The 69,013-nt window shown below is 47.4% G+C and overlaps 1 protein-coding gene across 1 annotated transcript; it reads right to left on the reverse strand.

Annotated features, from left to right (window-relative positions):
* Window positions 1-31,987: 31,987 nt before the first annotated feature.
* Window positions 31,988-58,740, reverse strand: fbxo48 (F-box protein 48). The gene is given in 2 exon segments (XM_085977682.1): window positions 31,988-32,274; window positions 58,169-58,740. Coding segments are annotated over 2 exon segments (465 nt in total). The 5' UTR covers window positions 58,472-58,740; the 3' UTR covers window positions 31,988-32,112.
* Window positions 58,741-69,013: the final 10,273 nt, after the last annotated feature.

Raw genomic sequence — 69,013 nt, forward strand, 5'->3', positions numbered from 1 at the left:
AATCAAACAGAAAACTTTGAAGTGATCTAAATTCAATCATTTTTGTGTTTCTTTGTGAGAATTCAAATTGTGGCCAAATCATACTATTTCAAGTGTGTTTAAAAATTGTTGATTCATTGTGTGTAGATACATAAAGGTCTCTACAGGGGAGCACAGTTTTTTATTACCCTGCCATGTTGCACTATTATGGCAATAAGAGCAATCTAATAGAGAGTATCCAATTCATTGTAGAGTATTTAACCTGTAGTTTATTGGAAGAGAGAAGGATGTATCCTTAAGGTAAAAATGATTTTGGTTGTCAAGAATGTAAAGTGTCCAGTAGCCCTGTAATGAACATGCATTCTTCAGACCTGTGGAATAAAACTCAAAATGGAGGTGGATATCAGGTTCATAATTTGTGCTCACAGCTTGCCTTCAGTTGACTGAAAGCCAAATTTCATCTACTCCCAAAGAAAATTGAATTCTCATTTAAAAATCTTCAGCCGTTTAAACAGTTACACGTTATAATTAATAAGAGATGTACTACTGATTAGTTTAAAATCAGATCCATTAGTAATTTACAATAAGGATTAACTTTTCAAAACAAAATGAATTACAAGTACAAATTTCAAATGTACAATTTGAATCATTTTGAAATAAAATACATTTACAATTGGACAGAGATGCTACACTGTCAGCTAAAGAGACAATAGGGTACACTTTCCTGATAATGCCGCTGGGTGTACTGGATCACCTAGTGCAATGAATACAGAAAATTCGGGTTGGGCGGACTGCACCCTCACAAGGGAGCCCGCCTGATTTTCTAGCCAGTAATTTAAATGAATAGAAAGTTGTGTAGGATCCTCCCCACCCAATTTTCCTGAATTCACTATACCCAAAGGATCCAATACGCAGGAACAGGAAAATCAATTCCTATGTTTTACATGAGTTAAAATCAAGACTATTCATTCACGTGTAAGTGACTTGTCAGTTATAAATTGTCAATTGTGACTCATTTCACAAATAACCTTCAGGAAAATTGGACTGGTGATGAAAGCCAGAGAAAGAGAGTGCAGAAACAACAAAAACCCAAAACAAACTCAATTGCTACTTGGCCCTAAACAGACAATACAACATGGCTGAATACCTGACCACGGTAAAAGATAGCAAATTGAGAAAAACCTTGACTATGTACAGACTTAGTGAGCATAGCCTGGCCATCGAAAAAGGCAGACACAGGCAGACCTGGCTGCCAAGAGAGGACAGGATATGCTCTCACTGCAGTCAGGGAGTGGTGGAGACAGAGATGCACTTCCTCACAGCTTGTGGAAAATATCAGGGCATAAGGGGGAATTTCTACCCAAAATTCATAAAAATATGCCCTGAATTCAAAAATTTGAATGACGACCAAAAACTCCCATACCTATTAGGGGAACAGAGAAATTGCGTAACCTTAGCAGCAAACTATGTTACAGCTTGCCATAAGCAGAGGGACAACCATTAAATCTAAGAAAAGAGTATATATACATATTATATGAGTGTATATTTATACACACAGGGATATATCTGTTTATACACTGTATGGATAGATCTGCGTTTATGTGTTCAACCATAAATGTTTTTTTCGGTGCTTTGGCAACATAAGGTGTACCTTGTCATGCCAATAAAGCAATTTGAATTGAATTGAATTGAATTGAGTGACGTGCACACTTGTTCCGTGCCGTATTACAAGTGCTCCCTCTAGTGTCATTCCTTGACTTGATGAAAGCCTGGTGTCCAATTCCATTTAATACTGCAAACCCAGCTCTCTGCTGATGTATCGCACCAACCAAGTAAAATAAACCTCATGTTGTACCACATTCGTTCTCACAGCTCTATATATTTGTAGCATTATCAGTGGCAACATGCATGTTGCAAATTAAAAATTTCCTTTCATTATTTTGATGAAGACAGCTGCAGCATGGGAAAAAATATTTCCTGAAACTGATCAAGTGGGAAAAAATATTTCTCGAAACTGATCAAGTACAGTCTTCAGCCTGTTGAGGAGCAGGGTAGCTCTGACAGCAACTTCCGGATTTCCGCATTTAACTGCCAGGAGTTGGTGTCAGTTTTACCCAGTAATAACGGTGAGCGCCGACAGCCTCGCCATTATTACTACCGCAAATTCAGGAACTATGAGCCATCCAAACTGCCCTATTGCTTTCATGAGAGGTATTCACCTGGACATCGCCAAGGAACACACATGTGCCCTGGAGGAAGGAAACCTCCAACCGCCTGCACTGTGAAAATATGCTCCCAGTGACAATTGACATTGGAGGCAGCTTCATTGATCAGCAGCTGAACTGTGAGTCTCTTATGCCAATGCAAACGTTATCAACCATGCAATCCACCTAATGTTATGCTGCTTACCACCCTCAAGAGTGTCAATTCCTATTGGCCTGGATATTGGGCTCTCGATGATGGTGTAAGCCATCAGAAAGGCCCCACAAGATCCGGGTTTCCGCATGCGCTGCACTGACCCAAAAATCACTTTCGCTGGTGCAGAGTTGTGCTATTTGCCCAACTGTTGTCCAGCAAAAACCCACAAAACCCTTACGCCTGGTAAAAGTAGGTATAGGGCCTGCTTTCACCATTTTAAGGGTTAATATGAATCTTAAATCAAAAATTAAAAAATAAAATATCATGCACAAACATTTAAAATTAGTTTATGTAAATTTTGGCCCAGATTAAAATCTTTAAAATTATTTTTCAAAAAGTTGTAAATGTTTTATTGAACAGACTTTTAATTAAATTTGTAAATGGGAATATTTATTTTTACTGAAGTTATATAAATTATTTTATTATTTGTGGAATCCCCATAAGCATATTGGGAATCCTCCTTTCTGTTTGGAGGACCTGGCCCATGTGATCCCAGGGACGCTTCCAAACCGCCTGCATCCCTGGGATCCGTGGGCCTTTACGCAGGCCCAGGACCCGAAGTCTCCGAAGCCCAGGAGCCTGAAGGTAGGTGCAGATTTTTTTATCGTGTCAGAGGCGTATTCCAGAGGTACGCATCTGACCACAAATTCCAGCCCAATATATCTGCAAATATAACGCACCGTGAAAAATGTATGGAGGGACATTGGTAAGGAATTTAGTTCAAAATATTAGAAAAAACACTGGGGTAGATATTGACTTTGTGCGATAGTGTAAAACAGGAGATAGCTCATTTTACATCTCCCCCGATTATTATTTTCATTGACTTCTCTCTGGAAATTAAAGAACCTCCCTGTGGTATAGAAACATAGAAGATAGGAGCTGGAGTAGGCCATTCAGCCCCTCGAGCCTGTTCCGTCATTTAATGAGATCATGGCTGATCATCCAAATTCAGTACCCTGTCCCTGCTTTCTCCCCATATCCCTTGATCCCTTTAGCCTTAAGAAATATATCTAAATCCTTCTTGAATATATTTAATGAATTGGCCTCAACTGTCTTCTGTGGTAGAGAATTCCACAGGTTCACCACTCTCTGGGTGAAGAAATTCCTCCTCATCTCTGTCCTAAATGGCTTACCCCTTATCCTTAGACTGTGACCCCTGGTTCTGGACTCCCCTGCCATCAGGAACATCCTTCCTGCATCTAGTCTGTCTAGTCCTGATAGAATTTTATAACTTTCAATGAGATCCCCTCTCATTCTTCTAAACTCTAGCGAATACAAGCCCAATCGACCCAATCTCTCCCATTCCTGCCATCCTAGTTATCGGTCTGGTGAATCTTCGCTGCACTCCATCCATGGCAAGAACATCCTTCCTCAGATAAAGCGACCAAATCTGCACAATACTCAAGGTATGGTCTCACCAAGGCGTTGTACAACTGCAGCAAGACATCCTTGTTCCTGTACTTGAATCCCCTCGCTATGAAGGCCAACATACCATTTGCCTTCTTAACCGCCTGCTGCACCTGCATGATTACCTTCAGCGACTGGTGCACAAGGACACCCAGGTCTCGTTGCACTTCCCCTTTTCCCAATCTATTGCCGTTCAGATAATAATCTGCCTTCCTGTTTTTGCCACCAAAGTGGATAACCTCACATTTATCCACATTATACTGCATCTGCCATGCATCTGCCCAATCACCCAACCTGTCCAAATCATACTGGAGTTTCTCGGCATCCTCCTCACAGCACACACGCCCACCCAGCTTTGTGTCATCTGCAAATTTGGAGATATTACATCTAGTTCCCTCGTCTAGATCATTAATATATATTGTGAATAACTGGGGTCCTAGCACCGCTCACTGCCTGCCACTTGGAAAAAGACTCGTTTATTCCAACTCTTTGCTTCCTGCCTGCCAACCAATTCTCTATCCAAGTCAGTACCTTACCCCCAATCCCATGTGCCTTAACTTTGCACGCCAATCTCTTATGCGGGACCTTATCGAAAGCCTTCTGAAAGTCCAAATACACCACATCCACTGGTTCTCCCTTATCTATTCTACCAGTTACATCCTCAAAAATTCCAGTAGATTATTCAAGCATGATTTACCTTTTGTAAATCCATGTTGACTTTGTCCGATCCTGTCACTGTTTTCCAAGTGCTCTGCTATTACATCTTTTATAATGGACTCTAGCATTATAGTTTGGCATGATCAGCAGTGGAAGTTTGGGCAGGGTGCATCACAGTACATAAGCGGATTGTTGAGGCCCATATCTTAAATAGTTAGAGTGATGGAGGTTTTTTGTTCATCCTTAGAATGAAAAGTAGTCAGATATTACTGCATTCTTCAATGGAGTTTACATAGAAGTCACACATGCTCGGACTAGTGTGGTCATCTTTGCTCCCTTAAGTACAAGAGACGCAGACTTGAACGGATATGGCAGACAACTCGTTTAGCCATTCACCGCCAGATCTGGCTGGACCACATAAAGCATTATCGGGTCCTGCTGTCGTCTGCTAATATTGCTCACTATTCCAGGATCATCCTGGAATGCAAAGATAAACCCCAGCTCCTATTCTCTACTGCTAACCGTCTTCTTAAACCCCTCTCCCCTGTCTCCTCCACCCTCACCTCCGATAACAAGTGTGAGGAGCTCATGGACTTCTTTGTCACTAAGACTGAGACAATCCATTCAGCTGCCTCTGCCACTTCCCTTCCTTCCCCTCGCCCACCAGGCCAAACTTCCTCTAAGGTTCTCTTCTGCCCTAGCCCTGAACTCGCATCTTTCTCCAGTTTCTCTCCGATCTCCCCTCATGACCTCTCCATCGGCTCATCTTGTCCCTGAAACCCACCTCCTGCTCCCTCAACCCTATTCCCACCAAACTGCTGACCACCCAACTTCCTTTTCTGGCTCCCATGTTAGCTGACATTGTTAACGGCCGTCATCACTCCTCTCCTCAAAAAAACAACCTTTGACAGCTCCGTCCTTGCAAACTACTGCCCCATCTCCAACCTCCCTTTCCTCTCCAAAGTCCTTGAACGTGTTGTCACTTCCCAAATCCGTGCCCATCTTTCCCGCAATTCCATGTTTGAATCCTTCCAATCAGGTTTCCGCCCTTGCCACAGTGCCGAAACGGCTCTCAAAGTTACAAATGACATCCTTTGTGACTGTGACAAAGGTAAACTATCCCTCCTCATGCTTCTTGGCTTGTTTGCAGCCTTTAACACAGTTGACCACTTCATCCTTCTCCAACGCCTTTCCACCGTCATCCAGCTGGGTGGGACTGCACTCGCCTGGTTCGATTTTTAGAGTCATAGAGTCATAACTGCACAGAAGGAGGCCATTCGGCCCATTGAGTCCATGCCAGCTCTCTATAGAGCAATCCAGCCAGTCCCATTCCTCCGCTCTATCCCCGTAGCCCTGCAAGTTTATTTCCCTCAAGTGCCTATCCAGTCTCCCCTTGAAAACATTGAGTGTCTCCGCTGCCACCACTTCGTCGGCAGCGAGTTCCAGGTCCTCACCACTCGCTGCGTAAAAAAGTTTGTCCTCACATCACCCCTGTATCTCTTGTCCAAAACCTTAAATCTGTGCCCGAGTCCTTCTACCATCAACTAGTGGGAACAGCCTTTCCCCATCTAGCCTATCCAAACCCGTCATAATCTTGTACACCTCTATCAAATCACCCCTCAACCTCCTTTGCTCTAATGAAAACAAATCCAGCTTCTCCAACCTGTCCTTGTAGCTAAGATCCCCCATCCCCGGAACCATTCTGGTAAATCTCCTCTGCACCCTCTCAGGGGCCTTCACATTCTTCCTAAACTGTGGTGACCAGAACTGGATGCAATACTCCAGTTGTGGCCTAACCAGCGCTTTATAAAGGTTCAGCATAACTTCTCTACTTTTGTACTCAATACCGCTATTTATGAAGCCCAAGATCCCATATGCTTTGCTAATCACTCCCTCAATATGTCCTGCTACCTTCAGGGACCTATGCACATTAACTCCCAGGTCCCTCTGTCCCTGCACACTCTTTAAAACTGTGCCATTAAGTATATATTGCCTCTCCCTGTTCCTTCTGCCAAAATGCATTACCTCACACTTCTCTGTATTAAATTCCATCTGCCACTTGTCTACCCATTCTGCTAGCCTTTCTGTGTCCTGGTGCAGTTGATTGGTATCATCCTCACTGTTTGCCACTCCCCAAGTTTGGTGTTATCGGCAAATTTATAAATTCTACTCTGTATTCCAATATCCAGGTCATTTATATATATCCAAAAATCAGTAGCCCCAGCACTGGCCTTTGGGGAACACCACTGTATACCATCCTCCAGTCTGAAAAACAGCCATTTACCACAACTCGCTGTTTTCTATCCTTAAGCCAATTCCTTATCCAAGCTGCCTGTACTGGCCGCGCTAGACGTGCTCCTATCTAGCTATCCAGCAAGTTAAACACTCATTCAAAATAATTCTTCCTGAAGCGGTTGCTGTTTTGAAGCTTTTACTTGAACAAATTTGTGAAACTGTAAACAAAGACAAAGTATGTTTTGTACATAAACTGAGTACTACACATTCGATATTACACAAGATATAAACATATTTACAACAGTAGAATAGACTAACTGTATAACTAACTAACATTTGAACTAACTTCTGTAACTATTAAATATTAACCTTTTATAAACATAGTATTATCAAAATATTACTCTGACAACATTGCTATTATGCTAAGAACTAAAGATACTCACAGATATTGCGCTTGGCCTAACATATGAAGTCAGATTACACTGGATTGTAATGGAACCTCTCATAGCAAATTCTCCATTACTCAAGTCAGGTTCTTCCTGGCAAAACTGCTTCCTGGGGTCAACAGGAAGAAAGGTAAGAAGGTCAAATGACCTCTCACAGGAAGAAAGGAACAAAGGTCAAATGACCTCACACAGGAAGAAAGGAACAAAGGTCAAATGACCTCACACAGGAAGAAAGATCAGATGACCTTTCCAGCATACAAACTGTTAACACAATAACCACCACCAGAGGGTGCTATCTGCACACGTAAATGTTCATTGGTCCAGAACACTGCCACTGACCCACCTATTCCATAATTTTGTTAACCGGCCTTCTATGTGGTACTTTGTCAAATGCCTTCCTAAAATCCATGTAGACAACATCCATTGCATTCCCTTCATCAATCCTCCCTGTTACTTCATCAAAAAATTCTTATCTATCTAATCGTAGCCAGAGAATCACCTGCAATGGCTTCTCTTCCCGCTCCCACATCGTTACCTCTTGGTGTCCCCCAAGGATCTATCATTGGCCCCCTCCTATTTCTCATCTACATGTTGCCCTTGGTGACTTCATCCGAAAACACAGCATCAGTTTCCACATGTACGCTGACGACACCCAGCTCTACCTCACTACCTCTTCTCTCAACCCCTCCACGGTCTCTAAATTGTAAGACTGCTTGTCTGGCATACAGTTCTGGATGAGCAGATATTTTCTCCAGTTAAATATTGGGTAGACTGAAGCCCATAGACATGGACCATGTACAGCAGGCACCTCAAAGCACTGGAGAGGTGCCACCAATGCTGCCTTTGCAAGATCCTGCAAATCCATTGGCAGGATAGGCGCACCAACATCAGTGTTCTCGCTCAGACCAACATCCCCAGCATCGAAGCTTTGACCACGCTTGATCAACTCTGATGGATGGGCCACATCGTCCACATGCCCGATACAAGACTTGAAAACAAGCACTCTACTCGGAGCTCTGACACAGCAAGAGAGCCCCAGGTGGGCAGAGGAAATGCTTCAAGGACACCCTCAAAGCCTCCTTGAAAAAGTGCAACATCCCCACCGACACCTGGGAATCCCTGGCCCAAGACCGCACAAAGTGGAGGAGAAGCATCCAGGAAGGCGTTGAACACGTCGAGTCTCTTCGCTGGGAGCAAGCAGAAGCCAAGCGCAAACAGCGGAAGGAGCACACGTCAATGCAAGCACCCCACCCACCCGCCCCTTCAACCACCATCTGCCCCACCTGTGACAGAAACTGTAGGTCCCACATTGGACTCACCGGTTGTGATATCTGAGTGGTAAGGTCAGAAACTGAGAGAAGTGAGATATTAGGAACAAAACCCAACTGTTTATTTACACGGTGTAGCAGAGAAACATATCTCTTACAAGCTGGAGGCAAGGCACACCATTCTTATTGCACGAGACAAGATGGAGGATCAACCTCTGAGTCATACCCATAATGCAATGCCACATTACCGTATTAGCTGGTGTACCAGGACATTGAATACATGACCCATTACCTTAAACACTGGTGAATGTGAACCCTTAATATTTGGCTCCATCTGGTGGATAACTTAAACATTACATCCCAGATTACTATATCCCTCCCCTCTTAAGTTGAACATTAATTTCTTAACAACATTCTTAAAAAGTCCCATAAGGAAACTCCTTTAACGATAGCCCATACTGAATGAATCTAGCAGGTCGTTATCAATCTCTCTGGTGGCTTGTGAGTCCTTGGTGAACATCTTACACTCAAGTCCCTGCTTGGTTGTGGTAGAGCCACCTGCTGCTCCTGAGCAGTACTCAGAGTATCTGACTCTGCTACGATGGTTTCCTCTTGACGAAGGGGTCCAGGTGGAACTGGCTCTGTTTGTGGTGGTGGTACCACCAATGCATTTGGATAACTGGGGGCCAACTTGTCCTCCGACATCTCCTCTGGAACCTCCATTTCAATTTCCCCTGGTCTGGTCAGTATCTGATCTACATGTCTGCGTACTACCTGACCAGTTCCCACCATGACCGTATATGATATTGGACCAGTCATTGAGTCTATGACGCCAGGGATCCATTTTGGACCATAACTGAAATTCCTGGTAAGGACCGCATCTCCTTCTCCAAAACTGCGGCTCTTTGTCCTTCTGTCATGGTTCTCCTTTTGTTTGATTTGTCGGTTTTCCACCTTCCTTTTTAGATCTGGGTGAACCAGGTCAAGAGTGGAGCGTAGTCGACGTCCTAACAACAGCTCAGCAGGAGAGAGTCCTGTGGTAGATTGAGGTGTTATTCTGTAGCTGAACAGAACTCATGACACCTTGGCTGCCAAACTCCATTCCACACTTTTTTTCATCATCTCCTTAAATGTTTGTATGGCTCTCTCCGTAAGTCCATTTGAAGACGGATGATATGGAGCTGAGGTCACGTGCACTATGCCATTGTTTCTCATGAACTCTTTTGTTTCTGTACTCACAAAGCACGTGGCATTGTCACTTACTACAATCTCCAGTAGCCCTTGATTACTAAAACTCCTACGCAGGCAGTCTATAGTAGCAGTAGATGAAGCAGAATTTACAGGATAAACATCCATCCATTTGGAATGGGCATCAATGATTATGAGGAACATCTTTCCCATGAATGGACCCGCATAATCTACATGTAATCTTCTCCATGGTTTATCCGGCCACTCCCAGGGGTGGAGAGGAGCCGCTGCTGGTGCCTTCCTGTGTACTTGACAAGTGCTGCATGTCTTGACTAGATTTTCTATCTCCTCATCTAGCTTTGGCCACCACAAGTAACTCCTTGCCAAGGCTTTCATATGCGAAACTCCAGGATGACACTGATGTAGTTGCCCTAGGATAGACTGTCGTGCTGGCTGTGGAATAATCACTCGTGCTCCCCACAACACGCAACCATCCTGCACACCCAGCTCTGTCTTCCTGACACTGTAAGGTATGAAATCAGTTCCTTCCGGATGCTGTGGCCAACCCCTCATCACATATTCTCGGACTCTAGACAGTACTGGATCTTTACCGGTCCATGCCCTTACTTGTTCAGCGGTCACAATTGCCGCGTCCGTGTCCTCCAACATCAAAACTCTGTCCTCTGGAGCTGCGCGGATAGGTGTACCTGGCAGTGGAAGACGGCTCAAGGCATCTGCGTTCCCATGGTACTTGCCCGCCTTGTAAACGATGACATACTCATATGCCCTCAACGTCACTGCCCACCTCTGGATCCGAGGTGACACCATCTGTGGTACTGCTTTCATTTCATTAAAAAGAGATAGAAGAGGTTTATGATCGGTGCATATGGTGAATTTCCTGCCATATATGTACTTGTGAAACCTCCGTAACCCAAACATTACTGCTAACCCCTCTTTATCTAACTGGGAATAGTTTTTTTCCGCCGGTGTCAGCGTTTGAGACATAAACCCTATTGGTCTTTCTGTTCCATCTTCCAAGCTGTGTGAAAGAACCGCCCCCACCCTGTAAGGTGAAGCATCACAAGAGAGAATGATGTCTTTCTCTGCATTGTAGTGAACCAGCATATCCGAGGACAGCATCAGTTTCTTGGACTGTTCAAATGAAACCCTCTTTTCCTCTTCCCACTGCCACTGTGTCTCCTTGCGCAGAAGTTTGTGAAGAGGTGCTAACACTGTTGTCAAGTTTGGTAAAAATCTGTTATAATAGTTTAGCAGTCCCAGGTAAGCTTTTAACTCAGTCACATTGGTAGGAGCTGGGGCCTCCTGCAGTGCTTGTACCTTCTCCTTGATTGGATGGAGCCCGGTGGCGTTCACTCTGTGTCCCAGGAACACGGCCTCATTCCCCAGGAAAGTGCACTTACTCCTCTTGAGCCGTAACCCAGCCTTATCCAATCTTTGTAGTACCTCTCTCAGAGTGCTCAGATGCTCCTGGTCAGTTCTTCCCGACACCAGAATGTCATCCAGATAGATTGAAACATGTGGGATCCCTTGCAGTACACCCCCGAAAGTCCTCTGGAAAATAGCTGGACTAGATGAGACACCGAATGGTAAGTGGTTATAGGTAAACAAACCCTTGTGTGTATTTATGGTTACATACTTCTTGGAATCCTCATCTAGTGTAATCTGCAAGTATGCATGACTCATATCCAGCTTCGTGAATTTCTTCCCTCCAGCCAGGTTTGCAAAGAGATCCTTTGTTTTGGGAATAGGATACTGTTCTAGTTTAGACACCCTATTTACTGTCAATTTATAATCTCCACAGAGTCTTACCGAATTGTCCGGTTTTAAAACAGGTACAATGGGAGCTGCCCATTCTGAACATTTCACGGGTTCCATTATGTTCTCTCTCAAAAGACGATCAAGTTCAACCTCTACCTTCGGTTTCATGGCATACGGCACAGGTCGTTGTTTAAAAAACCTTGGCAGTGCCTCCTTGTCTACATAAATCTTAGCTGGGGGGCCATTAAATGTGCCAAGTTCTTCCTTGAACACGTTCTCATGTTCAATCAACACTTCTTGCAAAGACAACTGTTTGCCTCCCTCTATTTGATTTATTGCTCCCCAATCTAACTTAAGTTCTTTTATCCAGCCCCGACCTAACAGGTTTGGTCCGGAACCCGATACTACAACTACAGGTAGCTGTTCCACGGTGTCCCTGTGTTGCACAGTTACAGTAGCTGTACCCAATGTCGCCACTCGTTCACCGGTATATGTTTTAAGCTGCATAGAGCAAGACTTTAACTCTGGAACTTTTGCACGGTTCCACAATTTTGAGTACTCCTCCCTGTTCATTATGGTTACCCCGCATCCTGTATCCACTTCAAAGTTGACCTTAGAGTCATTTACTGTCAGTTGCAAAGTGATAGGATCCACTTTTGGAATGTTCTCTACCATACTATGCATTATGAACATGTCGTCTTCTTTCTCAGCTGCTCCGCTGATGTGATGTGCTCCCTGTTTTTTCACTTCTCTTCCTAGGTTTTGCTTTCCTCCCCCTTTTGGTTTGTATTCCGCCACGATTGCTTTTGCCCTGCATGCACGTTTTATGTGCCCTTTTTTCCCACACTTGTGGCACTTTTCCTCCAGAAACCTGCATTCCCTCGCCAGGTGATCGCCATTGTATCTATAACATGCCTTTACATGCTCACGTTGTGGTTTCTGACGCATGTTTAACTTGTGCACAATAAGCTGACCTGCAACTTGCTTTGTAGTAGCCCAGTCTGAACCTTGTATTTCTTTTACATCTCGGTTCGCTGTCTCTATGGCTTGAGCAAGTTCCAATGCTTTTTCATACGTAAGCCCAGTCTCGGACAATAATCTCCACTGCATTCGATCATCCTTTATCCCGCAAACTAGCCTATCTCTCAGCGTGTCTTTCAGGTTGTTGCCGTAATTGCAATCGTGTGCCAAGTTTCTCAACACTGCTACATAATCCAATACAGTCTCTCCCGGTTTTCTGTTCCGTGAATTAAATTTGAAACGCTGTACCATCTCACTCGGTCTGGGATTGAAATGGTCCTTTAGCAAGGCCACTAAGTCAGCAAATGATCTGTCTCCAAGCTTTGCAGGACTGCATAATTTTCTCATTAAACTATACGTCTGACTTCCCACGGAAGTGAGCAAAATAGCTCTACTTTTTTCCGACATCAATTATATCATTTGCTTCAAAGAAATGCATCAACACCTCGCAGTATTCATCCCAGGTCTGCGTCTGAACAGCAAAAGCAGAGATCTTTCCTACCGTAGCAGCCATGATCCGTAATTCAGTGTTCCTTTTCTTTTTTTTTCTTCGTCAAATTGTGATCTGTTTATCCTCATCGCCAATATGTGATATCCGAGTGGTAAGGTCAGAAACTGAGAGAAGCGAGATATTAGGAACAAAACCCAACTGTTTATTTACACGGTGTAGCAGAGAAACATATCTCTTACAAGCTGGAGGCAAGGCACACAATTCTTATTGCACGAGACAAGATGGAGGATCAACCTCTGAGTCATACCCATAATGCAATGCCACATTACTGTATTAACTGGTGTACCAGGACATTGAATACATGACCCATTACCTTAAATACTGGTGAATGTGAACCCTTAATATTTGGCTCCATCTGGTGGATAACTTAAACATTACATCCCAGATTACTATACCGGTCACCTGAGAACTCATTTTTAATGGGGAAGCAAGTCATCGTCGGTTCCGAGGGACTGCCTAGGAAGAAGACTGAAGCCAATGTTTTTGGTCCCCGCCACAAACTCCGTTCCCTAGCCACTGACTCCATCCCTCTCCCTAACATGTGTTGGAGGCTGAACCAGACTGTTCGCAACCTTGGTGTCATATTTGACCCTGAAATGAGCTTCCGACCGCATATCCACAGAATAACAAAGACCGCCTATATCCACCTCCGTAACATCGCCTGTCTCTGCCCTTACCTCAGCTCATCCACTGCTGAAACTCTCATCCATGCCTTTGTTACATCTAGACTTGACTAATCCAATGCACTCTTGGCTGGCCTCCCACATTCTACCCTACGTAAACTTGAGGTCATCCAAAACTCGGCTGCCTGTGTGCTAACTCGCACCAAGTCCCCTTCTCCCAACAACCCTGTATTCGCTGACCTACATTGGCTCCCAGTTAAGCAGCACCTCGATTTCAAAATTCTCATCCTTGCTTTCAAATCCCTCCATGGCCTTGACCCTCCCTATCTCTGTAATCTCCTTCAGCCCCATGACCCCCTGAGATATCTGCGCTCCACTAATTCTGCCCTCTCAGAGAGGGAGAGAAGTAAAAAGGAATCGAAGTGTGATGTCACCAGAAAGCAGGTAAGTGATTGGTTGGTGAGTATTTCTCTCTTTTTAAACTTTAACTCTATGGTTTATAGTTTCTAAAGTCTCTGTGGTGTAGTGGGGACTGTTTATAAACCAGGGCCCTTAAATATACCATTTAACTGTAGTGTAATTGGTGAGATTGATTTGATTTAATTTAATTGCAATTAATTAAAGGGTAAGTCATGGCAGGACAGCCCGGTGCCTTGGTATGCTCCTCCGGCGCTATGTGGGAACTCAGGGACACTTCCTGTGTCCCTGACAACTATGTGTGCAGGAAGTGTATCCAGCTGCAGCTACTGGCAGACCGCATTGCGGTGCTGGAGCTGCGATTGGATACATACTGGACCATTCGCGAGGCTGAGGACATCGTGGATATCACGTTTGATCAGTTGGTCACACCGCAGGCAAAGGTTGGACAGGCAGAAAGGGAATGGGTGTCCAACAGACAGAGTACTAGGCACAGGCAGGTAGTGCAGGGGTCCCCTGTGGACATCCCCCTCTCAAACAGATACACCACTTTGAGTACTGTTGGGGGGGAAGGCAGCAGCAGCCAACTTCCTGGAACCAGGGGTGACTCTGCTGCACAGGACAGGAGGAAAAAGAGGGGTAGAGCTATAGTAATAGGGGATTCTATTGTAAGGGGAATAGATACGATGAGGGGATGGACATATGAGGAGAGGTTGAGTAGATTGGGACTCTACTCATTGGAGTTCAGAAGAATGAGAGGCGATCTTATTGAAACATATAAGATTGTGAAGGGGTTGGATCGGGTGGATGCGGGGAGGATGTTCCCGATGATGGGTGAAACTAGAACTAGGGGGCATAGTCTTAGAATAAGGGGCTGCTCTTTCAAAACTGAGATGAGGAGGAACTACTTCACTCAGAGGGTGGTAGGTCCATGGAATATGCTGCCCCAAAAAGCTGTAGAAGCTACATCATTACATGAATTTAAAACAGAAATAGACAGTTTCCTAGAAGTAAAGGGAATTAAGGGTTAAGGGGAGCGGGCAGGCATTTGGACATGAGTCTAGGTTCGGATCGGACATGGCCCTGTGGGTAGCGGAGCGGGCCCAGCGGCTGTGTAGCCTGATCCTGCTCCTATTTTGTGAGTCTAATTCTGTTAGATTCAGGAGATGATTCTGTGATAGTAGATTGGCGGTTAGGATCAGATCAGCCATGATCTTATTGAATGGCGGAGCAGGCTCGAGGGGCTGATTGGCCTACTCCTGCTCCTATTTCTTATGTTCTTATGTTCTTATGTTTCTGCGGCCGCAAATGAGACTCCAGGATGGTGTGTTGCCTCCCTGGTGCAAGGGTCAAGGATGTCTCAGAGCGGCTGCAGAACATCTTGGAAGGGGAGGGTGAACAGCCAGTTGTCGTGGTGCATATAGGTACCAACGATAAAGGTAAAAAGTGGGATGAGGTCCTAAAAGCTGAATATAGGGAGTTAGGAGGTAAATTAAAAAATAGGACCTCAAAGGTAGTAATCTCAGGATTGCTACCAGTGCCACATGCTAGTCAGAGTAGAAATAGAAGGATATTTCAGATGAATACATGGCTAGTGGAATGGTGCAAGGGGGAGGGATTCAAATTCCTGGGACATTGGAAACGATTCTGGGGCGGTGGGACCAGTTCAAACCGGACGGTTTGCACCTGGGCAGGACCGGGACCGATGTCCTAGGGGGAGTGTTTGCTAGTGCTCTGGGGGAGGGTTTAAACTAAAATGGCAGGGGGTTGGGAACCTGAGCAGGGGGACAGAGGAAAGGGAAACAAGGATAAAAGCAAAAGATAGGAAGGAGAAAAACAAAAGTGGCAGTCAGAGAAATCAACGGTTTAAATCAAACATGGCCACAGTAAATAATAATTCTAATAGGTCTAAAAGCATTAAAAAAACAAGCCTAAAGGCTTTGGGCTAGATTTTCAGTTGCTTGCGCCAGCAGTTAGCGCCTTAAGAGAAGTGATTTTCGGGCGCTATTCGTGTAGCGCCCGGGCGCAGCGCAGTTTGCACCCCGCCCCAAATTAAGTTGCCCATTAGCGCCGGCGCAAAGTTTAGCGGCCGCCCGGATGCGCGCGCAGAAAATGACGTCACATCCTCGTGCAACGCCCTTTGGCCGCCCCGAAACCAAACTTCAGTCGGACCGCCCCATTCTGCGACTGGCGTCCAGTGCGTTTGTAAAATGGAATGCAACACACCCTGGGGAGCGCAAATTAAAGGGCACTCCTCCTGCACTATAAACGGCAGTCTGCATGTGCTGTGTGGAAGGATCCAGTGTTGTGAACGGTGTATTTACCACCACCACCACCACCACCACCACCACCACCACCACCACCACCACCGCTCCCCTTTAAGAGCTCACTGGCACCAGAGTGTCTGCCGTGCGCTGCGCCCGAGCTCGGGCGCTGCGCTCTGCACCGCCGGCTTAGCGCCTAAAGATAGTAGTGGAACGCCTCTTTTAGCGCTCCACCAACCTCTTAGGGCGAAGCCACTGAATTTCCGGCAACGGGGCGCTACTTTGGGGCGGGCGCTAACTTCGGGCGGGCGCTAAGATTAGCGCCCCAAAACTGTCTATACTGAAAATCTAGCCCCAAGTGTCTTAATGCGAGGAGCATTCATAATAAGATGGATGAATTAGCTGCGCAAATTGAGGTAAACGAAAATGATTTGATTGGGATTAGGAAACATGGCTCCAGGGTGGCCAAGGCTGGGAACTCAACATCCAGGGGTATTCAATATTCAGGAAAGAGAGGCAAAAAGGAAAGGGAGGTGGGGTAGCATTGCTGGTTAAAGAAGGGATTAACACAATTGTAAGGAAGGATATTAGCTCTAATGATGTGGAATCTGTATGGGTAGAACTGAGAAATACCAAGGGGCAGAAAACGTTAGTGGGAGTAGTATATAGACCTCCAAACAGTAATGCAGAGGTTGGGGATGGCATTAAAAGGGAAATTAGAGAAGCGTGCAATAAGGGCACAGCAGTCATCATGGGTGACTTTAATCTACATATAGATTGGGCGAACCAAATTAGTAACAATACTGTGGAGGAGGAATTCCTGGAGTGTTTACGGGATGGTTTCCTGGACCAATATGTTGAGGAACCAACCAGAGATCAGGCCATCTTAGACTGGGTATTATGTAACGAGAAAGGATTAATTAGCAATCTTGTTGTACGAGGCCCCTTGGGTCGGAGCGATCATAATATGATAGAATTCTTCATTAAGATGGAGAATGAAATAGTCGACTCAGAGACTAGGGTCCTAAATTTAAATAAAGGAAACTACGATGGTCTGAAGCGCGAATTGGGTAGGATTGATTGGGGAATGTCACTCAAAGGGTTGACGGTGGATAGGCAATGGCAAACATTCAAAGACCACATGGATGAACTACAGAATTTGTTCATCCCACTTTGGCATAAAAATAAAACAAACAAGGTGACGCAACCGTGGCTAACAAGGGAAATTAGGGATAGCATAAGATCCAAGGAGAGGGCATATAAATTGGCCAGAAAAAGCAGTAAACCTGAGGATTGGGAGCAGTTTAGGATTCAACAAAGGAGGAAAAAGGGATTAATTAAGAAAGGGAAAATAGAATATGAGAGTAAGCTTGCAGGGAACATAAAAACTGACTGTAAAAACTTTTATAGATATGTGAAGAGAAAAAGATTGGTGAAGTCAAGCATAGGTCCCTTGCAGTCAGAATCAGGGGAATTTATAATGGGGAACAAAGAAATGGCTGACCAATTAAATACATATTTTGGTTCTGTCTTCACAAAGGAGGACACAAATAACCTCCCAGAGATGTCGGGGAACATAGGGTCTGATGAAAGGGAGGAACTGAAAGAAATCAGTATTTGTAGGGAAAAGGTGTTAACGAAATTGATGGGATTGAAGGCCGATAAATCCCCAGGGCCTGATAATCTACATCCTAGGGTACTTAAGGAAGTGGCCCTAGAAATAGTAGATGCATTGCTGATCATCTTCCAACATTCGATGGAACCTGGAACAGTACCCATGGATTGGAGGGTAGCTAATGTTACCCCACTATTCAAAAAAGGTGGTAGAGAGAAAACGGGGAATTACAGACCGGTAAGCCTGACATCGGTAGTGGGGAAAATGCTAGAGTCCATTATAAAAGATGTAATAGCAGAACACTTGGAAAACAGTGACAGGATCGGACAAAGTCAACATGGATTTACAAAAGGTAAATCGTGCTTGACTAATCTACTGGAATTTTTTGAGGATGTAACTGGTAAAATAGATAAGGGAGAACCAGTGGATGTGGTGTATTTGAACTTTCAGAAGGCTTTCGATAAGGTCCCGCATAAGAGATTAGCATGTAAAGTTAAGGCACATGGGTTTGGGGGCAAGGCATTGACTTGGATAGAGAACTGGTTGGCAGACAGAAAACAAAGAGTTGGAATAAACGTGTCTTTTTCCGAGTGGCAGGCAGTGACTAGTGGGGTACCGCAGGGATCGGTCCTTGGAACCCAGCTATTTACAATATATATTAATGATCTAGACAAGGGAACTAGATGTAATATCTCCAAATTTGCAGACGACACAAAGCTGGGTGGGCGTGTGTGCTGTGAGGAGGATGCCGAGAAACTCCAGGATGATTTGGACAGGTTGGGTGATTGGGCAAAAGCATGGCAAATGCAATATAACGTGGATAAATGCGAGGTTATCCACTTTGGTGGCAAAAACAGGAAGGCAGATTATTATCTGAATGGCATTAGATTGGGAGAAGGGCAAGTGCAACGAGACCTGGGTGTCCTTGTGCATCAGTCGCTGAAGGTAAGCATGCAGGTGCAGCAGGCGGTTAAGAAGGCAAATGGTTTGTTGGCTTTCGTAGCGAGAGGGTTTGAGTACAGGAACAAGGATGTCTTGCTGCAGTTATACAGGGCCTTGTTGAGGCCACATCTTGAGTATTGTGTGCAGTTTTGGTCGCCTTATCTGAGGAAGGATGTTCTTGCCATGGAAGGAGTTCAGCGAAGATTCACCAGGCTGATACCTGGGATGGCAGGAATGATGTATGAGGAGAGATTGGGTCGATTGGGCTTGTACTCGCTGGAGTTTAGAAGAATGAGAGGGGGTCTCATTGAAACTTATAAAATTCTGACAGGACTGGACAGATTAGATGCAGGAAGGATGTTCCCGATGGTCGGGGAGTCCAGAACCAGGGGTCACAGTCTAAGGATAAGGGGTAGGCCATTTAGGACAGAAATGAGGAGGAATTTCTTCACCCAGAGAGTGGTGAACCTGTGGAATTCTCTACCACAGAAGGCAGTAGAGGCCAATACATTAAATATATTCAAGAAGGAGTTGGATATATTTCTTAAGGCTAAAGGGATCAAGGGGTATGGGGAGAAAGCAGGGACCGGGTACTGAATTTGGATGATCAGCCATGATCACATTGAATGGCGGAGCAGGCTCGAGGGGCCAAATGGCCTACTCCTGCTCCTATCTTCTATGTTCTATGTTCTCTTGAGCATCCTTGATTATAATTGCTCAACCATTGGTGGCTGTGCCTTCTGTTGCCCAGGCCCTAAGCTCTGGAATTCCCTCCCTTAAGCTCTGCTTCACTACCTCTCTTTCCTCCTTTAAGACGTTTTTTAAAATTCATTGATGGGATGTGGGCATCGCTGGCTAGGCCTGCATTTAGTGCCCATCCCTAATTGCCCTTGAGAAGATGGTGGTGAGCCACCTTCTTGAGCCGCTGCAGTCCATATGGTGTAGGTACACCCACAATGCTGTTAGGAAGGGAGTTCCAGGATTTTGGCCCAGCGACAGTGAAGGAACGGCGATACAGGTCCAAGTCAGGATGGTGTGTGGCTTGGAGGGGAACTTGTAGGTGGTGCTGTTCCCATGCGTCTGCTGCCCTTGTCCTTCTAAGTGGTAGAGGTCGCGGGTTTGGAAGGTGCTGTTGAAGGAGCTTTGGCGAGTTGCTGCAGTGCATCTTGTAGATGGTACACACTGCAGCCACAGTGCACCGGTGGTGGAGGGAGTGAATGTTGAAGGTGGTGGATGGAGTGCCAATCAAGCGGGCTGCTTTATCCTGAATGGTGTCGAGCTTCTTGAGTGTTGTTGGAGCTGCACTCATCCAGGCCATTGGAGAGTATTCCATCACACTCCTGACTTGTGTCTTGTAGATGGTGGAAAGGCTTTGGGGAGTCAGGAGGTGAGACACTCGCTGCAGAATTCCCAGCCTCTGGCCTGCTCTTGTAGCCACAGTATTTATATGGCTGGTTCAGTTCAGTTTCTGATCAATGGTAACCCCCAGGATGTTGATAGTGGGGGATTCAGTGATGGTAGTGCCATTGAATGTCAAGGGAAGATGGTTAGAGTCTCGCTTGTTGAAGATGGTTGCCTGGCACTTGTGTGGTGCGAATGTTACTTGCCACTTGTCAGCCCAAGTCTGAATGTTGTCCAGGTCTTGCTGCATATGGACACGGACTGCATCAGTATCTGACGAGTCTCGAATGGTGCTGAACAATGTGCAATCATCAGCGAACATCCCCACTTCTGACCTTATGATGGAGGGAAGGTCATTGATGAAACAGCTGAAGATGGTTGGGCCTAGGGCACTGCCCTGAGGAACTCCTGCAGTGATGTCATGTGATTGAGATGAATGACCTCCAACAACCACAGCCAACTTCCTTTGTGCTAGGTATGATTCCAACCAATGGAAAGTTTTCTCCTTGATTCCCATTGACTTCAGTTTTGCTAGGGCTCCTTGATGCCACACTCGTTCCTTAAAACCTAACTCTTTGACCAAGCTTTTGGTCACCTGTGTTGAGATACCGCGGCAAACGTGGGAGTCAAGACCAGAGTCAGTGAAACACAACTGCTTTAATCAACCTCATGGCAAAGAGGAACTCGAAAAGCCCGCGCAACCACTTAAATACTCCCCAGACAGGAACTGCTCCCGGCAGCCTGTCCCTGCGGAAAACAAGTTGCTGGAGGAAAGGGCCCCCGGCTGGGGGCATCTGCTTAAACTGTCCGTGCCGCCGTGAGCGGATTATGTCCAGTAGTGGCGTGTCGCCACAGAGCCCCCCCCAGAATCCGCTTAGGAGGAGTGGACGAGTCGTGACGGTGGTCTAATGGTTCTGCCGGAGCGGCTCTGAGTGGTCGCCGGTCTAGTTGGTGGGGCCGGGTGGTTCGCCGCCGGCTGTGCTGGCTTGCTGGCGGGACGGCCTCTAGTTGGAGGTCAGGCCACGGGGACCTGTTCCCCTGGTTCTGTGTGTGCTGGTTTGAGCCGGTCGATGGAGACTGTGTCGACCCTGTCGCCGAGTCGCAGCTTGAAGACCTTGTCCCTGGTTTGTAGTACCTCGTACGGTCCGTCGTACGGGGGTCGCAGGGGTCCGCGGTGCGCGTCGTGTCGCACGAAGCCGAAGTGTGCCTGCTGTAAGTTTGGCGGGACGTGAGGTGCGAGTTCGCCGTGTTGGTTAACCGGAAGTGGGGCGAACTGTTGAGCGGAAGAGAAAGAGTTGAGCCGCTGCTGTTCGGCCGACCAAGGCGTGGTAGCCTCCGGAAGGAATTCGCCTGGGACGCGCAGCGGTTGTCCGTAGACTAACTCCGCTGCCGAGGACTGGAGGTCTTCCTTGACCGCGGTGCGTAGGCCTAGTAGCACCCACGGTAGGCGGTCAGTCCAGGTACTGTCCTGCAGGCCGGCGCGGAGTGAGGCCTTGAGTGGCCTGTGGAAGCGTTCACGCAGACCATTGGCCTGCGGGTGGTACGCCGTGGTTCGGTGGAGCGTCACCCCGAGGTTGCGTGCTGTGGCCGTCCAGAGTTCGGAGGTGAACTGGGCGCCTCTGTCGGAGGTTATGTCGGCTGGTACGCCGAACCTTGCGACCCAGGTGTTAACGAACGCCCTGGCGATGTCGGCTGTGGTGGTGGAGGGCAGCGGCACTGCCTCAGGCCAGCGTGTGTAGCGGTCGACCATCGTGAGGAGATAAGTTTGGCCTTGCGATGGCGGCAGAGGACCGATGATGTCGACGTGTACGTGGTCGAAGTGGCGGCTGGGTACCTCGAAGTCTCCCAGGGGTGCTTTTGTGTGTAGCTGTACCTTAGCCCGTTGGCAGGCGAGGCAGGAGGTGGCCCAAGTCCGAACATCTTTGCTGAGGCCGCGCCAGACGAAACGTTGGAAGAGGAGTTTGACGGATGCGCGGGCACCCGGATGGGAGAGCGCGTGTAGCGCGTCGAAGATGCGGCGGCGCCAGGTTGCAGGGACGACCGGCCTGGGTTGGCCGAGTGAGATGTCGCAAGTGACTGCCGTGGCTTCGGGCCCGTGCGCGACCTTGGCTAGGCGTAGCCCTGGCAGGCTGGTAGCCGCTGAGAGGAGGTCTGGGTCCGTGAGCTGGGCCGCTGCTAGTTGCGCGTAATCGACCGCGAGGTGATTCAAGCAGATGGCGGGACGGGAAAGGCATGCTGGATGTCCGTAGTAAACTCGGACACGGCCGCGAGCTGGCGTTGCTGCCTAGCGGACCAGGGTTCGGTGTGCTTGGCCATCGCGTATGTGAGCGGCTTGTGGTCCATGTACGCGGTGAAGGGGCGGCCCTCCAGGAGGAACCTGAAATGGTGGACCGACAGGTGGAGCGCGAGAAGCTCGCGGTCGAAAGTAGAGTATTTGACCTCCGGGGGGCGCAGTTGGCGGCTGTAGAAGGCAAGTGGCTGCCACGTGCCATTGACCCACTGCTCGAACACGGCTCCAACCGCGTGGTCGGAGGCGTCGGTGGTGAGCGCAACCCGGGCATCGGCCCTCGGGTGCGCGAGCAGGGTGGCGTCGGCGAGCGCGTTTTTGGTGGCGTCGAAGGCGGCTGACGTGTCAGTGGTCCAGGCTACGGCCATCTTGCCGGATTTACCTCGGCGGGAGTCGTATAGGGGCTTCATGAGGGCTGCAGCGCTGGGGATGAACCTGTTGTAGAAGTTCACCATCCCGAGGAACTCCTGGAGGCCCTTGATGGTTTTGGGGCGGGGGAATTGTTGGACGGCCTGCACCTTGTTGGGCAGGGGGACGGCCCCAGCAGGGGTGATGTGGTGACCGAGAAAATTGATCTCGGTTCGGCCGAATTGGCACTTCGCCGGGCTGAGAATGAGCCCGTGTTGGGCTAGGCGCCCGAACAGGATGCGAATGTGTTCGAGGTGTTCCTGTTGGGAGGAGCTGGCCACGAGAATGTCGCCTAGATAGACGAATAGGAAGTTCAGGTCCCGGAGGACTGAGTCCATAAGGCGCTGGAAAGCCTGGGCTGCATTCTTGAGGCTGAAGGGCATCCTCAGGAACTCGAACAGGCTGAATGGGGTGATGCCGGCCGTTTTGGGGATGTCCGCGGGGTGTACGGGGACTTGGTGGTAACCGCGCACCAGGTCGACCTTGGAAAAGACGGTTCGTCCAGCCAGTCGGGCCGAGAAGTCCTGGATGTGCGGCACCGGGTATTGGTCGGGGGCGGTGGCATCATTGAGGCGGTGGTAGTCCCCGCAAGGGCGCCAGCCTCCGCCGGGCTTGGGGGCGATGTGGAGGGGCGAGGCCCAAGGGCTGCTGGAGCGGCGGATGATGCCGAGTTGTTCCATGGTGGTGAACTCGGCCCGCGCGATTTCCAGCTTGGCCGGGTTGAGTCTGCGGGCGTGGGCAGAAACCGGGGGGCCGGTTGTGGGGATATAGTGCTCCACACCGTGTTTGGCGGCTTTGGCCAAAAAGATCGGGTTAGTGAGGGAGGGAAACTCGGCTAGAAGTGCCGAGTAGTCGTCCGTGGCTCTGGCGAGGCAGTAGGTCGTCAGGCCGGCCGAACGGGCCGGGGTAAATGCGCCAGGGATGGAGGCCATAGTGTTGATGTCGACGAAGCGGTGCCTTGGAATGTCGACAAGGAGGCCGTGGGTGCGTAGAAAGTCGGCGCCGATGAGTGGGCAGAGGACCCTGGCTGTGAGGAACTCCCAGCGGTAGCGGCAGCCTGCGAGGTCGAGCGTGACCATGCGGGTGCCATATGTGCGGATGTCAGAGCCATTGGCTGCAGCCAGCATGATACCCCGTGCGCCGCGTTGGATTTCGAGGGCGGAGGCGGGGGTGATGCTGTGCTGGGCCCCTGTGTCGCACAGAAATTGGCGGTTGGTGCTGTCGTCGGTGACGTACAGTAGAGGCCCCTTTTGCCCCGCGGCCATCGTGGGGGCCGGTGCGGGGGGGGGTTTGAAAGTGCACGGTGGCGTGCAGCGTTGGGCCCTAGTGCCAAAACGGGTGTGGTAGTAGCAGTGACCCGGAGTGGTAGGGCGGTCGGGCCTAGTGGGCCGGGAAGACCGCGTGGTCGTTGCCGTGAGGTCGGGCGCGACGTCGCGGGCGGACTGTGCAGAGAGCAGCCGGTCGGCCTTTTCGGCTATCTCATTCAGGTCCGTAGAGCCAGTTTCCACAATGAGCGGGCGGATGCTGGCGGGAAGCTGCCGAATGAAAAGCGTGCAAAAGAGGGCGCCGGTGTTTTTGTCGTCCGAGAGGGACAGCATGTGGGAAAGCAGATCCGACGGTGAAGCGTCACCAAGTCCGGGGAGGTCGAGGAGTTGGCAGTTGCGCTGGTAAGAGGACGTTTGAAATTTTTTAAGGAGCGCAGCCTTCAGATGTTCGTACTTGCCTTCTGCTTGTGGCTCCTGCAGCGCTGCCCAAACCTTGGGGACTGTGGCGTAGGTGAGAGAGGCGACGAGGTAGTCGTACTTCGTGGCGTCGACTGTAATGTGTTTCAGCCGGAATCTGGACTCAGCTTGAACAAACCAGGCTTCGGCCAGGTTCTCCCAAAAGTCCGGTAGTTTAACCGTGACTGCGTTTGTATCCGCCATGCTAGCTTAGGATTCGTCCTGAGCGTCGGGGTCACCAGTGTTGAGATACCGCGGCAAACGTGGGAGTCGAGACCAGAGTCAGTGAAACACAACTGCTTTAATCAACCTCATGGCAAAGAGGAACTCGAAAAGCCCGCGCAACCACTTAAATACTCCCCAGACAGGAAGTGCTCCCGGCAGCCTGTCCCTGTGGGAAACAAGTTGCTGGAGGAAAGGGCACCCGGCTGGGGGCGTCTGCTTAAACTGTCCGTGCCGCCGTGAGCGGATTATGTCCAGTAGTGGCGTGTCGCCACACCTGCTCTAATTTCTTCTTATGTGGCTTGGTGTCAAATTTTTTGTCTTATAATACTCCTGTGCAGCGCCTTGGGACATTCTTCTACATTAAAGGCGCTATATAAATACAAGTTGTTGGCAATTTAGGGGACTGATGTTTGGAGCCATCTTCTGGAATTTTGAAGAACTGTATACTTTGCATCTTTACCCACCAAGTTTAAAGACAGGGCTTTCTAAAAATTTCAATATTGAATTAAGTGATTCCTTTTTCAATATTTAAACATCTGAATCTGAGAAAAATGTCTGAATCTAAGAAAAAAGAGGTGTTTAAGATAATGAAAGGATTTGATAGGGTAGAAGTGGAGAAATTGTTTAGAGGTCACAAATATAAAATGGTTACTAATAAATCCTATGAGGAATTCAGGAGAAACTTCTTTACCCAAAGAGTGGTAAGAATGAATCACTCGCTACCACAAGGAGTAGTTGAGGCAAATAGCACAGATGTACTTAAGGGTAACTGAAATAAGCACGTGCATAGACCAGTTGGGCCAAATGGCCTGTTTCTGGGTTGTACACTCGATGTAACTCTATGATGATGTACAATCAACATTTGAAATAAACTAGTACAATAAATATTTTCCTTTCAATCCAGTTGTTTATCGATCAGGTTCTGCTTGAACACTGACAGAGCTCATCCACTTATAATGATATCAATTAGCATTCTACAACAGTCCCTCTGGTGCAGCAAACTGAGCCTCATCAAACTAGACAGCTCCAACTTGATGGCATGGTTAGTCTAAGGTTGCAAGGAGCAGAAGTGCTAGGATCTGGACGTGGAGAAATGGGAGAGCAGATCTCCACTGAAAGAATTTGGAAAGAAGTTTGTAAGAGATCTTCTCAAGGGCAGTGTAGTATATGTTTTTTTGATTGGATCCTGTGGGTCAATAACTAATGAAAATAATAAATGACTTTCTGCAAGTGACCCAGGTGTGTTACTCTTTAACTGTTCATGTATTTAGCATCTGCATGTTTATAGCAAGGTTCCAAGAAACATATAAAACGTAAAAAACATTTTTCGGACACTAAGGGAATCAAGGAGTATGGGGATCGGGCGGGAAAGTGGAGTTGAGGTAGAAGACCAGCCATGATCTTATTGAATGGCGGAGCAGGCTCGAGGGGCTGTATGGTCTGCTCCTGCTCCTATTTCTTATGTTCTTATTAAAAGATTACATTTATAAGCACTCTTCCTTCTTTACAACATCTTTGCAACAGTATTTAGTGATACTTAAATGTTTGGATTCAATAAACATATTTAAATTCAAATTTGTATTCAGAATGTTGTTTGCTGGCTGCTGTTGAATTCTCGGATAAACAAATAGAAGCAATACAGCTGGTAATAATTTAGAATAAATGACAAAATATAAAGATTAGATGCTGCCAAAATTCCAAGTGCAATTTTTAATTTGTCTCCAAATAAACAAATCCTTAATTGTAGTAATTTCAATTGTTTTTTTTTATAGGTGAACTATTTCAGAAAAAGTGGAAGAGTTAATGCATTAAATTGTTTTGCTGTTCATAGAAAACAAGTACATCTGATTAGTTTTGCTGCTCCTAGAAATTGTTTCCCTGGGGGTCTTCTGCTTAGTAATTCTCTGTTGATATGCAGGTGTGGAGGAGGGAGTGGGATTTACAAAGAGAAGACACACGCTCTGTAAATAGCTAATCTTGCAGTCAATTATATATATGTTAAAAAATTCTGGGATTTTTTGGCACAGATGCATGCTTGGAATTATAATCTGCTAATCTTTTCAGCTGTCATTGCTAGCCCTGGGAACTCCCACAAATTCAAGCCCCAATCTTGCCAGGGAGGCATAGGTCTCTGATGGAAAACATTGTTGACACATTTTAAGCACAGAAAATGCTGTTGCGATGGAAGGCATAATCATTTGGGAACATAGGAACAGGAGTAGGCTATTTAATCCCTCGAACCTGTTCTGTCATTCAATGAGATCATGGCTGACCTGTGACCTAACTCCATATACCCGCCTTTGCCCCATATCCTTAATACCTTTGGTTAACAAAAATCTATCAATCTCAGATTTAAAATTAACAATTGACCTAGCATCAATTGCCGTTTGCGGGAGAGAGATCCAAACTTCTACCACCCTTTGTGTCCCCTAGTCCTACACTCCCCAATCAGCAGAAATAGTTTCTCTCTATCTACCCTATCTGTCCTCTTTAATATTTTGAAAACTTCAATCAAATCACCCTTAGCCTTCTAAATTCTAGGGAGTAAACATAGAAACATACATAGAAGATAAGAGCAGGAGTAGGCCATTCGGCCCTTCGAGCCTGCTCCGCCATTCAACGAGATCATGGCTGATCATCCAAACCCTAGCACCCGGTCCCTACACCGACAGCCATCCCACCCAAGCCCTATCCCCGTAACCCCACGAATTTAATCCCCCCTAACACTAAGGGCCACTTTTTTTTCCATAGCCAATCAACCTAACCTGCACATCTTTGGACTGTGGGAGGAAACCGGAGCACCCAGAAAAAACCCACGCAAACACGGGGAGAATGTGCAAACTCCACACAGACAGTCACCCGAGGCCGGATTTGAACCCAGGTCCCTGGCGCTGTGAGGCAACAGTGCTAACCACTATGCCACCGTGCTGCCACAAGTACAACACTAATTTGTGTAATCGTGCCTCATAATTTAACCATTGAAGTCCGGGTATCATTCTGGCAAGCCTACGCTGCACTCCCTCCAAGGCCAATATATCCTTCCTAAGGTGTGGTGCCCAGAACAGCTCACAGTACTCCAGGTGAGGTCTAACCAGGGCTTTGTACAGCTGCAGCATAACTTCTACCCGCTTACATCTGTAGTCCTCTAGATATAAAGGCCAGCATTCCATTAGCCTTTTTGATTATTTTATGTACCTGTTCATGTACCTGGACCCCCTAGTCTCTTTGGACTTCCAGTTTTTAGCTTTTCACCTATCCTTTTTAGGCCCAAAGTGGATGACCTCACATTTGCCTACATTGAAATCCATTTGCCACAGTTTTGCCCATTCACTTAACCGATCAATATCCCTTGTACTTTTATGCTACAATGCAATCTATCTTTGTGTCATCAGCAAATTTGGATATGTGGCTTTCTATGCCATCATCAAAGTCGTTAATGAATACTGTGAATAGTTGAGACCCCAACACAGATCCCTGTGGGACACCACTACGCACATCCTGCCAATTAGAGTACCTGACGATTTCCTAACCAGGTCAATAATTTGCCTTCAATTCCATGAGCTTCAACCTTAGTTAACAGTCCCTTATGAGGGACTTTATCAAATTCCTTCTGGAAGTCCATATAAATAACATCCATAGACATTCCCCTGTCCACTACTTTAGTCACCTCTTCAAAAAATTCAATCAGGTTTGTCAGATATGCCCTACCTTTCACAAATCCATGCTGGCTCTCTCTGATCAGCTGAAGATTTTCAAGGTGTTCACTCCTGAAATGCCTGGCTTTAATTTTCACCCTATGTCCCCTAGTCCGAGATTCCCCAACCAGTGGAAATAGTTTCTATCTACCCTATCAGTTCCCCTTAATATCTTGAAAACTTCAATCAAATCCTTAGCCTTCTAAATTCCAGGGAATACAACCCTAGTTTGTGTAACCTCTCCTTAATAAGTTACAAATGTTGTTACTAATATATTTAAATGTTACAGGAGTAAGTCCCTCAGTTTAGTGGAGAAACCAAAATGGCAGGACTATCAGAAAGTATTTGCAGTGAGTTCTTTAGTTCATCTTCTATTCCTTACTATTGGTATTTGTTACTGACTCAACTTTTGATTGGAAGTTTTTTGAACTTTTCCTTTCCACAGTTATGTGTTGATCTGTACATTCTGTACTTATTTGTTAGTAGTTTTATGAATAACATTTTCAGCTTATCAAGTGCAATGGAGATACAGAAATGTATATAAGTTATTCAGTGTGATACCAGACTTTCAAATAAGATAAATCTGAAATCCTCTTCTCCAAGCTAATGTTATTTCCAAGTTACTGCTTATTATGGTTTGTTTTTTAGTGGTACTTACACTTTTGCAGATGGTTCCCATTCATGTGCTTACTACTTGTGGATGTAAAAGATCCCAGGGCACATAGAAGATAGGAGCAGGAGTAGGCCATTCGGCCCCTTAAGCCTGCTCCGCCATTCAATGCGATCATGGCTGATCATCCAAATTCAGTACCCGGTCCCTGCTTTCTCCCCATACCCCTTGATCCCTTTAGCCTTAAGAAATATATCCAACTCCTTCTTGAATATATTTAATGTATTGGCCTCTACTGCCTTCTGTGGTAGAGAATTCCACAGGTTCACCACCCTCTGGGTGAAGAAATTCCTCCTAATTTCTGTCCTAAATGGCCTACCCCTTATCCTTAGACTGTGACCCCTGGTTCTGGATTCCCCGACCATCGGGAACATCCTTCCTGCATCTAGTCTGTCCAGTCCTGTCAGAATTTTATTCGAAGAAGAACAGGGAGTTCTTCCAGTGTCCTAGCTAATTTTCTTCTCTCAGCCAACATCATAGGAATCAAATTTCAGTCATTTCCTGGTTGTGGCACTATGCTGCGCACAAAATTGGCTGCCAAGTTTGCCTATGTAACAACAGTGGCTGCACTTCAAAAAGAATCCACTGGCTGTAAAGCACCTTGGGATGTTCCGAGGACATAAAAGATGCTATATAAATGAAAGGTTAGTGAAGCAAGGGGAAAGGAGAAGACAGGGGCTGAATCGTTCGGTGGGGAAGAGGTAGGGGTATTGATGGTACGAAGGAGGAAGGGTAACAAGATGGTGAAGAGGTAGGGGACAAAATAAATTGATGGGGGGGGGGTTAGCACAAGAGGGAGGGAATGGGAAAGGAGCTACTGAGTGCCACTTTTATCTCACAATCCCCTTCCCAAATGGAGCCTGCAGCTGTTATCAGAGATAGATAGGAGACTGATCATATTCTCCAACTTACCAGGTGCAATGCCATGGGAGATCAACTAGTAAGTAATATGTTAAAAACTTTAGGTCTGTCCACACTCCCTGTCTACTTTGTCCATTATAAATTCCTATGTCCACATTTAAAATGGAAACAAAATAAGTAAGCTTGTGATGCTGTAATCGCCCCACACCCCCCAAACTAGTGGAGCCATTGCAGGGACATCATTGTTGGGAGAATGTAATTACAGAGTGGAAAGTTTACTTAGGCAGTTTCCATTATAAATGTAGACATAGAAATTTCTCATGAAAACATGAAAAATAAAGACATGGGGGAGAAATTCAGTATTGCCCCGTTTGGGGCGCGATTATCGGCCTGGCGCTAATTATCGCCTCCGACCGCAAACTTGGCTTCTATCGCCCCTGGAGGTGATTGGAGCGCTAAATCAGGCTCTACACACCTCTCTTAAGGCGCTAACGCCAAGGAGCGAGGCGCTACCTCAGAGCGCTGGCAAAGCTCATGTGATGTCAGTCAGCAATGGAACACAGACACAATGGCATCGGCCAGTTCTTAAAGGGGAGGGTCGATCTTGCTCTCCATCCACACCCTGCTCATTGCAGCCTTGAATCTCAGCCTGGAGAGACCTGTACATCAAATCTGTTGGAAAGAACAATGGAGAGGCTTCGGGAAAGAGCTCAGAGTGCAGCCCCCACAGTCTCTTCTAAATCGATGCAAGGAAGATCAAATCAAAAAGAACCTGTAAAGTGCTGCTCAGTACCCAAAACTCCTCAACACAGCTTTGAATATCTCCTGCAGTCTCTCACTCACTCAGAATGCGTGGTGCAAAAATTTCACCGACAAAAAGAGGCAGGAAGCGGTCGCCTTTAAATAGCGCTCCCCCAGTCCCTTCCCGACTGCAAAACGCTCCCCTCAACCTGTCATTGCTAGCGGCAGGCGGCACCATGCAATATCCGGTCCGGGGCATTGCGCGTTCGACTGACGTCACGATCTTCGGGTGCAGGAGATCGTGGCGGTAGTGCTTATAGCCGCCGCAAAATGTCTAGTCAATTTTGTGAGTGGCGAAAACATCGCCGCGCACAGGCGCTAATTGCTTTGCACCCCATTAGCGCCTGCTTAAGACGCTAACGGGAGGCGCAAACCAACCGAATTTTTCCCCCATAATGTCATGCAATAAGCCTGTGGAAATCACGTTGAAAAGATTTTAATACTTCAACGAGGGCTGAATGTCCACGACAGTTGACAAGACGAGAACCAAAACATCCACCAGCAGTAGAAAAAAAGTTGAAATGGAATGAATCTGCCCCCGGTATCTACTGTCAAAACATTAGCTTACCTACTTTTGAGGTGTCTTCATTTGTCAAATAGAAACATGGTGCACATCAGGTCTTTAAAGTGAGGACAGGCATAGGCCATCCTGACTTAGAAGTATATCGCCGATCCTTCATCATTGCTGGGTCAAAATCCTGGAACTCCCTCCCAAACGGCACTGTGAGAGTACCTTCACCACATGGACTGCAGCGGTTCAAGGCGGCTCACCACCACCTTCAAGGGCAAAATGCTGGCCTTGCCAGCGACGTCCACATCCCATACACAAATTTTAAAAAGTGATGTGGACGTACTTGACTCTGATCACAACACTGAACGATGGGAGTACAGACTGATGAATCAAAGCAGTTAAGAACTAGCAATCCAAGTCCACTATTTATTTCTGACAGGCACAATACAAATATAAAGGAACCAAAAACTATAGTAATATCATTACATCTCCATGATCGATGTTTTTCCAAAGAAATACCAAAAAGTGCTTAAAACAGTGGAACACATTTTTTAAAGGAGCTATACCTTAAAATCTTTTAATAATATTGCAATAAATCTTTACAGATTCTATAATTAACCATCCAATGAAAATTTTCAAACTCAATAAAATCTATTTACTAATTTAAAATATAAACTATAACAAATAAAAAATACTTTCATTATGGTGCTCTTAGCTTTTTAAGTGCATGATGCTGCAATAAAACGGTCCAAATTATACAACTCTATCTTTCCAACTCAGCCTCCAGTATCTCTCCCCATTCATCTGCATCCATTTCACACATGCTGTTGTGCAGAAGCTCGGTTGCAGAACGAATGTAACTGTATCGACCATCTAACCATGCTCGTTTTATGTTGCTTTTCTTGTAGTTTCTCACCAGGGTAACCTACAAATTAACAAAACAAAATCTTTCAGACAGTCTTAATATTGCTTTTATCATCAATTGAATAAAGGCAGGTGTGTGTGTGTGCGCGTGCTAAAGTCAGGTCACAATTAAGTTGATTATAACTACCTTTAACCTGGATGCCACTATTTCTATTTGCATTGTAGTATAAAGTTAAGTTTCATGAAAATAAATGTGGATTCATGATTTCATTTTTTAATAGATCAGGAAAGAAGTTGAGCAGATTACTAATGTTGTGAATCCAATGTTGTTTTTCAATATTGGTGAACATACTGTGACTTCATACTATTAATGCAATTAGGCATGCATTGCGATCTCTTAATCTACTGGAGCCTGGCAAACTCAGGGACTGATTATCTTTTTGTAGCAAGTGCCAGGGTCAATGAACACACGCTCTTGTGCTACCAGCTACTATGTTATGTCCCTATTAGATTTCCTTGTGAAAGATGCAATTACAATCTAAACGAAAACATTGAATCCAAGACATTGATTTTGTTCTGGTGACTGACTAAGTTATGTCTCTGTGAAGTGGAATTTTCACATGGCTGTCACAAAGAGAATATGGGTTACTCAGGAAGCCTCCAATTCCAACAGCATAGTTGAATATATAATAAACCTGTAATGACTGTGAACTGGGTTGAAACTGCCCAACCTGCCTTCATGTACAACTTTTTCAACCAGTAAAGAAGTGTTTTTCATTGCATCAGTCTGATCTGGATTGCAAGCCAGGTCCCAAAGGTGAAAGGCAATGTGCTAAAACCCACTTCAGCTAGTTTCCTTGTTAAGATAACTTTTTAAAAAATTAACCTTTATTTACAGATCATTGAATGGGATATGGAATCTAGTGTTGATAATGAACGCAGATGTGGATATATTCAGATTTTCCATCACTATTCCTTTTAGGACTTGGCTTTGCCTCGGACTAAAATAGCCGTTGTCATAGTAAAATCATTGAGTTTGTCTTACTAAAGTACCTGTACTCTGTGTGCTTGCAGCAGTCACTGTTATTATTGTAGATGGAACAATATAAGTTTCAATACAATTAAAGATCATTTTGTAAGAAAATTGTATACAAGTATTTCTTGAGGAACTATACAAATATGGATATGAAAAGAAAAAATGCAAATGTTGAAAATCTGAGGGGAAAAAAAGAGTAATTAAAAAACAATTCTGGTCCATCAAAATCTGCAAAAAGATGGGTTAATATTTGGCTGACGATTCACAACTAAAGCTTTTACCGGTCTTTTATCTCTACAGGTGTTGATAATCCTGCTGTGTATTTCCAACAATTTCTGTGAAGGTTATGTTATAAAATGTGTAATGTATGTACCTTTAAGGGGGGAACTAATTTCTACAGCTCATGTATACTGTAGTACCGGCAGTGACCACACCTGTATATAACGCTGAGTAGTAATCTGTTGTTTCAGTTGCAGTTTGAACCATGCTGAGTAAACACCTGTTGTACCGTTCTCTGCAGTCCTTTTCTTATTATTACACGGACGTAACAGTGGCGACGAGCAAGTTCGAACCTACCGGCAACTCTGCATCACCTCCCAGGGATTCGCTCCTGGAGAACAGTGGAAGAAGGTCGAGTCCAGAAGCACGGGCGTCGACCACGGGCAACCGCCCAGTCATCCAGTGGAGATTTGAGCATCGCAGGGGAGGCTGTCGAGAGCCAGGCTTGGCTTTCCAGTCACGGTGGTCCAGCGAAACGGGCTGGCAACAGGTACTGCGCAGACCCTTCCCGGACAGCGACGGGCTAGAGCCCGACCGAGCGGCACAGAAAGAGGCCGAGCAGCGTCGACGGGGGAGAGAGAGAGGGCAGAGCGCACAGGGCGCAGCCGGTGTTCAGGACCGAGCGGCGGCAACGGGGGAGAGAGGCGAGAGAGAGCAGAGCACAGCCGGTGGTCAAGGGCCGAGCAGCGTCAACGGGGGAGAGAGGCACGCAGGAAAACGCGAGGCGCTGCCATTGCCACGAGGACCGCAGAGAGCGGCGTTGGCAGCAGCACAGGAGCAGCACACGAAACCCACAGGGCGTCGCCATTTGCCACGAGGACCGCCGAGAGCGGCATTTGCAGCAGCGCGGGAGACGCCATTTTAAGCCAGTCTAACCACACCCAAAAATGCTGAAGAGTGGCAGTATCACAGCGTTCGACAATGAAGTCGAAGATTGGACGACATATGTTGAACGCATAGAAGTATACTGCAAGGCGAATGAAGTGCCCGATGACAAGAAAGCGCTGGTATTGTTGAATTCAATGGGTGCAAAAACGTATGGCTTATCACGAAACCGAGTAACCCCAGAGAAGCCAGTAGAAAAGGATTTTGAAAACATAGTGTCAATCCTACAGGACCACTTAAACCCCACACCGCTGCTGATAGCAGAAAGATTTAAGTTTCACAAAAGGAACCAGCGTAAAGATGAAAGTAATGCTGAGTATTTAACAGAACTGTGCAAGCTATCGAAACACTGCCAGTTTGGAACGGGACTAGCAGATACTTTAAGGGACAAGTTTGTGTGTGGGCTTCAAAGTGAAGGAACCCAGAAACGGCTTCAATCAGAAAAGGATCTTACGCTAGACAAGGCTTTCAGCATTGCAGTATCACACGAAGCAGCAGCACGGGGCGCTGCAGAGATATAACGGAGACCGCAAGAATATGGCACAAATGAAATGTCATACGGAACAGTGAAGTGCTATCGCTGCAGCAGAACAACACACGACCATAATGATTGCTGGTTCAAGGACAAAGTGTGCAGACAGTGTGGAAAAGTAGGACACATAGCAAGAGTCTGCAGGTCGGGAAAGAAAACCAGCAGCAAGAAATCTCCACAGGAGAAGTACAAGAAGGTACATAAGGTGACGGAGAGTAGTTCAGACGAACAGAAGAGTGATACAGACTCCGGAAGCAAGGAGCTGGGTTGTCTGAAACTACATAATGTGATCAAAACGGAGGATCACCAAACTATCTGGGTCACGCTCAAGATAGCAGGAGTCCAAGTGAAAATGGAATTGGACACAGGATCAGCCCTAACAGTCATAAACCGAAGGGACTACAAGCGGTTATTCTCACATATACCCTTGAGAGATACAAAGATTGTCTTGGAGACGTACACGGGGCAAAAAGTCGACCACAAAGGAAAAATAAGGGTGAACGTTATATATAACGGCAAGGAAACACCAAAAATGGACCAAATGTATTGCCAGATGGAGGACCACCATTACTAGGATGTGAATGGGTCCGGAAGATACAGCTAGATTGGCATTCCATACAAGCACTGACTGTAGATGCCAAAAAGGATGACGACGTCACACCTGGACGACTGTCAAAAATGCTAACTGACGCACAAGAAGTGTTCCAGCAGGGACTCGGAACACTAAAAGGCATAACAGCGATGATCAAAATAGAGGAAAATGCAAGCCCAAAGTTTTTTAAGGCCAGACCGGTACCTTATGCGATCCGCCCAGCCGTCGAAGCAGAGCTGGAAGGTTTGGAACGTTCAGGAGTACTGTCCAAAGTGGACTGGAGTGAGTGGGCTACACCCATCGTTCTTGTAATGAAGAGGTCGTTGAGTAATACGCCTGGGGAACCAAAGAAGGTTCGCATCTGTGGGGACTTTAAGGTGACAGTGAACCCAGTCCTTCACACGGTAAAATATCCGCTTCCGCGGATTGAAGATATTTTCGCCTCGCTATCTGGAGGGAAATGCTTCACTAAGATTGATCTGGCCCAGGCGTACCTGCAAATGGAGGTAGAAGAAGCCTCGAAACAGTACCTCACGATCAACACTCATAAAGGTCTCTACCAATACAACCGGCTGGTGTTCGGGGTAGCATCAGCTCCGGCTATTTGGCAAAGGGCAATGGAACAAGTCCTGCAAGGGATTCCAGGGACCCAGTGTTATTTGGATGACATCCTGGTCATGGGCGAAAATGACAGTGATCACCTCGCCAACCTGGAGCAGGTGCTCACTAGATTGAAGGAATATGGGCTCCGAGCTAATCGCCACAAATGCGAGTTTTTCCAGAAGCAGATCTTGTATTGTGGCCACGTTATTGATAAAGAGGGGTTACATAAGTCCCCTGAAAAGATTGAGGCAGTAGTCAAGGCTCCAGCACCGGAAAATGTGTCACAACTGAGGTCGTTCCTCGGGCTGGTGAACTACTACCATAAGTTCTTGCCGAATTTGTCTACCGTACTACACCCACCGAACACCCTACTGCAAACGGGGGTACCATGGAAGTGGAGTGACGAATGTAAACAAGCTTTCCAGAAGAGCAAAGCATTGATCACATCAAAAGAGGTGTTGGCTCATTTCAACCCAGCACTACCAATTCGGTTGGCGTGTGATGCATCACCCTATGGCATTGGAGCGGTGCTGTCGCACAAATTCCCGGACAGCTCGGAGAGGCCAGTAGCCTTTGCGTCTCGGTCACTAACCTCAGCCGAGCGTAACTACGCCCAGATTGACAGGGAGGCCCTCAGCCTAGTGTGGGGAGTGAAAAAGTTCAATCACTATCTGCACGGGCAGAAGTTCACCTTGCTGACTGACCACCAACCACTTGTCTCCATCTTTAATCCAAAGAAGGGCGTTCCGGTGATGACTGCGCAACGGCTACAAAGATGGTCCCTTTTTCTAGGGGCGCACCAATATGAAATCGAGTATAAGGGCACAAAACAACATGGAAACGCTGATGGGCTATCACGCCTGCCACTGCCTACTGCGGAGGAAGCACCAGCAGTGGATCCTGTCGAAATATTTAATTCGACTATAATTGAATGCTTGCCAGTAACTAACGCTGTTATAGAGAAGGAGACCCGAAATGACCCGACACTGTCTCGGGTATATGATTTGACGGTGAAGGGATGGCCAGCACATGGCGACTCACTGTTGCCAGCATTGTCATCCAGAAGAGAACAGCTGTCAGTATGCCAGGGGACCTTGATGTGTGGATCTCGAGTGGTAATTCCACCCAAGTTAAGGGAGAGAGTGCTCAATGAGCTTCACGAAGGTCATCTGGGAGGGGTGAAAATGAAAAGCCTTGCTAGGGCTTATGTGTGGTGGCCGGGGATCGATCAGAAAATCGAGGACCTGACAAAGAGCTGCTCAGGATGCCAGAAGGTCCAAAATGCACCACCACATGCCCCTCTACACCCATGGGAGTGGCCCTCATCTCCATGGCAACGGGTGCATATTGATTTTGCTGGTTCATTCATGGACTCAATGTTTTTAATAGCCGTGGATGCGCACTCGAAATGGCCTGAGGTGATCAAAATGTCCTCCACCACCACGGAGAAAACTATTGCAGTCCTATGGACCATTTTTGCCAGGAACGGCTTGCCAGAGCAGATTTGCTCTGATAACAGACCACAGTTTGTGTCCGAAGATTTTCGAAGATTTATGAAAAGGAATGGGGTAAGGCATTACACATCCGCCCCGTATCATCCAGCCACAAATGGATTGGCTGAGAGGTTCGTACAAACCTTTAAAAAAGCAGTAAAGGCCATGTGCGATGACGACATTCCACTGCAGCATAAGGTGGACAATTTCCTATTAGCCTACAGAAATGCGACACATGCAGTCACCAACCAGGCCCCGGCCATGATGTTCTTTAACCGAAGGTTGAGATCTCATCTGGATTTGCTCAGACCAAATGTACGAAGAGCTGTTGAGAGTAAGCAATTCCAGCACATCAATGAGAAGCCGACAAGGAGCTTCAATGTAGGGCAACCAGTCTTGGCCCGCGACTACCGAACAGAGAAATGGCAAGCAGGAACGATATGCACGCGGCAGGGGCCACTAATGTACACAGTGGATGTTGGGGAGAGCATCGTGAGACGCCATGCTGACCAGATCCTAGAGTCACAGGAACGAGTCAACCCCATGCCTCGCCCATACGTACCTGGTGATGAACCCGACGTACAGGTAGCATCTACCCCAGAAACAGTAGCATCGGAAGCTGATGAACCAGCCGACGACAGGGGGCCAGAATCACCTCCGCACCAAGAGCAAGACACTCGGGAAAGGCGCTATCCAGAAAGGATCAGGAAGCCTCCCCAAAGACTGAATTTATAAATGGACTATTTTCAGCTAATGTTGCATGTTAAAAGTGTTAATTGTAATTAGTTTGATATTTAATTGTTAAATGAGTGTTATGGTACTGTTAATCTAAAAGGGGAGGAATTGTAATGTATGTACCTTTAAGGGGGGAACTACTTTCTACAGCTCATGTATGTGGTAAACCACTGTTATACCTGCCTGTGTGTGTGTTTGTATTCCACTGTGTACATGTCTGTACATGCCTCGGCTGACTCCTCCCACGAGTCCAGGTATCAAGGTGACTGCTCCACAGTCCCTCTGTATTCTGGACTGGTCGACCACTCGAGGGACACCTTCGTTCTCTTGTTAATAAAAGCCTGTTAGTTACTCGCTTAACCTCAGTCTTTTGAGTAATTGATAGCGCATCAATTTTATTAACAAGATTTTTTACAATGGGGAAGATCCTCACTCCAGCATGCCTGGACTTAGACCATCGGGAGGCGGACGCATCCACCAAGTTTGCTCACTGGCTTAAGTGCTTTGAAAGATTCCTGATCGCCTCCGCTGCAACGGTCAAATCGGATGAGGACAAACTGGATGTCCTGACCTCCAAAGTGAACCACCGAGCGTACTCGGTCATCCAGGACGCGACCTCGTACACGGCTGCTCTCAAGCTCCTCAAGGACAAGTACACACGCCCAGTGAACGAGGTGTATGCCAGGCACCTCCTGGGGAGTCGTAAACAACAACCTGGGGAATCGACCGAGGAATACCTTCAGGCACTGTCTGTGCTTGGCCGGGCCTGTGGTTGTAAGGATGTAAAGGCCGCCGTGTACACAGAGGAACTTATCCGGGACGCTTTTGTGGCGGGCCACAGGTCCAATTACACCCGACAGCGACTGTTGGAGCAGAGTGACCTCGACATCAACAAGGCCTCTGAACTCGCACTATCATTGGACGCAGCCTACCGGGGCATGGATGCCTACTCCTCTGCACCGTGGACGCCGCGGGGAACGACAGCCTGGGACATGGTAGGACCGTCTCATAGCGCCGTGCCACCCCAGCCACATCCCAGCAACGGCCCAACTACCGCAGCAGTGTCCCAAGGCCAGAAATGCTACTTCTGTGGCCAGGCCAAACACCTCAGAGCGCGCTGCCCGGCGAAAAATGCGAGCTGCTCAGGCTGCGGGAAGAAGGGACACTACGCCAGCATCTGCAGGGCCAAAGCCACCCCGAACCCCAGCAGCGCCGTGTGTGGGCCGTGCGGGCCGCCATCTTGGGCCTCCCCAGCCATGTGCGAACCACCGGAACAGCAGCCATTTTGGATGCCTCCAACCACATGGGGATCATGGATGCCGCCATCTTGGACGCCAGCTGGGATGCAGCAGGCCCCCAACACCGCCTCATCTGATACCCGCAGCGACACACCGACCCCTACGCTGGCCTCCGTTACGCTGGACCAAGCGAGACCGCACCAACTGGCTCGGTCCACAATGGACATTAAGGTAAATGGTCATGAAACAACCTGCCTTTTTGACTCTGGGAGCACGGAGAGCTTCATCCACCCCGACACGGTGCGGCGTTGCTCTCTCCCAGTCCTGCCTGCGCACCAGCGGATTTCTATGGCCTCCGAGTCCCAGTCGGCGGACATTGGCGGCTACTGCGTGGTGACACTCTTAATAGACGGGACTGTGTACGATAATTTTAAACTTCTGGTCCTGCCCCACTTCTGCGCTGCCGTTCTACTGGGGTTAGATTTTCAGTGCCACCTTAAAAGTGTTACGATGGCGTACGGTGGACCCCTCCCCCCACGCACAGTCCGCAGCCAGCAGCTTCCAAATTGCCCGCCGCGCACCAGGTGCAACCTCTCCACACTCAGAGTCACCCCCCCACCACTGTTTGCTAACCTCACCCCCGACTGTAAGCCCATCGCCACAAAGAGCAGGCGATACAGTGCCGGGGACAGGGTTTTCATTAAAACCGAAGTGGAGCGGCTCCTGAAGGAGGGGATTATTGAGGGCAGCACCAGCCCCTGGCGAGCCCAGGTTGTGGTCGTTAAGACCGGCGAGAAGCAGCGCCTGGTCATCGACTACAGCCAGACAATAAATCGCTACACCCTGCTGGACGCTTACCCACTCCCCCACATAGCTGATATGGTCAACCAGATCGCGCAGTACCGCGTCTTCTCGACCATTGACCTGAAATCAGCGTACCACCAGCTCCCTATCCGCCCTGAGGACCGCCAGTATACTGCCTTTGAGGCAAACGGCCGCCTCTACCACTTGCTTAGGGTTCCCTTTGGCATCACCAACGGGGTCTCCGTCTTCCAAAGGGAGATGGGCCGGATGGTCGATCAAAATGCGTTGCAGGCCACTTTCCCATATCTGGACAATGTGACCATCTGCGGCCATGACTTGCAGGACCATGACGCAAACCTCGAAAAATTCCTCTGCACCGCCCAACTCCTGAACCTGACGTATAACAAGGAGAAGTGCATATTCCGCACAACCCGCCTCGCCATCCTTGGCTGTGTTGTGGAACACGGAGTCATCGGTCCCGACCCCGACCGGATGCGTCCCCTTATGGAACTCCCACTGCCCCACTGCCTCAAGGCCCTGAAGAGGTGCCTAGGGTTTTTCTCCTATTACGCCCAGTGGGTCCCCTACTATGTGGACAAGGCCCGTCCGCTGATCAAGTCCAGTTCTTTTCCCTTGACGGCAGAGGCCCGCTTAGCCTTCCACCGTATCAAGGAAGACATTGCCAAAGCCACCATGCACGCAGTGGACAAATCCATCCCCTTCCAGGTGGAAAGCGACGCGTCCGACTTTGCCCTGGCCGCTACCCTTAATCAGGCGGGGAGACCCGTGGCCTTCTTTTCACAAACCCTCCAGGGCCCGGAGACCAGACACTCCGCTGTTGAGAAGGAGGCCCAGGCTATTGTGGAGGCTGTGCGTCATTGGAGGCACTACCTGGCCGGAAAACGATTTACCCTGCTCACTGACCAGCGTTCAGTTGCTTTTATGTTTAACAACAAGCAGAGGGGCAAAATCAAAAATGACAAGATCTTGAGGTGGAGAATCAAACTTTCCACCTACAACTACGAGATCTTGTACCGGCCCGGGAAGCTCAATGAACCCCCGGATGCTCTATCGTGTGGCACCTGCGCCAGCGCGCAGATCGATAGACTGTGGGCCCTCCACAATGACCTCTGCCACCCGGGGGTCACCAGGTTCTTCCACTTCATCAAGGCCCGCAACCTGCCTTACTCCATTGAGGAGGTCAGGACCATGACCAGGAACTGCCAAGTCTGCGCTGAGTGCAAACCGCACTTTTATAGACCAGACAGGGCTCACCTGATAAAAGCCACTCGCCCCTTCGAGCGCCTGAGCGTTGATTTTAAAGGGCCTCTCCCCTCCTCCGACCGCAATGTGTACTTCCTCAACATTATTGACGAGTACTCCCGTTTCCTGTTCGCCATCCCCTGCCAGGACATGACCAGTGCCACGGTCATTAAATGTCTGAACGACCTCTTCACCCTGTTCGGTTTCCCCAGCTATATCCATAGCGACCGGGGCTCATCGTTTATGAGCGACGAACTCCGCCAGTACCTGCTCGCTAGGGGTATTGCCACAAGCAGGACCACCAGTTACAACCCCCGGGGGAACGGACAGGTGGAAAGAGAGAATGCGACAGTTTGGAAGGCCGCCCTGCTAGCCTTAAAGTCTAGGGGCCTTCCGACCTCCCGCTGGCAGGATGTGCTCCCCGATGCGCTCCACTCTATTCGGTCACTGCTCTGCACTGCCACTAACGCCACCCCTCATGAGAAAATGTTTGTCTTCCCAAGGAAGTCCACATCGGGGACATCGCTACCGCCATGGCTGACGTCCCCAGGGCCGGTCCTACTGAGAAGACACGTGAGGACCCATAAAACGGACCCCCTGGTCGAGAGGGTCGACCTCCTCCACGCCAACCCCCAGTATGCTTACATTGCGTACCCGGACGGGCGGGAGGACACAGTCTCCATACGAGACCTCGCACCCTCGGGGGCCCCAGTAACCCACTACCCACTACCACCCCCCCCCCACGATCCAATATCCAACCCCAGCAGACGGCATGCCTGGGCCCCGCGACCCGCTCGACACCCACGAGGACTACACACCAGTGCCCCAGCCTACGTGGGACTCGACGCCGGAAGCTTCACTACCCCTGCCGTCGCCACGTCGATCACAGCGGCAGACAAGACCTCCGGAGAGACTCCAATACACAAACTTTTAATACACTTCACCCCGCCAGACTCATTTTTAAACAAGGGGTGAATGTGGTAAACCACTGTTATACCTGCCTGTGTGTGTGTTTGTATTCCACTGTGTACATGTCTGTACATGCCTCGGCTGACTCCTCCCACGAGTCCAGGTATAAAGGTGACTGCTCCACAGTCCCTCTGTATTCTGGACTAGTCGACCACTCGAGGCACACCTTCGTTCTCTTGTTAATAAAAGCCTGTTAGTTACTCGCTTAACCTCAGTCTTTTGAGTAATTGATAGCGCATCAATGTATACTGTAGTACCGGCAGTGACCACACCTGTATATAATGCTGAGTAGTAATCTGTTGTTTCAGTTGCAGTTTGAACCACGTTGAGTAAACACCTGTTGTACCGTTCTCTGCAGTCCTTTTCTTATTATTACACGGACGTAACAAAATGTAATTACATTTAAATGATCCGTAGTGTGGACACGGAGTTCTTGGCTATCTTGTCCTTAACTAATATTTGTGTGTGTCATAAGCACAAGCTCTCTGCTGAATGGAATAAGCAATACCCTTAAAGTGTTTCTATTCCTATATTTTTGTATTTACTATGATACTATGAAAGAAAGAAGAGAGACTTGCATTTATATAGCACCTTTCACAACCTCAGGACGTCCCAAAGCGCTTTACAGCCAATGAAGTACTTTTGAAGTGTAGCCACTGATATAATGTAGGAAACGTGGCAGCCAATCTGCACACAGCAAGCTCCCATAAACAGCAATGTGATAATGACCAGATGATCTGTTTTGTTATGTTGATTGAGGGATAAATATTGGTCAGGACACCGGGGATAACTCCCCTGCTCTTCTTCGAAATAGTGCCATGAGATCTTTTACATCCACCTGAGAGTGCAGACAGGGCCTCGGTTTAACGTCTTATCTGAAAGACGGCACCTCTGACAGTGCAGCACTCCCTCAGCAATGCATTGGAGTGTCAGCCTAGATTTTTGTGCTCAAATCTCTGGAGTGGGACTTGAACCCACAACCTTCTGACTCATAAAAACATAAGAAATAGGAGCAGGAGTTGGCCATTTGGCACCTCGAGCTTGCTCTGCTATTCAATAAGATCATGGCTGATCTTGTACCTTAACTCCACTTTCCTGCACTTTCCTGCACTATCCCCATAACCCTTGATTCCCTTAATATCCCAAAATCTATCTTGAACATACTCAACGACTGAGCCCTCTGAGGTAGAGAATTCAAAAGATTCTGAGTGAAGAAATTTCTCCTCATCTCAGTCCTAAATGGTCGACCCCTTATTCTGAGACTGTGACCCCCTGGTTCTAGACTCCCCAGCCAGGGGAACCATCCTCCCTGCATCTACCCCGTCAAGCCCTGTAAGAATTTTGTGTGTTTCAATGAGATCACCTCTCATTCTTCTAAACTCTAGAGAATATAGGCCTAGTCTACTCAATCTCTCCTCATAGGACAAACCCCCCCATCCCAGGAATCAGTCTGGTGAACCTTTGTTGCACTGCCTCTATGGTAAATATATCCTTCCTTAGGTAAGGAGACCAAAACTGTACACAATACTCCAGCTGTGGTCCCACCAGGGCCCTATATAATTGCAGTAAGACGTCTTTACTCTTATATTCAAATGCTCTTGTAATAAAGGCCAACATACCATTTGCTTTCCTAATTGCTTGCTGTACCTGCATCTTAACTTTCAGTGATTCGTGTAAAAGGACACCCAGGTCCCTCTGAACACCAACATTTTCCAATCTCTCACCATTTAAAAAATACTCTGCTTTTCTATTTTTCCTACCAAAGTGGATAACTTCACATTTCTCCACATTATATTCCATTTGCCATGTTCTTGCCCATACACTTAGCTTGCCTATATCCCCTTGAAGCCTCCTTGCATCCTCCTCACAACTTATATTCCCACCCAGCTTTATATCATCAGCAAAAAAACTTGGAAATATTACATTTGGTCCCCTCATCCAAATCATTGATATAGATTGTGAATAGCTGAGGCCCAAGCCCTGATCCTTGCGGTACCCCACTAGTTACAGCCTGCCAACCCGAAAATGACCTGTTTATTCCTACTCTCTGTTTTCTGTCCGTTAACCAATCCTCAATCCATGCTAGTATATTACCCCCAATCCCATGAGCCCTAATTTTGTTTAATAACCTCTTGTGTGGCAAATTATCGAATGCCTTCTGAAAATCCAAATACACCACATCCACTGGTTTGCCCTTATCGATTCTGCTAATTACAACCTCAAAAAACTCCAACAGATTTGTCAAACACGATTTCCCTTTCCTAAATCCGTGTTGACTCTGCCCAATCCTATTATTATTTTCTAAGTGCCCTGTTACCACGTCCTTAATAAATAGATTCTAACATTTTCCCTACTACTGATGTCAGGCTAACTGGTCTGTAGTTCCCCGTTTTCTCTCTTCCCTCCTTTCTTAAATAGTGGAGTTATAGTTGCTACCTTCCAATCCACAGGAACCGTTCGAGAATCTATGAAATTTTGGAAAATGGCAACCAATGCATCCACTATCTCTATAGCCACCTCTTTCAAAACCCTTGGATGTAGGCCATCAGGTCCAGGGGATTTATCGGCTTTCTGTCCCATTAATTTCTCCGGTACTATTTTTTTACTAATACTAATTTCTTTCAGTTCCTCATTCTTGCTAGACCCTTGGTTCTCCACTATTTCCGGGAGGTTTTTTGCATCTTCTTCGGTGAAGACAGACACAATGTATTTGTTTAATTTCATTGCCATTTTTTGATTCCCATTATAATTTCTCCTGCCTGAGCCTGTAAGGGACCTACGTTTACTTCGCAAATCTTTTCCTTTTTACATACCTATAGAAGCTTTTACAGTCTGTTTTTATGTCTCTCGCGAGTTTACTCTTATATTCTATTTTCCCTTTATCAATTTCTTGGTCCTCCTTTGCTGAATTCTAAAATCCTCCCAATCCTCAGGCTTACTGCTCTATTTGGCAACATTATAAGCCTCTTCCTTTGATCTAATACTATCTTTAACTTCTCTTGTTAGCCACGGTTGGACCACATTTCCTGGGGGGTTTTGTGCCTTAAAGGAATGTATATTTGTTGTAAATTATGTATTAATTCTTTAAATGCTAGCCATTGCTTATCCACCATCATACCTTTTAATGTAGTTTCCCAATCTACCTTAGCCAACTTGCCCTTCATACCTACGTAGTTTGCTTTGTTCAGATTGAAGACCCTAGTTTCGGATTTAACTAGATCACTTTCAAACTTAATATAAAATTCTATCATATTATGGTCACTCTTCCCTAAGGGCCCCTTTACTACAAGGTTATTAATTAACCCTTTCTCATTGCACAATACTTGATCTAAAAAAACCTGTTCCCTAGTTGGTTCCTCAACATACTGATTTAGAAAACTATCCTGCATACATTCCATTAATTCGTCCTCCACACTATTACAGCAAATTTGGTTTGCCCAGTCTATATGTAGATTAAAGTCCCCCTTGTAGCGGACCTGGTGGGAGCACAGCGAGAGTGGAGCAATCCCGAATGGCAGCAACTCAACAGAGGCAGTTTTTGAAAAAGTGACATCAGAGTAAAAAAAAGTGACGTCGGTACAAGGGAAAGAGCTGATTGGTGTGTAGCTGTTGAGTTTTTTAAAAAAGTTTATAAGTTTATTTCTGCTAAGTTAGTTAATAGCCTATTAAATAGAGGGAAAGAGCTGATTGGTGAGTAGCTGGAGAGTGTTTCTTGTTAAGTTTTAAGTTTATTTCTGCTGGGTTAGTTCTTAGTCTATTAAATAGAGGCATGGCAGGGCAGCTCAGTCCCGTGGAGTGCACATCCTGTGCCATTGGGAAGTCCTGGATGCTTCGCGTAGCCTGGACGACCACATGTGCGGGAGTTACGTGGCTAGCACGTTTCTAGAGGTGGTCACCCTGCAGCTTAAGAGTATGCAGGCAAAGAGGGAATGGGTGACCGCCAGACAGAAGAGGAGGACTAGGCAGCTAGTGCAGGAATCCCCAGAGTACATTGTGCTCTCTAACCAGTATTCTGTTCTGAGTACTGGTGAGGGCAATGGTTCCTCTGGGGAGTGCAGCCAGAGTCAAGTCCACGGCACCACAGGTGGCTCAGCTGCACGGGGGGCGGGGGGGGGGGAAAGAGTGGAAGAGCAATAGTGGTAGGGGATTTGATAGTTAGGGGAGCAGACAGGCGTGTCTGCGGCTGTAGATGTGACTCCAGGATGGTATGTTGCCTCCCTGGTGCCAGGGGCAAGGATGTCACTGAGTGGCTGCAAGACACTTTGAGGGAGGAGGGTGAACAACCAGAGGTCGTTGTCCATATTGGTACCAACGACATCGGCAGAAAGAAGGATAAGGTCCTGCAGGCAGAGTTTAGGGAGCTAGGAGAGAGATTAAAAAGCAGGACCTCAAAAGGTAGTAATCTCCGGATTACTCCCAGTGCCACGTGCTAGTGAGTACAGAATTAGGAGGCTAGAACAGATGAATGCGTGGCTGGAAAGATGGTGCAGGAGGGAGGGATTTAGATTCCTGAGGCATTGGGACCGTTTCTGGGGAAAGTGGGACCTGTACAAGCCGGACGGGTTACACCTCAACAGAGCCGGGACCAATATTCTCGCGGGGAGGTTTGTTCGTGCTGTTGGGGAGGGTTAAAACTAGCTTGGCAGTGGGATGGGCACCAGCATATAAGAGTAGAAAAGAGGAATAAGGTGCATAAAAGAGTGAGTGTGTTGGATAGTACTAGAGAAAAAAGTAGTACTGGAGGCGGTAGTAGTACCATTTTAGATAGGCGCAGACTAAGAAAGACTACAAAAAATTCAAAAATGGGTTTTGAATGCATGTACGTAAACAAAGTGTGGTGAATAAGGTTGGTGAGCTACAAGCACAATTAGCTGTGTGGCAATATGATGTTGTGGCAATAACAGAAACGTGGCTTATAAATGGTGAGGACTGGGCACTTAATATTCAAGAGTACAAGGTGTTCAGAAAAGATAGGGAAGGAAAAAAGGGAGGTGGGTGGCAGTGCTGATTAAGGAAGACATTGTAGTATTAGAAAGGGAGGATGTTCTTGAGGGGACAAGGACAGAATCCATTTGGTTAGAGTTGAGGAGCAAAAAGGGTATGATCACGCTATTGGGAGTATTCTATAGGCCTCTAAATAGTGAGAGGGAGGTAGAGAAGCAAATCTGCAGGGAAAATCGCAGAGATATGCAAGAGCTATAGAGTGGTGATATTGGGGGACTTTAATCACCCAAATATCGATTGGGATAATGCTAGGGTAAAGGGAAAGGAGGGCGAGGAATTTCTGAAATGTTTAGGAGAATTTCCTTGACCAATATGTTCTTGGCCCAACTCGGAAGGAGGCATTGCTGGATCTGCTGCTGGGGAATGAGGTGGGCCAGCTCGACCAAGTGTCTGTGGGAGAACACTTGGGTACGAGTGATCATCGTATCATAAGATTTAGATTAGCAATGGAGAGGAGCAAGGAACAATCTAGAGTGAACTTCTAAACTGGAATAGAGCCAACTTCAATGGGATGTGAAAGGATCTAGCCAGGATAAAATGGAACCAAAGACTAACAGGGAAAACTGTAATGGAACAATCGGTGATCTTTAAGGAGGAGATGTTCCAAGTACAGGCTTGGTACATTTCAACAAGAGGGAAGGGTAATGGAACTAAAGCAAGGGCTCCTTGGATGACGAGGGAGATAGAGAAGATGATGAAACAAAAAGAGGGTGTATAATGCATCTTAGGTGAATTCTTCAAGGGAGAACCAGACCAAATACAATAAGTTGAGAGGGGATGTGAAGATGAAAATAATATTGGCAAAGAGAGAATATGAGAGTACAATGGCGGTTAACATAAAAGGGAACCCAAAAATCTTCTACCGGCATGTAAACAGTAAGCTGGTAGTAAGAGGCGGGTTGGGGCCTATTAGAGACAAAGAAGGTGATATATGCTTAGAGGCACAGGACAAGGCTAGAATACTCAATGAGTACTTTGTATTGGTGTTTACTAAGGAGGTGAATGCTGACAAAATATTGGTAGAAGTGGAAAAGGTAGAAGCAATGGAAAGGGTGAAAATTGATAGACAGGATGTACTAGAAAAGCTGGGTATGCTTAGAGTGGACAAGTCACCTGGTCCAGATGGTTTGCATCCCAGGTTGCTAAGGGAATTGGGGGAGGAGATAGCGGAAGGGCTTGCCATAATTTTCCAATCTTCCCTAGCTGCAGGAAGGTGCCTCAGGATTGGAAAGTGGCAAATGTGACACCATTGTTCAAGAAAGGGTGCAAGGACAATCCTAGTAACTACAGGCCGGTCAGTTTAACATCAGTGGTGGGTAAAGTTTTAGAAACAATAATCAAGGAAAAGAATTAACAGGCACTTGGAGAGGTTTAAGCTAATTCAGGAGAGCCAACACGGATTTGTAAAAGGCAAATCAAGTTTGACCAATCTAATTGAATTTTTTGATGAAGTAACAGAGAGGATTGATGAAGGGAATACAATGGCTGTTGTCTACATGGATTTTCGGATGGTGTTTGACAAAGTACCACATAGAAGGCTGGTTAGCAAAATTGAGGCTCATGGAATAGGTGGGTCAGTGGCGGCAGCTTGGATAAGGAATTGGCTTAAGGACAGAAAACAGCGAGTTGTGGTAAATGGCTGTTTTTCAGACTGGAGGATGGTAGACAGTGGTGTTCCCCAAGGGTCAGTGCTGGGGACACTGCTTTTTTTGAGAAATGACCTAGATATTGGAATACAGAGTAGAATTTCTAAATTTGCCGATGACACCAAACTTGGGGGTGTGGCAAACAGTGATGATGATACCAATCGAGTGCAACAGGATATAGAAAGGCTAGCAGAATGGGCAGACAAGTGGCAGATGGAATTTAATACAGAGAAGTGTGAGGTGATGCATTTTGGCAGAAGGAACAGGAAAAGGCAATATACACATAATGGCACAGTTTTAAAGAGTGTGCAGGGACAGAGGGGCCTGGGAGTTAAGGTGCATAGGTCCCTGAAGGTGGCAGGACATGTTGAGAGAGTGGTTAACAAAGCATATGGGATCTTGGGCTTCATAAATAGCGGTATTGAGTACAAAAGTAGAGAAGTTATGCTGAACCTTTATAAAGCACTGGTTAGGCCACAACTGGAGTATTGCGTCCAGTTCTGGTCACCACACTTTAGGAAGGATATGAAGGCCCTTGAGAGGGTGCAGAGGAGATTTAGCAGAATGGTTCCGGGGATGGGGGATCTTCGCTACAAGGATAAGTTAGAGAAGCTGGATTTGTTTTCATTAGAGCAAAGGAGGTGGAGGGTGTTTTGATAAAGATGTACAAGATTATGACGGGTTTGGATAGGCTAGACGGGGAAAGGCTGTTCTGTGAAGGAATAAGCAATATACCTATTCAGAAAAAGACACCATTCTATAAAAGAATTCTGACTTCATTAAAACATGACATACTAGGTCTGGAAATCTGGAAGCCTCAACAATGGAAAAGCTGTAAACAGCATACAGGCTATTGAGATAAGATAAGTTGTTGACACTGAATCAATAGCGTTGTTGAAACAGGAGGTTGGAGGTTCCTGATAGTTTGAAGCCTTGGAAAGAACACAATGGTATACCCTGTTAAGGTGTCTTAAACCAACACTTCGGAAAGAAACACATAAGATTAAAAAACATATGCCTTCGTGAAAATGACATCAAATGAAACATGGGAGACACGAGTCTGTGTTACAACCAGCTGAGGTAACTAAGAAGACAATGGTGCATCCGGCTGAGGTGTTTTTAATTTACACGTTGTAAAAAGACACAAATAGAAGACCTTGGTAAGAATGACATCAAATAGATGCACTTGCTCCACACCATTTTTTATGATAAACTTCGAACACCTAGAGACATAATTCTTAATGCTACAAGCTGATCTAACTGTAAAAATAGCAGAAGTCAGTAGAAAAATGACTAGAGATAATTAGCTTACATCAGCAGAAAACTTCAAAGGAAATACCACCGAGAAAGGGTATAAAAATTGAACTTTCAAATGGGAAGTGTAAAGTTAAAGCACATGGGATTGGGGGTAAGGTACTGACTTGGATAGAGAACTAGTTGGCAGACAGGAAGCAAAGAGTTGGAATAAACGGGTCTTTTTCCGAGTGGCAGGCAGTGCTTAGTGAGGTACCGCAGGGATCGGTGCTAGGACCCCAGCTATTCACAATATATATTAATGATCTAGATGAGGGAACTAGATGTAATATCTCCAAGTTTGCAGACGACACAAAGCTGGGTGGGCGTGTGTGCTGTGAGGAGGATGCTGAGCAACTCCAGTATGATTTAGACAGGCTGGGTGATTGGGCAGATGCAGTATAATGTGGATAAATGCGAGATTATCCACTTTGGTGGCAAAAAACAGGAAGGCAGATTATCTGAACTGCAATAGATTGGGAGAAGGGGAAGTGCAACGAGACCTGGGTGTCATTGTGCACCAGTCGCTGAAGGTAAGCATGCAGGTGCAGCAGGTGGTTAAGAAGGCAAATGGTATGTTGGCCTTCATAGCGAGAGGATTCGAAAACAGGAGCAAGGATGTCTTGCTGCAGTTATTCTGGGGGAGTTTTCCGGACCCTCATAATATCCGGAACGTTACAGTCTAGCTAAACTTATTAAAAGTGCTATCTGGAGGATGGCAACATCTTCAGGTTGTTCCTTTCCTTTAGGGAGAGATAGTCCAGACCTTTAGACCCAATTAAGAATCTTTAGGATTCGGCTAACTCAAACTTTAGTTGAAAGTGAACGTCTGGGGAATACGCCTGATCCAGGGTAGCCCTAAAGGGGCTAGGACTAGTAATAATCCTTTCAGTTCCCACTTGTTGATGGTACAAGGACTAGGGGACACAGATTTAAGGTTTTGGGCAAAAGATACAGGGGAGATGTGAGGAAAAACTTTTTTACACAGCGAGTGGTGATGACCTGGTATTCGCTGCCCACGGAAGTGGTGGAAGCAGACACACTCAATGTTTTCAAGGGGAGACTGGATAGGCACTTGAGGGAAATAAACCTGCAGGTCTACGGGGATAGAGTGGGGGATTTGGACTGACTGGATGGCTGTACATAGAGCCAGCACGGACTATGGGCCGAATGGCCTCCTTCTGTGCCGTTATGACTATGACATGCGCTTCTAATTTCCTGATTTATATTCTACCCGACAGCAGAACTGCTGTATGGGGCCCTATAAACAACTCCCACCAATGTTTTCTGCCCCTTGCTGTTTCTTCACTCCACCCAAACTGATTCTACTTCTTGATTTTCAGAGCTAAGATCCTTTCTCTCTGTTGTCTTTATCCCATCCTTTATTATCAGGGCTACCCCTCTTCCTTTTCCATTTTGCCTATCTCTTCTAAAAGTTAAGTATCCTGGTGTAGGAACTGGGGTTCCTAGCCGAAGAATTGAGATCGACTCAGAAAATCAAAAACAATAAAATTTAATGAACAAACGAAGCTGTACAGGAAACTGTAGGATACAATGCAAATAGGTCTGGTCTGCTTGAAAGCCTCTCTGGAACTGCTAGAAGGTTCCGAGCTCAACTGCTAGCAGGTTCCGAGCTCAACTGCTAGCAGGTTCCAAGCTCAACTGCTAGAAGGTTCTGAGCTCAACTGCTAGAAGGTTCCGAGCTCTGATGTCATGATGTCATCACGTTCTTCCCACCGTTGAGAGATCACGTGACGGACGGTATGACGTCATCATGCGAAGTACAGGAAAGAAGCCCTAGTACAGTTAACAGATACATTAAAGGTGCAGCCCCCAGCTGTACTACATTGCTGTAAAAGGAATTATATACAATTGTCCGTAATCCTCTGGTGGTTCCGCCACATGCGCCCCCCCCAGAATTGCTATAAAAGAAGGTAAGGCGAGAAGGGGGTCTGACGAGTCTGTCCGACCGACTGCGATACCCCGGCAGCTGGAACGGAGCGCTAGAAGACGAACTGGCCATTGGCTGTGGTTGGGATGACGCCGCAGGCGGAGGAGAAGAGGAGGTCGGCTGTGGTCGACCCGGTGAGGTGGGCACTGGCGACTCGGCGGACGACTGTGGCTGTACTGGACCGGCAGTCGATGGTGGACGACCACGACGAGGCGGCTGAGCGGTGACGACTGGTTCGCTCAGATCCAGATGCGCCGGTTTCAACTGGTCGATGGAGATGTGGTCAGGCTTGCCGCCGACGTCGACTGTGAAGGACTTGTCACCTGACAAGATGACGCGGAACGGACCTGTGAAAGGCGGTTTGAGCAGGTTTTTGCGCGCATCCTGCCGAATGAACACATATTCTGCGCTCTTAAGATCCACCGGGACATGGGAGCGCTGCAGGTCATGAAGCGACGTAGGCACTGGGATGAAATTCCTAGCCGCTTCCTGGTGGCTAATGAGCTGCTGAGCTGGGGACCAGGGTTCTGTGTGAGGAGGAAGAAAATCGCCAGGCACTCTGAGTGGTTGGCCGTAAACCAGCTCTGCTGAAGAAGAATGCAGGTCGTCCTTAGGCGCTGTGCGAAGACCTAGCAGCACCCAAGGGAGCCTGTCCACCCAACTAGGCCCATGGAGACTAGCACGCAGTGCGGCTTTAAGGGACCTGTGGAATCTTTCACACAGACCGTTCGCCTGTGGATGGTAGGCGGTGGTACGATGAAGCTTGGTGCCCAAACCTTGAGCTACGGCGTTCCAAAACTCAGAGGTAAATTGAGGAATTGAGGCCCCCGGTCGGAGGAGATGTCAGCCGGTACCCCGAACCGAGCTACCCACGACGAGATGAAGGCTCTGGAGACGTCTGCCGCTGTGGTGGCAACCAAAGGAATTGCCTCTGGCCACCTGGTGGTGCAGTCTACCACGGTGAGTGTACCCGCGAGAGGAAGGGAGAGGACCAACCAGGTCCATGTGCACATGGTCGAATTGACGCTCCGGAACCGGAAAAGTGGCGACTGGGGCCTTAACATGGCGTTGTATCTTGGGCTTCTGGCAACTCACGCAGGTATTGGTCCAGTCACGGACGTCGAGCTGCATGCCCTTCCAGACGAATTTCTTTGCCATGAGTCGTTGTGATGCTCTCATGCCAGGGTGTGACAACCCGTGGATAGTGTCGAAAATTCTCCTGCGCCATTCGACTGGAACGATTGGACGTGGGACGCCCATCGAGATGTCACACAGGAGTGTGGTCCCTGCGGCCTGGAAACTGACATCAGCCACTTGTAAGCTGGAAGGTGCGGTCCGGTATGCCTGCACTTCAGGGTCTGCCTTCTGTTCTTTTGCCAAACCAACATAGTCGACTCCCAGGTGTACTGCGTGGAGCTGGGCACGGGAGAGACAATCCGCCACCAGGTTGTCTTTGCCCGAGACATGTTGTATGTCGGTTGTAAATTCAGATATGTACGTAAGATGACGTTGTTGCCGTGCCGACCATGGTTCCGCTGTCTTGGCCATCGCAAAAGTAAGTGGCATGTGGTCTACAAAAGCCGTGAATGGGCGTCCTTCCAGTAGGAAGCGAAAATGGCGGATGGCCAGAAACAATGCCAACAACTCCCTATCAAAAGTACTATACTTGCGTTCGTTCTTCCGCAATTGGTGGCTGAAGAAAGCCAGTGGTTGCCATGTGCTGTCGACCCACTGCTCCTGTACTGCCCCGATGGCATAATCAGATGCGTCGGTGGTAAGGGCAATGGTTGCGCCCGGAAGGGGATGTGCCAACATGGTCGCAGCAGCCAAAGCGTTCTTAGTGTCGAGGAAAGCCTGGCCCATCTGGGGTGTCCAATCGATCGGGTCTTTGCCCGATTTACCTCTGAGGGCCTCGTACAAAAGTTGCATCAACAATGCCGCCTTGGGGACGAACCGATGATAAAAATTGACCATTCCCAAAAATTCCTGGAGGGCTCTGACGGTCTGAGGAAGAGGGATAGAGGTGACTGCTTCCACCTTCGTGGCCAGCGGGACGGCGCCTTCTGAGGTGATTCTGTGTCCCAGAAAATCAATGCTGTGCAACCCAAACTGGCACTTAGCCGGGTTGATAATAAGGCCATGTTGGCTGAGACGAGAAAAAAGGGTGTTCTTTCGTGCTGTTACTGGCAATAAGGATGTCGTCTAGGTAGACGAAGATGAACGGCAGATCGCGCAACACGGAATCCATGAGACGTTGGAAGGCTTGTGCTGCATTCTTCAGCCCAAACGGCATACGAAGGAACTCAAAGAGCCCGAAAGGTGTGATGACGGCAGTTTTGGGGATGTCCGAAGGATGCACGGGCACTTGATGATAGCCTCGGACGAGGTCTACTTTGGAAAAGATGGAATTCCCTGCCAGATAGGCCAAAAAATCCTGAATGTGAGGAATTGGGTACCGATCCGGTGTGGTAACCTCATTCAGGCGTCTGTAGTCGCCGCATGGTCGCCATCCGCCGCCCGGCTTAGGAACAATGTGTAATGGCGAGGACCAAGGACTATTCGAATGTCGAATAATACCCAGGCGTTCCATTGTATGGAGCTCCGCCTTGGCGGCCGCGAGTTTACCAGGTTCCAGCCTTCGAGCTCTCGCATGAACGGGGGATCCTGTCGTGGTAATGTGGTGCGCCACACCGTGCCTCGCGACTGAAGAAGAAAATGTGGGCCTGGTGAGCTCAGGGAACTCACTGAGAAGATGAGAGAACTTATTTGGAGATGGGACTGCACAGGCAACTGACCAAGACATCGCGGTGCTTCGGTGGCAGGGGACCGAGTGAAACATGGAGGCACTGATTAGCCGGCAGTGTCGGACGTCGACGAGAAACCCGTTTGCGCAGAAGAAATCTGCCCCCAGGATGGCCTGTGAGACTTTCGCCATGATGAACTCCCAAACAAAACGTTGGCCACCAAAACTCAACTGGACCCTACGCTTTCCGAACATGCGAATGACCGCACCATTGGCTGCCTCGAGGGGGGGACCTTGACTGCCGGATTGAAGATCTAGCTTCGATGCTGGTAGGATACTGCACTGGGAGCCAGTATCACAGAGAAAACGTCGCCTTGACAGGGAGTCTGTAATGTATAGGAGTTTCCCTGCAGACCCAACGGCCATCGCAACTCCGGCGCGTCCCTTAGGCCTTATTGATCTTCTCAGAAACCGCTGTTTTTTTTTTGGTGAGAAACAGCAGGGCGGACGGCAATTTCAGGCCTTCGCACCAAAACGAGCATGGTATGCACACCAGCCTGCAGGAGGAGGAGTCGGATTCGCTCTTGTGGGGGATGGGCGCCTCGTGGCTGCACAACATGGATGTGTGCAGGAGCATATTTTATCCGCCTCTGCGGCGAGTTCAGCATAGTTTTGGCGCCTCGTGGCTGCACAAGATTGTTGTGAGATGGTGAATATTTTATCCGCTTCCGTGGCGAATTCAGCACAATCCGTGATCGCGGAATTGGCCAAGGCCGTCTGTAGTTGACAGAGAAACAGCTCGCGGGACAGAAAACATTGCGATTCCGAGCCCAAAAGCGTGAGCATTTGGCTCATGAGCGCTGAGGGTTTTGAGTCCCCGAGGCCGGGCATGGAGATAAGTCTGCGAGCGCGCTCCGACTTGGACAGACCGAAAATCTGCAGTAAACGTGCTTTTAAAGCTTCGTACTTGCCATCGTTCGGTGGACTCTCGAGGAGGCTGACGACCCACGAGGCCGTGGCGCTGTCGAGGGCGGAGACCACGTAATAATAACGGGTCGAATCCACTGCTACTCCCCGGATTGCAAATTGGGCTTCCGCCTGGAAAAACCACGCGGCCGGTTGTTGCTCCCAAAATTGCGGCAGTTTGAGGGTGACGGCGCTCGTGTCCATGATGTAACTTCAACGAAATTTGTTCGAAGAAATTGGGGTCACCAATGTAGGAACTGGGGTTCCTGGCCGAAGAATTGAGATCGACTCAGAAAATCAAAAACAATAAAATTTAATGAACAAACGAAGCTGTACAGGAAATTGTAGGATATAATGCAAATAGGTCTGGTCTGCTTGAAAGTCTCTCTGGAACTGCTAGAAGGTTCTGAGCTCAACTGCTAGCAGGTTCCGAGCTCAACTGCTAGCAGATTCTGAGCTCTGACGTCATCACATTCTTCCCGCCGTTGAGAGATCACGTGACGGACGAAATGATGTCATCACGCGGAGTACAGGAAAGAAGCCCCCAGCTGTACTACATTGCTGTAAAAAGAATTATATACAATTGTCCGTAATCCTCTGGTGGTTCCGCCACACTGGAATATTTAGTTCCTAACCTTGGTCACTTTGTAACCACATCTCCGTAATAGCTATTAGATCAAACCTTTAATTTCTACCTCCGCTATTAATTCATCGGTTTTGTTGCGAATGCTTCGTGTATTCAGATATAGTGCCTTTAGTTTTGACCTTCTTCTATTTTTCCTTGATATCACCTTAGTCACTGCTGCCCTATTACCTTTGTTACTCTCCGTGTCCCTTCCTGACCCACTCTGCTTATTTTTACCCAAAACTCTGCTCTGCTCTAGAGCCTTGACATTTCTCTGGCTGCTTTTAAATTTACTCTTTCCTGAATCCTCCCACCCCAGCTTCATTAGTTTAAAGCCCTGTCTACTGCCCCAGTTATTCAAATCGCCGGGACACTGGTTCCAGCCCGGTTTAAGTGGAGCCCATCCCAACGGAACAGCTCCCTCTTTCCCCAGTGCTGGTGCCAGTGCCCCATGAAGCAAAACCCCTGCCTCCCACACCACTCTTTGAGCTACGCATTTAACCTTCTAATCGCTTATCCCTATGCCAATTGGCGCGTGGCTCAGGTAACAATCCAGAGATTATTACCTTTGAGATCCTGCTTTTTAATTTTGACCCCAACTCCTCAAACTCTCTCAGCAGAACCTCATTCCTAGTTCTACTTATGTCGTTGGTTCCTACGTGGACCACGACAACTGGATCCTCCCCTTCCCACTCCAAGTTCTTCTCCAGCCACGAGGAGATGTCTTTAACCCTGGCAACACAACCTTCGGAACTCCCGGTCGCGGCTGCAGAGAACAGTATCTATCCCTCTGACTATACTGTCCCCTACCACAACTACATTCCCTTTCACTCCCCCCACTTGAATGGCCTCCTGCACCATGGTCAGCTTGCTCATCCATCCTGCATGCTTTTCCCTCATCCACACAATCAGCAAGAACCTCATACCTGTTGGACAAGGACAAATGCAGAAGCTCCTCCAGCACTTAACCTGGGGTCCCCTTACCTGCCTGAGTTGCAGTCACACCCTCCTGTCCCTGACCACTAACCAGACCTGTACCACTACCTAACCTAAGGGGTGTGACTGCCTCCAGGACCACAGTGTCCAGGTAACTCTTCCCCTCCCTGATGCCCCGCAATGTGTGAGAGGTGAGACTGCTACCCATTGAGCCACAACTGACATACATGGACAAATGGGGGGGGGGAAGAGAAACATAGGAGACAATGAAACACCCTTAGATATAAATGGAAAGAAAGGCAGATTGGAGATTAGTACAGTATTAACAATGTTTAACTTAAATCATAGCAAACTGCACTTACCTTCCATGAAAGTCCACTTGCTCAATCAGATTGCAGCTCTCTTTTACAGACAGCCAATGTTGTCAAGCAGTGATTGTACCACAGGCTGTCACTGTTTTCGATCAGATAATTCCATGCTTTACATGTCACTGCAGCATTAGACAGGCTTCGAATGTCCAGTTCCCTGAAAATTTTCAGCGTTAGCTCTTGAGGCAAAAACTGGGCAAAATCGCAACAGCTTTGCAATCTTTTCTGTTCAGTGGAGAAGGGAGTTTTACCTTTACCAATAGTACTGTGTTTGTTTCTTTTGCAAGATCTTTGCATAGTTTCTTGTTCCAGAATTTCAGAAGTATTTTGAAAACCGAGAAACAAAATCAAATTTTACCTATTTTCTGTAGCTTGCCTTACACACAAAAATAAGTGATCTCTCTCCTAATTGCTTCTGTTTCGGTCTTTGAATTTCTTTTCCACTCTTTCTTTCTGTGGTTCTCATACATTTGATGTCATTGTCTCAGCTTGTCATTTTTGTTGGTCTCTTTCCTTATGCCAATCTCTAATTCCCTCTTTCTTCTGTATGTGTTCCACTTTGTATGCCTCTGAAAAATATTGTTTACAGATTTACTCAATTTTTACCTTTTAAAAAGTCCAAGCCATAGAGCATAATATTTGCAGAAAATGCTCGGCAGGTCAGATTTATTCCGCGGTCTGTTGTGATTAAATCCTGATTATGTAATTGTGCCCTGGTCTGTAAATTGCCAAACTCTCTCCCCGCTCCAATTCTACTCTCACCCCACTCTCCTCCCCCCTCCAAACCCCATTCTCCTCCCGCCTCCAAACCCCACTCTCCTCCCCCCACTCCAAACCCCCCTCTCCTCCCTCCCTCCAAACCCCACTCTACTCCCTCCCTCCAAACCCCACTCTCCTCCCCCCCTCCAAACCCCCTCTCCTCCCCCCCTCCAAACCCCACTCTCCTCCCCACTCCAAACCCCCACACTCCACCCCCCCCTCCAAACCACACTCTCCTCCCCCCCTCCAAACCCCCCTCTCCCGTCCCCCCTCCAAACCCCACTCTCCTCCCCCCCTCCAAACCCCACTCTCCTCCCTCCCTCCCTCCAAACCCCACTCTCCTCCCCCCCTCCAAACCCCACTCTCCTCCCCCACTCCAAACCCCACACTCCTCCCCCCCTCCAAACCCCACTCTCCTCCCCCCCTCCAAACCCCCCTATCCTCCCTCCCTCCAAACCCCACACTCCTCCCCCCCTCCAAACCCCACTCTCCTCCCTCCCTCCCTCCAAACCCCACTCTCCTCCCCCCCTCCAAAACCCCACTCTCCTCCCCCACTCCAAACCCCACACTCCTCCCCCCCTCCAAACCCCACTCTCCTCCCCCCTCCAAACCCCCCTCTCCTCCCCCCCTCCAAACCCCACTCTCCTCCCCCACTCCAAACCCCACACTCCTCCCCCCTCCAAACCCCACTCTCCTCCCCCCCTCCAAACCCCACTCTCCTCCCCCCCTCCAAACCCACACTCCTCCCCCCCTCCAAACCCCACTCTCCTCCCCCCCTCCAAACCCCACTCTCCTCCCCACTCCAAACCCCACACTCCTCCCCCCCCTCCAAACCCCACTCTCCTCCCCCCCTCCAAACCCCACACTCCTCCCCCCCTCCAAACCCCACACTCCCCCCCCTCCAAACCCCACTCTCCTCCCCCCCTCCAAACCCCACACTCCTCCCCCCCTCCAAACCCCACTCTCCTCCCCCCAAACCCCCTCTCCTCCCCCCTCCAAACCCACTCCTCTCCCGCTAACCCCACTCTCTCTCTCCCCCTCTAACCCCACTCTCTCTCTCTCTCTCCCGCTCTAACCCACTCTCTCTCCCCCTCTAACCCCACTCTCTCTCTCCCCCTCTAACCCCACTCTTTCTCTCTCTCCCGCTCTAACCCACTCTCTCTCCCCCTCTAACCCACTCTCTCTCTCTCCCCCCTCTAACCCACTCTCTCTCTCCCCCTCTAACCCCACTCTCTCTCTCTCTCTCTCCCCCTCTAACCCACTCTCTCTCTCTCTCTCCCTCTAAACCCACTCTCTCTCTCTCCCTCTAACCCCACTCTCTCTCTCCCCCGCTCTCTCCCCCCCTCTCTCTCTCCCCCTCTAACCCACTCTCTCCCTCCCCCCTCTAACCTCTCTCTCTCTCTCCCCCTCTAACCCTCTCTCTCTCCCTCTAACCCCACTCTCTCCCCCTCTCTCTCTCTCCCCCCCTCTCTCTCTCTCTCTCCCTCCCTCTCTCTCTCTCTCCCTCTCTCTCTCTCTCTCTCCCCCCACTCTCTCTCTCTCTCCCCCTCTAACCCCCACTCTCTCTCTCTCCCCTCTAACCCCACTCTCTCCCTCCCCCCCCTAACCTCTCTCTCTCTCCCCCTCTAACCCACACTCTCTCTCTCTCTCCCTCCCCCCCTCTAACCCCACTCTCTCTCCCTCTAACCCCACTCTCTCTCTCTCCCCCTCTAACCCACTCTCTCTCTCTCAATTCAATTCAATTCAATTCAAATCGCTTTATTGGCATGACAAGGTACATCTTATGTTGCCAAAGCATCGAAAAACATTCATGGTTGAACACATAAATACAGATCTATCCATACAGTGTATAAACAGATATATCCCTGAGTGTATAAATATACATTCATATAATTTGTATATACTCTTTTCTTATATTTAGTGGCTGTCCCTCTGTTTATGGCAAGCTGTAACATAGTGTGCCGCTAAGGTTACACAATTTCTCTCTTACCCTAGTAAGTATGGGAGTTTTTGGTCATCATTCAAATTTCTGAATTCAGGGCATATTTGTGTGAATTTTTGGTAGAAATTCTCCCTGATGCCCTGATATTTTCCACAAGCTGTGAGGAAGTGCATCTCTGTCTCCACCACTCCCTGACTGCAGTGAGAGCATATCCTGTCCTCTCTTGGCAGCCGGGTCTGTCTGTGTCTGCTTTTTTCGATGGCCAGGCTATGTTCACTAAGTCTGTACCTTGTCAAGGCTTTTCTCAGTTTGCTATCCTTTACCATGGTCAGGTATTCAGCCATGTTGTATTGTCTGTTTAGGGCCAAGTAGCAATTGAGTTTGTTTTGGGTTTTTGTTGTTTCTGCCCAGTATGACAGGTATTTTTCCTTTTGCTTAATGACAATTGTGTTGGGTCGAATTCTCTGTGCTACGATGTCACTGTCCTGGGGCTGGTTATTGTTAGTAGTGTTAGTGGTTGCTTCACTGAGTCCCAGGACTAGTTGACTGAGGGTATTCTTCTTTATGGTCCTCTCTTGGCATTTCAGGGCTTCGTAATGATAGCAGTGGGGGTTGCTCATTTTTAGGTGTTTCCAAAATTTGGTGGCTCTTTTTTAGATAGTAATTATTAATGGATATTGGCCTAGTTCTACCCTGCATGCATTGTTTACAGCTTTCCTTTGAGTCCGGAGGATACTTTTACAGAATTCTGCATGTAGGATCTCAATTGGGTGTTTGTCCCATTTTGCAAATTCTTGTTGTGTTAGCGGTCCCCACACCTCACTTACATAGAGTGCAATTGGTTCAATTACTGATTTAAAAATGTTGAGCCAAATGCTAATTGGGATTTCTATTTGGATTGATCTTTTAATGGCATAGAAAGCCCTTCTAGCTTTCTCTTTCAGTTCATTCACTGCCAGATGAAAATTTTCCGTAGAGCTGATTTTTAAGCCCAAGTATGTGTAGTTAGTGGTTTGTTCAATTTTAGTTGTTCCTAGTGTGAAATTTATTCTGGGTCCCTGATGTCTGGATCTTTGCTGGAACACAAGGACTTTGTTTTTTGGTGGTTTATTGTCGGCCCAGGTCTGACAGAATGACTCCAGCCGATCCAGGTTCTGCTGTAGACCCTCCTTAGTTGGTGACAGCAGAACCAGGTCATCTGCATAGAGGAGGAATTTAACTTTGGATTCATATAGGGTGAGGCTGGGTGCTGTAGATTGTTCAAGTAGTTTTGCCAATTCATTTATGTAAATATTAAAGAGTGTCGGTGAGATGGGCGAGCCCTGCGTCACACCACGCCCCTTGTGGGAAGTATTTTGTTTGTTTGTCTCCAATTTTAACTGCACATTTATTGTTTGTATACATTGATTTAATTACAGCATATGTTTTTCCCCCTACACCACTTTCAATAAGTTTCAAGAATAGACCGTCGTGCCAGATGGAATCGAAAGCCTTCTGGAAATCTATAAAGCAGGCAAAAATTTTGCTTTTGTTTTGATGAACATGTTTGTCAATTAGGGTCTGTAGGGTGAAGATATGATGTGATGTTCTATAGTTTGGTAGGAATCCAATTTGGCTTTTACTCAAGACATTGTACTCCTCAAGGAAGTTTATAAGTCTTTTGTTTATGATACTACAGAAAACCTTCCCCAGGTTACTGTTTACACAGATGCCTCGATAGTTATTTGGGTCAACTTTGTCCACACTTTTGTATATGGGCATTATGAGTCCTTTGTTCCAGATATCAGGGAAGTAACCGACACTCAGAACCAAGTTGAAGAGTTTCAGTATAGTCAATTTCATTTTATCGTCCGTGTGTTTAATCATCTCGCTTAGGATGCCGTCTGCACCACAAGCTTTTCCTGGTCGCAGGTCCTTGAGTTTTTCAATTAGTTCTTTTTCAGATATTATGGGGTCTATCGGGTTTTGGTTATCTTTTATGGCAAATTCGAGCTTTGCCAGTTTTTCGCATATTTGGTATTGCTCTGGGCTTAGTGTGTTTTTCTGGTATAATTTTTCAAAATGGTTTTCCCATGTGTCTCCGTTTTGAATGGCCAATTCGTCGTGTTGTTTTTTGTGTAATGTATTCCAGTTGTCCCAGAAACAATTGGAATCAATGGATTCCTCAATGGAGATGAGTGTATTCTTAATATACTGCTCTTTCTTGGTTCTGAGTGTGTTTTTGTATTGTGTTAGTGCCTGGCAATAAGTAAGGCGTAATTCCTCATTTTCTGGTTGTCTGTGTTTTTGGTTTGATATTTTTCTGAGTTTTTTCCTCATGTTCTGGCAATCGGAGTCAAACCATTTTTCGTAGTTTTTTGTTTTGGGTTTGTTCTTGCGAACTTTCAAGTTTGACATTGATGCCAAATTATCAAAAATATTATTTAGGTTGTTCACTGCCCGGTTTACGCCTTCTTTATTGTGTGTGTATGTATTTTCCAGAAAGGTGTCCAAGAGAGCTTGAGTTGTTTGATTGCTAATTGCTTTCTGATATTTTTCCGTGCTGTCTTTGGCCCATCTGTAAGATGTTTTAATGTTGTGCAGCTTACTGGGTTGTGTTTCTGTGTTGGTTGTTTCTGTCCTTTCAAGATATGCAGTAATTTGACTGTGATCTGACAGTGTTGTTTGTGGTTTGACTGTGAATGTTCTGAAAGAGGATGGGTCCAGAACCATAATCATATAGTCTACGGTGCTGAAGCCAAGAGGTGAGCAATAGGTGGATCTTCCTAGGAAGTCTCCCAATAACCTACCATTGACAATGTACAGACTCAGGCTTCGACAGAGCTGCAGGAGCTGTTTTCCGTTAGCATTTGTCTGTTTGTCGCAGTTATGCCTGTGTGGATGGGAAGGGAGATCAAAGTGGTTGTTCCCAAATATGAAATTATTCCCATGATTATTGGTGAGGTCTGGTTCTTCGCCAGTTCTTGAGTTGAGGTCCCCACAGATCAACACATTTCCCTGGGCCAGGAATTGGATAATCTCCCTCTCTATGTTGGAGAAGGTGTCCTCTTTGAAGTACGGGGATTCTGTCAGGGGGATATAGAGTGTGCAAATGAAAACATCTTTCATGCTAGAGATGACGCCCCTCTTAATTTTGAGCCATAAGTGGTTTTCGCCCTTTTTTATAAATTTAATGTAATTCCTAAGCTCTGCTTTAATCCAAATCAGTACGCCTCCAGATTCTCTGCCCTGGGTAACTCCTGGCAACCCACTCTCTCTCTCTCCCCTCTAACCCCACTCTCTCTCTCTCCCCTCTAACCCCACTCTCTCTCTCTCCCCTCTAACCCCACTCTCTCTCTCTCCCCTCTAACCCCACTCTCTCTCTCTCCCTTCTAACCCCACTCTCTCTCTCCCCCCACTCTAACCCACTCTCTCTTTCTCTCCCCTCTAACCCACTCTCTCTCTCTCCCCCTCTAACCCCTCTCTCTCTCTCCCCCTCTAACCCCACTCTCTCTCTCTCTCTCTCCCCTCTAACCCCACTCTCTCTCTCCCCTCTAACCCCACTCTCTCTCTCTCTCCCCTCTAACCCCACTCTCTCTCTCTCCCCTCTAACCCCACTCTCTCTCTCTCCCATCTAACCCCACTCTCTCTCTCAATTCAATTCAATTCAATTCAAATCGCTTTATTGGCATGATAAGGTACATCTTATGTTGCCAAAGCATCGAAAAACATTTATGGTTGAACACATAAACGCAGATCTATTCATACAGTGTATAAACAGATATATCCCTGAGTGTATAAATATACATTCGTTTAATTTGTATACACTCTTTTCTTAGGCTCACTGGTTGTCCCTCTGTTTATGGCAAGCCGTAACATAGTGTGCCGCTAAGGTTACACAATTTCTCTGTTCCCCTAGTAGGTATGGCAGTTTTTGGTCGTCATTCAAATTTCTGAGTTTAGGGCATATTTTTGTGAATTTTTGGTAGAAATTCTCCCTGATGCCCTGATATTTTCCACAAGGTGTGAGGAAGTGCCTCTCTGTCTCCACCACTCCATGACTGCAGTGAGAGCATATCCTGTCCTCTCTTGGCAGCCGGGTCTGTCTGTGTCTGCCATTTTCGATGGCCAGGCTATGTTCACTAAGTCTGTACCTTGTCAAGGTTTTTCTCAGTTTGCTCTAACCCCACTCTCTCTCTCTCCCCTCTAACCCCACTCTCTCTCTCTCCCCCCTCTAACCCCACTCTCTCTCTCTCCCCCCTCTAACCCACTCTCTCTCTCTCTCCCCTCTAACCCCACTCTCTCTCTCCCCCCTCTAACCCACTCTCTCTCTCTCCCCCTCTAACCCCACTCTCTCTCTCTCCCCTCTAACCCCACTCTCTCTCTCTCCCCTCTAACCCCACTCTCTCTCTCTCCCCTCTAACCCCACTCTCTCTCTCCCTCTAACCCCACTCTCTCTCTCTCCCTCTAACCCCACTCCCTCTCTCTCCCTCCCTCGAACCCCACACTCTCTCTCCCCCCTCTAACCCCACTCTCTCTCTCCCCCCTCTAACCCACTCTCTCTCTCTCCCCCTCTAACCCCCCTCTCTCTCTCTCTCTCCCCCTCTAACCCCACTCTCTCTCTCCCTCTAACCCCACTCTCTCTCTCTCCCTCCCTCTAACCCCACTCTCTCTCTCTCCCTTTCTCTCCCTCTAACCCCTCTCTCTCTCTTGCCCCCTCTAACCTCACTCTCTCTCTCTCCCCCCTCTAACCCCACTCTCTCTCTCTCCCCCTCTCACCCCACACTCTCTCTCCCCCCTCTAACACACTCTCTCTCTCTCCCCCTCTAACCCCACTCTCACTCTCTCCCCCCTCTAACCCCACTCTCTCTCTCTCCCCCTCTAACCCCACTCTCTCTCTCCCCCTCTAACCCCACTCTCTCTCTCTCCCCCCTCTAACCCCACTCTCTCTCTCTCCCCTCTAACCCCAATCTCTCTCTCCACTCTAACCCCACTCTCTCTCTCTCCCTCTAACCCCACTCTCTCTCTCTCCCTCTAACCTCACTCTCTCTCTCTCCCTCTAACCCCACTCTCTCTCTCTCTCCCCTCTAACCCCACTCTCTCTCTCTCTCCCCTCTAACCCCACTCTCTCTCTCTCCCCCTCTAACCCCACTCTCTCTCTCCCCCTCTAACCCCACTCTCTCTCTCTCTCCCATCTAACCCCACTCTCTCTCTCTCTCCCCCTCTAACCCCACTCTCTCTCTCTCCCATCTAACCCCACTCTCTCTCTCTCTCCCCCTCTAACCCCACTCTCTCTCTCCCCTCTAACCCCACTCTCTCTCTCTCTCTCTCCCCTCTAACCCCACTCTCTCTCTCTCCCCTCTAACCCCACTCTATCTCTCTCCCCTCTAACCCCACTCTCTCTCTCTCTCCCCTCTAACCCCACTCTCTCTCTCCCCCCTCTAACCCCACTCTCTCTCTCTCCCCCTCTAACCCCACTCTCTCTCTCTCTCCCATCTAACCCCACTCTCTCTCTCTCTCTCCCATCTAACCCCACTCTCTCTCTCCCCTCTAACCCCACTCTCTCACTCTCCCCTCTAACCCCACTCTCTCTCTCTCCCCTCTAACCCCTCTCTCTCTCTCCCCTCTAACCCCACTCTCTCTCTCTCCCCTCTAACCCCTCTCTCTCTTCCCCCTCTAACCCCACTCTCTCTCTCTCCCCTCTAACCCCACTCTCTCTCTCTCCCCTCTAACCCCACTCTCTCTCTCTCCCCTCTAACCCCACTCTCTCTCTCTCCCCTCTAACCCACTAAATTCAATTCAATTCAATTCAAATCGCTTTATTGGCATGATAAGGTACATCTTATGTTGCCAAAGCATCGAAAAACATTTATGGTTGAACACATAAACGCAGATCTATTCATACATTGTATAAACAGATATATCCCTGAGTGTATAAATATACATTCGTATAATTTGTATATACTCTTTTCTTAGGTTTACTGGTTGTCCCTCTGTTTATGGGAAGCTGTAACATAGTGTGCCGCTAAGGTTACACAGTTTCTCTGTTCCCCTAGTAGGTATGGGAGTTTTTGGTCGTCATTCAAATTTCTGAATTCAGGGCATATTTGTGTGAATTTTTGGTAGAAATTCTCCCTGATGCCCTGATATTTTCCACAAGCTGTGAGGAAGTGCATCTCTGTCTCCACCACTCCCTGACTGCAGTGAGAGCATATCCTGTCCTCTCTTGGCAGCCGGGTCTCTCTGTGTCTGCCTTTTTCGATGGCCAGGCTATGTTCACTAAGTCTGTACCTTGTCAAGGTTTTTCTCAGTTTGCTATCCTTTACCATGGTCAGGTATTCAGCCATGTTGTATTGTCTGTTTAGGGCCAAGTAGCAATTGAGTTTGTTTTGGGTTTTTGTTGTTTCTGCCCAGTATGACAGGTATTTTTCCTTTTGCTTAGTGACAATTGTGTTGGGTCGAATTCTCTGTGCTACGATGTCACTGTCCTGGGGCTGGTTATTGTTAGTAGTGTTAGTGGTTGCTTCACTGAGTCCCAGGACTAGTTGACTGAGGGTATTCTTCTTTATGGTCCTCTCTTGGCATTTCAGGGCTTTGTAATGATAGTAGTGGAGGTTGCTCATTTTTAGGTGTTTCCAAAATTTGGTGGCTCTTTTCTGGATAGTAATTATTAATGGATATTGGCCTAGTTCTACCCTGCATGCATTGTTTACAGTTTTCCTTTGAGTCCGGAGGATACTTTTACAGAATTCTGCATGTAGGATCTCAATTGGGTGTTTGTCCCATTTTGCAAATTCTTGTTGTGTTAGCGGTCCCCACACCTCACTTACATAGAGTGCAATTGGTTCAATTACTGATTTAAAAATGTTGAGCCAAATGCTAATTGGGATTTCTATTTGGATTGATCTTTTAATGGCATAGAAAGCCCTTCTAGCTTTCTCTTTCAGTTCATTCACTGCCAGATGAAAATTTTCCGTAGAGCTGATTTTTAAGCCCAAGTATGTGTAGTTAGTGGTTTGTTCAATTTTAGTTGTTCCTAGTGTGAAATTTATTCTGGGTCCCTGATGTCTGGATCTTTGCTGGAACACAAGGACTTTGGTTTTTTGGTGGTTTATTGTCAGGGCCCAGGTCTGACAGAATGACTCCAGCAGATCCAGGTTCTGCTGTAGACCCTCCTTAGTTGGTGACAGCAGAACCAGGTCATCTGCATAGAGGAGGAATTTAACTTTGGATTCATATAGGGTGAGGCCGGGTGCTGTAGATTGTTCAAGTAGTTTTGCCAATTCATTTATGTAAATATTAAAGAGTGTCGGTGAGATGGGCGAGCCCTGCGTCACACCACGCCCCTGTGGGAAGTATTTTGTTTGTTTGTCTCCAATTTTAACTGCACATTTATTGTTTGTATACATTGATTTAATTACAGCATATGTTTTTCCCTACACCACTTTCAATAAGTTTCAAGAATAGACCATCGTGCCAGATGGAATCGAAAGCCTTCTGGAAATCTATAAAGCAGGCAAAAATTTTGCTTTTGTTTTGATGAACATGTTTGTCAATTAGGGTCTGTAGGGTGAAGATATGATCTGATGTTCTATAGTTTGGTAGAAATCCAATTTGGCTTTTACTCAAGACATTGTGCTCCTCAAGGAAGTTTATAAGTCTTTTGTTTATGATACTACAGAAAACCTTCCCCAGGTTACTGTTTACACAGATGCCTCGATAGTTATTTGGGTCAACTTTGTCCCCACTTTTGTATATGGGCATTATGAGTCCTTTGTTCCAGATATCAGGGAAGTAACCGACACTCAGAACCAAGTTGAAGAGTTTCAGTATAGCCAATTTCATTTTATTGTCCGTGTGTTTAATCATCTCGCTTAGGATGCCGTCTGCACCGCAAGCTTTTCCTGGTCGCAGGTCCTTGAGTTTTTCAATTAGCTCTTTTTCAGATATTGGGCCAGAAATTCCAGGCCAGAAGCGTGAGTACGGTCGGGTTACTCACGCATCTGGCCGTTGGAAATGCCGGCGTTCAGCAGGAACAGCACATGCGGGGAACGCCGGCATTTCCAGACCCAAGGTCTATTCACAGCGCGTGCGACTGCACAGGCAGCGCTTGCGCAGTGAACTTTGTAGATTTCACTGATGAATTCAGTGAGGGTAAG

The sequence above is a fragment of the Somniosus microcephalus genome, chromosome 3, assembly GCF_052327205.1.
Source record: "Somniosus microcephalus isolate GS21.2 chromosome 3, FLI_Smic_1.0, whole genome shotgun sequence".
Classification (NCBI taxonomy): Eukaryota; Metazoa; Chordata; class Chondrichthyes; order Squaliformes; family Somniosidae; genus Somniosus; species Somniosus microcephalus.